Consider the following 72089-nt stretch of genomic DNA (forward strand, 5'->3'; position numbering starts at 1 on the left):
TCATGGTTTACCATGTATTGACAAAAAAAAAGGCAGAAAACAGCAGCGGAAACAGGAGAATTGACTCCACAAAACAAACACAGACACACAACTGGAAATCTGCATACTTAAAACTTCAATTCAAACACAAAAATTCTGATTCAAATCAACAAAAATCCCACTTTTGCAGCAAATACGGGGCACCATAAAACGAGCAAAGGCCGCCGTAACATGCAATTATACACACACACACACACGCCATGTTTCACATTGATGAGTCTCAGGTTGTTTTACTGCTTTTCAGTTGTCTGGTGTGTACAACCTTAGAAAAGTGCTTTATAAAGTTCCACAATAAATATTTTAATAATTGTTATAATGATTGTAATTTTAAAAAGAAATCACTACACACACACAAACACAATTATACCTATATAATAAAGAAAATACACAAAGTATATATTCATATATTAAAATGCAGACATAAAAAACCGACAAGTGTGTTAATTTTATTCAACCAAACACACACACTCCCCTCAAATTTTCACTTTTATCTGATTAGTACATAAAACATACACTCTCTAAGGTGCATGTGACAGAGAGAGTTGACACCGCATACAAACAAATCATCCAACAAACACACAAGAAAACACAAACAGAACTGTACACACCTGTGTGTTTTGTATGAGTACAAAGATAAATGTCAATGACAATAAGAGGAAGATGATGGTTCTTAAAACAAGATCTGCACAGCTTCTAGATGATTTGGTTACTGTGAAGTCATGTGTTTACAAGATATGATAAGAGATTCAAAACACCTATAAGGATCTATGATTTGACCCACACAGACATACAATAAACTACTTAACCCTTTGATGCCACAAGTTTTGTATGTGAAACATACACCAGTTTCTGAGACCTTTTGCAGCACTTTATGGTGAAAACAAAACCCTGTTTATACAATCTGATTCTTGTCTTCTGCTCCTTGGTGGAAACCAGAAGCCTATATAACAATCATTTTTGACATATTACAAGTTAATAAATGGAAAATATAGAATTGTTAAGAATGAAGACTTTTACCTTTTTCTTTTGTTTGTGTTGGGCCCGAAAAGGTTAACTAGCTTGTTCATTCATCTGTATCTTTACCCTGCTGTTATGTGTGAACGTGTGTGTGATTACATGTTTTTGTTGGAGGTTTTGTCTCTTTACGGTCTCCGACTCGATCTGTTTTTTACAGTTTATGTGACAAACTTGGAAATTCTGTCAGCAGACACACAGTTACACACCGAGCTTGTCTATCTTAACAATAGCAGACAGTGTGTACAAGTCCATCTGCACATCCTTGTGTGTGTGCTTTCCTTTTTACACACAAATGTGTTGTTCAGACAAAAACAGGCTTGACACACTGTTTTTCCTCCACTGCAATGTATCTTTGTTTAGAAGGACTGTGTGTGTGTGTGTGTGTGTGTGGCAGTATGTGTGCACGTGTATGCATGTGTGCATGTGGGCGTCCTCTGAGTGAAGAGAAAAAAAAAGTAGAGGAAAATAAAGGGAGAGGTCAGGTTTCTTTCCCATAATGCAACTCTCTCCCATCCCTCAACCCCTCCCTCCTTGTCCATACTGGTTGCCCATGGCAACACACTTATAATGAGGTCAGATGGACATCCAATAATATTCAACAGCGAAAGCAATGGACGGCAGTGAGTGAGGTGCGTTGGGACAGTCAAAGTGTCAGACACAGACTGAAGTAAGCAAGACAAGATGGCTGCCATGTAACAGACAAGTTTGCAACGATCCATCAAGTCTGACAAACAAAAACTGGACGTGATCTCAAAACCGTTTTCACTTCGATCTAAACTTTATCATTAAATAAGTTTAATAAGGAAGTTTTACTTGGTGGCACTGAACAGAAATGTGAAAATCAACCAAAGCAAAAAGTTAAGTTGTTAAGTTGATGTGGAGACGAAAAAAAGTAGAAAAAAAGTGTCTTGTTTTTATTTGCAAAAAGCTGTTAAACTAGATTTTGATTGATGTTGAAGAATTCAAATGTCTTTCCACACATATTAAAGTGGATTGTCTCACAAACCAGACATTTCAAATCAAACTAAAGATAATAACACAGGCAGCTGATTTTAAAATCAGCATACGAAGAAAGAAGAACTAATATCTCACAGACAAGCAAAATACAACCAAAACAAACGCTGATTCACACGAGAGGGAGACTTAAAATCATCAATGCAGATTAAACTTACACTTCACAAATCAGAGCCAAAAGCTAAAAATAAAGATCATGAATCCAACATATCTATGGAGGAATCCTGACGTAGTTTAACAGCTTGATAAGTAGTAATTTGTCTTTAAAGATGGTTTCTTCTTTTTCTTATTATCAATAATAAAGGATATCATTCTGTAAATGAAGTTCTATTAGCAGCTTGTATTTTAGGCATGTTTTGCATCACAGAAAACTTTGATTTTTATGAACTAATCTAGGCCAATTTAGCATTAAACAAAAGGGAATTTCATGCTTTCAAACAACATAAAAGACGTGCGATATAAACACACCAACTCAATCTGTTGGTTTCCTTATATAGGCTATTATGAATTGGCTTTCATTATGGTTTTTTTTATTTTTCTGTCTGTAAAGCGTCTTGAGATGGCATTGCTGTGATTTGACGCTATATGAATAAAGTTAAATTGAATTGAATTGAACCATTTTTTATGGCTAAAATCAGAGTTTTGAGATGGACTGGATGGTATTAGTTATACAAAAAATCTCCTAGCAACAGTGTGATTGGAAAAAAAAATATATGTTCAGCTAAATAGTTGTTATCTGACACTTGAATTCCCAAATGAAGATGACAGAGGGACAGATGTAGAAAAGCTGCCAGTGAAGATGGTGAAATAATAACAGGAACTCTCTGCACTCCATAAGCAGGGACTCTGTGGTTATAAAATGATTGCAACAGGAAGCAGATTCAAGTTTTTATAGCAGCTGGAAGGACTCCAACACAAGGATCTCAAACAAAAGAAATGAGAGATAAAAGATGAAAAGAAACGGGTACAAAAGGAAAAGGAGATTAGGAAGAAGATGTGAGTGAAGGAGCGTTCAGGCTCAGGTGTGGATTGACTTTTTAGATGAATTTTTCCATCTCATTTAGGTTCAGTGCTTGTCGTCACTCAGACAAAGGAATAAGCAGCTTTTGAGCCTCCATGCCATGTCTGTCTGAAGGATCCATTTTAGGCTGCCAATCAAAATGAACCCAGATCATTTGCATACCATCTACTGAGTCCAGTTCAAAACACGCGAAACAGCTCCCTCTAGTGTTCATTGTGGAGCACTGCATTACTCTACAGCCGCCAAGCGTGTGGGGAGACTCATGGAGCCTTAAGACACCACTGGCATGATTAAACTATCTATATTTAGAGTCAGTTTGATCATTAAAAGCAGTCAGTTCATCTGGACGTTATCAGACTTTTAAATTGTATATTCTTTTCAATTACCTTTCTATTTCAGAAATTTGTTTCTCAGCTTTTTCTTTTACATTTCTTGTTCATCGCGTTAATGTCATGTTTAAATTTATTTCAAACCTAGCTTTGTATATTTGAATCAAAATTTGTTCAACTCTTGTTGTTATACAATATATATAAATAAGGGGGGGTTGTAAATTATTATTTTAATCCAATTAATATTCAAATAGTTCATCCCTTGAGGGAAATGTAATTAAGTAATGCTGATTAAAAAAAAACAAACAAACAAACAAAGAGAGGCGCTGCCAAAATTTTCTGTTACATTTTGTCAGACATTACAGAATGGCATTGAACATATTAGAAGCTTCCCTTTGACTGTGGATGGACACTGTCTGTATGGCTCATTTTAGATCAATGAACAGTTTTGATTGGTCTACTGCAGGGGGGGACTCCAGTTCTTGAGGGCTGCAGTCCGGCAAGTGTTCAGAGTTTCCCTGCTGCAACACATCTGACACACATCAATGGCTAATTAGCAGACTAGTGCAGAGTTTAACGTCAAGCTCTGCACTAGTCCGCTAATTAAGCCTGAAGTTTGTGAGGTGTGTTGCAGTAGGGAAACTCTGAACACTTGCAGGACTGCAGCAGTAAAGGACCGGAGTTGTCCACCCCTGGTCTACAGTAACCTACAGGGTCCTTAAAAAAAAACAAAAAAAATCAAAAACAGCACTGGGTTGCAGGTTCTCATTCACTGAGTAAAAAGAACACCCATAAACCTATTAAAACATTAAGTGTTTTTAGTTTTTCCCACAGTGTTTCTGTATTCTGGTTTAGTTTTAATTGAAAAAATTATTACAATGCGTCTTATGTTATCGTCCATCTGAGGCTGGATCGATTTGATTTTAAGTCATTTAGGCCCTTGATGTGAAAAAACAAAACCATTTTCTCTTTCACCCCAGCCGTAGTTACAACAATTTATCTGTAAAATGCTAATTTATCTCAGTAATGATTAAAAGCTCTCTGACAGACCAGTGACAAATTTCTCCCATCAAATTTTGCTTCAAGATATAATTTGTCCCTATTAGTGAATGAAAACAAGATAATGTGACTAATAAATCTGACAACATTTTAATGTGTGTGTCTCTCTTTTATTGTCATTGTTTGGTCAGACATATAGTTCCTCTGTTTGGTGAAGACCCAGTGGCTCAAACTTGAGTAAATATTCTGTCGATGTTGTGTTGAGAAATAACTTCTGAAACGGCAGAGAATTTCTCATCTTTTTTGTGTCTGTCAGTAAGATAACGGGAAATATGTAAATCACAAACATGTACACTTTCTTATCAAAAAGTCTTCTTATTGAATTGGGTTGATATGGGATATGATTGAAACTAGAATGTTATTCATAATTTTGATAAATATTATTCACAAATATAGGTGTGATAGAAAGTAAAAAATCTTGCCCTTGAACAAGTTTAGATTTTTAAGGCCAAGTAAACTCTTTTCTAGACAGTCAGTGATCTTCAGTTTTGAAGAACTGCATGTTACAAGCGTTTGCTCAGTCTTTTCAAAAATTGCATTTGATTAAAAATTTTATGTCATTGTAACAAAAACTTTGAATCAATGAACAATAAAATTTAATAATGAGCCTAATTTAAAAATGATGTAAATGTTGAATAATTTAAATTGCAACACTTATTAGCTCAAATAATTTCTTTATTTAGTGAATGCATAAAATATTTTTTTTTACAGCTGTTTGTCATCTCTGTGATGTTTAAAAGGATCTGAAATGGTCTAAACCAGTGGTGTCCAAAGTCTGTCCTTGAGGGACGCCACCCTGCAGGTTTTCCATGCATCCCTGCTGCAACTCACCTGGCTTCTATTAAATGGATCCAACATCCAATAAAGTTCTGGTGAGTCAGGTGTGTTGGAGCAGGGAGACATGGACTGTGTCCTAATGTCCACACTAGTCCCTTACTCCTTATTTACTACGTAGAGATACAATAGCGCACTATATTGTGCACTTGTTCTGTTGGCGATTTGGACACGAAGCTGCCTATTTTTTCCTCATCACAGATCATGTGACTACCGGCTGTTACCACAGCAACAACCGCGTCTTTCCAAATTCAATCCAAACTCGTGTGAAAGTATTTTATTTTCTTATATTGTATTTTATTCTTCCTTTGTTTCACATCTGTTCAATAAATAAAGATACAAATAAATAGACAAAAGTTTTTTGTTTTTCTTTTTAACCTGCTTTAATGTTCGTGTCACTAGTGTCATTTTGAGCTCCTGTAGATTGACCATTGATGCTCTCAACCTTTCAAGATGCATTGTGGGTGATTTTAAGAGAACTAATTTTTTCTCTGTGGACATTCAGACACCTCTACAAAAATGGCAGGGCAACTATATAGGACACTATGTGAGGAATAGTGTGGACATTTGGACACATAGATGGAAAACCTGCAGGATTGTGGCCTGGAGCTGGAGCTGGAGCAGGAGCAGGAGCAGGAGCAGGAGCAGGAGCAGGAGCTGGAGCTGGAGCTGGAGCTGGAGCTGGAGCTGGAGCTGGAGCAGGAGCAGGAGCAGGAGCTGGAGCAGGAGCAGGAGCAGGAGCTGGAGCAGGAGCAGGAGCAGGAGCAGGAGCTGGAGCAGGAGCAGGAGCAGGAGCTGGAGCTGGAGCTGGAGCTGGAGCTGGAGCTGGAGCAGGAGCAGGAGCAGGAGCAGGAGCTGGAGCAGGAGCTGGAGCAGGAGCTGGAGCAGGAGCTGGAGCAGGAGCAGGAGCTGGAGCAGGAGCAGGAGCTGGAGCAGGAGCAGGAGCAGGAGCTGGAGCAGGAAGACCCTGGTCTAAACAAATTTACCATCATAAAAAAGTTATTTTGGAAAAAAAATCCATAGGATGTACAAGAAGTTTAGAAGGACTGTGTGTGTGTGTGTGTGTGTGTGTGGCAGTATGTGTGCACGTGTATGCATGTGTGCATGTGGGCGTCCTCTGAGTGAAGAGAAAAAAAAAGTAGAGGAAAATAAAGGGAGAGGTCAGGTTTCTTTCCCATAATGCAACTCTCTCCCATCCCTCAACCCCTCCCTCCTTGTCCATACTGGTTGCCCATGGCAACACACTTATAATGAGGTCAGATGGACATCCAATAATATTCAACAGCGAAAGCAATGGACGGCAGTGAGTGAGGTGCGTTGGGACAGTCAAAGTGTCAGACACAGACTGAAGTAAGCAAGACAAGATGGCTGCCATGTAACAGACAAGTTTGCAACGATCCATCAAGTCTGACAAACAAAAACTGGACGTGATCTCAAAACCGTTTTCACGTCGATCTAAACTTTATCATTAAATAAGTTTAATAAGGAAGTTTTACTTGGTGGCACTGAACAGAAATGTGAAAATCAACCAAAGCAAAAAGTTAAGTTGTTAAGTTGATGTGGAGACGAAAAAAAGTAGAAAAAAAGTGTCTTGTTTTTATTTGCAAAAAGCTGTTAAACTAGATTTTGATTGATGTTGAAGAATTCAAATGTCTTTCCACACATATTAAAGTGGATTGTCTCACAAACCAGACATTTCAAATCAAACTAAAGATAATAACACAGGCAGCTGATTTTAAAATCAGCATACGAAGAAAGAAGAACTAATATCTCACAGACAAGCAAAATACAACCAAAACAAACGCTGATTCACACGAGAGGGAGACTTAAAATCATCAATGCAGATTAAACTTACACTTCACAAATCAGAGCCAAAAACTAAAAATAAAGATCATGAATCCAACATATCTATGGAGGAATCCTGACGTAGTTTAACAGCTTGATAAGTAGTAATTTGTCTTTAAAGATGGTTTCTTCTTTTTCTTATTATCAATAATAAAGGATATCATTCTGTAAATGAAGTTCTATTAGCAGCTTGTATTTTAGGCATGTTTTGCATCACAGAAAACTTTGATTTTTATGAACTAATCTAGGCCAATTTAGCATAAAAAAAAGGGAATTTCATGCTTTCAAACAACATAAAAGACGTGCGATATAAACACACCAACTCAATCTGTTGGTTTCCTTATATAGGCTATTATGAATTGGCTTTCATTATGGTTTTTTTTATTTTTCTGTCTGTAAAGCGTCTTGAGATGGCATTGCTGTGATTTGATGCTATATGAATAAAGTTAAATTGAATTGAATTGAACCATTTTTTATGGCTAAAATCAGAGTTTTGAGATGGACTGGATGGTATTAGTTATACAAAAAATCTCCTAGCAACAGTGTGATTGGAAAAAAAAATATATGTTCAGCTAAATAGTTGTTATCTGACAGCTGGAGCAGGAGCAGGAGCAGGAACAGGAGCTGGAGCTGGAGCTGGAGCTGGAGCTGGAGCTGGAGCTGGAGCTGGAGCTGGAGCTGGAGCTGGAGCTGGAGCTGGAGCAGGAGCAGGAGCAGGAAGACCCTGGTCTAAACAAATTTACCATCATAAAAAAGTTATTTTGGAAAAAAAATCCATAGGATGTACAAGAAGTGTAAAACAAGTGTAAAAAATTAAGTGAGATAATTTTGTTTATGGCAAGTTTTACATGAAAAAGTATCGTATGAATTACAGATAAAATCTAAACCCTACAGAGGTTTTTATTTTTCTGAATTTCAGGAGGATAAAATTGGAATATAAAAACAGGAACATTGTTTCAAAGTAGTTTAATCTTGTTTTGCAAAAATATGGATATGATTTCCGGTATCAGCTGTGAATGTGACTCCATCTGATGTTTGTTCAAACTTCCCACAAAGTGTTTGTCATATCAGGGTTAAACATATCTAGTAGTGAAATAAAGCAACCATCTGCTCCACCACAAATATGTCAAAACTCCACCAAAACTCACTTTGTTCACGTAAAAGTTCCTCTCTTCCCCGTCTGTGTCCACCTATTCCTGCTCCACCTCTTGCTCTTCCAGCATGGCAACGGCTGTTGAACTCGGTCTCACGAGGGCCGCAGCCTTACAGCTTTTCAATGTATCCCTGCTTGACAACATCTGATTATTGAATAAGATAGATAGATAATTAAATGGCTCCAACAGTCAATGAAGTTCTTCACATCGACACTGTGAGGGACCAAGCTGGCGAAGGAAGAGGAACACAGGTGGCTTCAAAAGAAAAGGGTTTTATTTGCCCAAACAATATAAATGAATTAGGCCTTTAAAAGAGGTCAACTAAGCAAAACCTAAATCAAAGTCTGAAAATAACTAAACTAACAGATTAGAGAACATAATCAACACAAAAACATACTGACCTGACAAACAACAAACAAAGGAGAACTTAAATACTGGCTGATCAGACCAGTTACAAAACATATGGGGTAACACATTAAACATACTAACAAACTAGACAAAGAAACAGAACCTAACTGTTAGTTTAATTATTCTTAAATAAACTACTAACAAAAGGTAAACCCAAACTACTCAAAAGTGGGAAAGAAAATGAATAAACATTTGAAGAAACTAAACTAAACTTTTAATCTCCCCCTCTGAAGATGAGGTCTTCCCAAAGGCCCGTGGCACTTCCTGTTCACTGGCTTCCCACCTGTGCACACTCCTGCCCCCCAATGCCCAAGCTAATCCCTTCAGCACCAGTAAGAAACAAGATTAACCAAAACGCAAACAATTGAAAATACAGTGGGTCCTTAATGTGCATGCTAACAAAAAGAAACCAAAGCATTTAAACTAAGTTTAAATATAAAGAAAACTAACAATGTGGTGCTTTTACCGCCTTTATATGTGTGGCCATTGGTCTGGCCATCACACACCCCTCCTCTTCAAGACCTCAGCCGGACCAGCGAGAGAGGTAGTCAGCGGTTGAATTGTCTTTCCCAGGGATATGCTGAATCGTGAACCGGAATGGCTGCATGGCAATGTACCATCGAGTAATCCTCCCATTTGTGTCCTTCATCCGGTTCAGCCACTGTAGTGCCTTATGATCAGTCTGCAAGATGAACTCCCTCCCCAGCAGATAATACTTGAATGAGTCAAGTGCCCACTTGATAGCCAAAGCCTCTTTCTCCACTGTAGCATAGCGCTCCTCCCGGGGAAATAGCTTGCGGCTAATGTAAGCAACAGGATGCAGATCACCTGGCAATCCCTGTAGAAGAACAGCTCCCACACCCCTCTCAGAAGCATCCGTCTGCAGAATAAAATCCTTGTCAAAGTCAGGACTGTGCAGAACTGGATCCTTACTAAGGGATTGCCGGATATCATGGAAAGCTGCCACTGCGTTCTCAGTCCACTGAACTTTGTGAGGGTGTTGCCTTCCTGTCCTGTCTGTCAGGGCTGCAGCTCTTGCCGAGAAGTTGGGGATAAACCGGTGGTAGAAGCCAGCCATTCCTAAGAAGGATCTCAGCTGCTTCTTCGTCTGTGGAAGAGGACAGGATTCAATTGCCCTTACTTTGTTCACTTGCGGCTTAATGACCCCACCTCCAATGGTAAAACCGAGGTACTGCGTCTCCGGCCTGGCCAGGACACACTTTGCTGGATTGACTGTGAGGCCAGCAGACTCCAGACGGGCCAGGACCTCCCTCAGATGTTCCATGTGTGCCCTCCAGGAGTCACTGTAGATGACAATGTCATCCAGATATGCACATGTATAATCAGACAATCCATCCAGTACCTGATCTATGAGTCTCTGGAAAGTAGCAGGGGCCCCATGCAAACCAAATGGCAGAACAGTGAATTCAAACAAGCCCCATGGTGTACGAAAGGCTGTCAGCTCACAAGACTTCTCACGTAGAGGTACTTGCCAGTAGCCCTTGGACAGGTCAATGGTGGAGAGATATTTAGCCTTTCCAAGACGCTCAGTGAGCTCATCCATTCGTGGTGTTGGATATGAATCAAATTTAGAAACTGAGTTAAGGTACCTGAAGTCAATACAGAATCTTATTGTCCCATCCTTCTTGGGCACCAGGACCACTGGATTACACCACTCACTTTTTGAAGGTTTGATGATTCCCAGGGACAGCATGAGGTCTACTTCTTTCTTCAGTGGCCCCAGGAGGCGCTCAGGTATCCTGTAACTCATACGTCTCACTGGTGCATCAGCTTTTAACACAATGTCATGCTTGACCAGATTTGTACGGCCAGGATACTGTTGAAATATGTCTGAACGGATCAAGGATTTTACCTCAGACTGCTGTTCTCTGGTGAGATGGCTTAAATCCAGGTCAGCAGCCGACAGTGATGGTAAATATTGATCCACCTCCTCTTCTTCCTCCACACCACGAATGAGGAGCACTTCTGCCCCCCTCTCAGTGCGTGGAATCCACTCTTTGAGCAGGTTCACATGAAGAACTCTACTGGATCGCTGAAGCCCTGGAGTGGCAACCTGGTAAGTAGTAGGGCCTATCTTTCTATGCACTTCAAAGGGACCTTGCCATTTTGCCAGCAGCTTGCTGTCTGTTGTAGGCAACATCACCAGCACCTTTTGGCCTGGATCAAAGTTCCTCTCTCTGGCAGTACGGTCATACCAAGCTTTTTGCGATTTCTGAGCTTCTGTCATGCATGTCTGGGCCAACTCACTCATCTTTTGCAGTTTCTCTCTCATCTGGACCACATAGGATATAATGTCAACAGGTTCCTCCTGTCCTTGATCTCCTTCCCATGTTTCCTTTAACAAAGACAGAGGGCCTCTCACATTGTGACCATAGAGAAGCTCAAAAGGAGAGAACCCAGTGGAAGCTTGAGGTACTTCTCTGTAAGCAAAAAGCAGGTAAGGTAGCCATTGATCCCAGTCAGACCCAGTGTCATCCACAAACTTACGGAGCATTTGTTTCAGAGTTTGGTTGAACCGCTCTGTAAGCCCATCTGTTTGGGGATGGTATGGGGTAGTCCTCATACCCCGGATGCCAAGCAGCTTATAGACCTGTTTCAACAATACAGACATAAAGTTAGTTCCCTGATCAGTGAGGATTTCACGAGGGAAACCAAACCTGGAGAAGAGGTGTATTAGTGAAAAAGCCACAGATTTTGCCTTCACAGATTTTAATGGAAAGACTTCAGGATACTTAGTGGCATAATCTGTGATGACCAGCATGTAACGGTTTCCAGCTTTGCTTTTTTCCACTGGACCAACAATGTCCATGCCAAGACGGTCAAAAGGAGTTCCAATAACAGGTAGAGGTTGGAGTGGAGCTTTTGAGGGCCTTTTCACTGATGTCATCTGACACTGAGGGCAACTTCTACAGAATTGTGCTACATCTGAGTGCAGGCCAGGCCAGTGGAAATGTTGTCTAATGCGAGCAGTGGTCTTCCATTTCCCTAGGTGGCCAGCCCAGGGAACCGAATGGCCCAATGTGAGAACCACATTTCTGACTGCTCGAGGGACCACTAGTTGCTTAGCCAGACCATGCTGATAGTAAAGGATACCATTCTGTAAAAAGTATGCCTCTTTATGATTTCCAGGGTCAGCCTCCGATTCTCTCTCTGTAGCTCTCAACAAAATGGCTGACAGTGATGGGTCATTTTGTTGCATCTCAGTTATGTTGGTAGGGATTTTAAATCCCAAAGGAACTTCTGGCGCAGACTCAACTTGTGCTTTTACATCTGTATGCTTAAATTTCTCATGCCTTTTCTGACTGCGTGTTTTCCTAGATTTCCCGGGACTCATTTCTAGGTCAACATCAAAGAAAGGCAAGGCACTGAGTGTTGGAAGGTGCTCATTCTGCTTAGCCTGAGCCCTAGTTACAACATTACAAGTTTGTGCAGGTTTCAACAGGTCATAAAGTACTGGCAGATCTTCACCTAAAACTACTGGGAATGGCAAGTTTTCTGCAACTCCAACATTCAACAGATATGGTTGCCCTTGCACCTCAATAAAGATGTCAGCAGTAGGGTAAGGTTTTTCATCACCATGGACACAACAAATTGGGATGGTTTCAAGAGCACATATTGTGTGATTAGGTACGTAACGTCTGTGCACCAGAGTCTGAGTACTACCAGTATCTATTAAGGCTTTTATTTTCCTTCCATTGATTTTCACCATGGTCGTTTTCATTGACAGTCCATTTTCTGGCTTCAGGACATCATGCTGTCGGGGGACAAAGCACATTTGGGTCAATTTGAATGAGTTTTGTGGGCACACCGGCTTAGTATGACCTTCCTTCCCACAACGGTAACAAACTGGAGCTCTTTTAGCCGGTTTAACTGCATTTCCTTGCTGATCATCCTGGATTGGAGGTTTACTCACACTTGCTGCTCTCTGGTTGTATTGAATGGACTGGGGCCTGCGGGTGTCCTTTTCTTTTGTGGCGGCATTAGTCCATGGCTGGCCCTTCCGCCTGGCAGTCACAAACACATCAGCAAGAGAAGCAGCATCAGCAGCAGATGTAGGGTTATGTTCTTTAATCCACACCTGAAGCTCAGGGGACAACATTCTTAAGAACTGTTCCATGATTATCATTTCACCAATTCCTTGCACCGTTTTACCTCCGGGCTGTATCCATTTCCCATACAACTCCTTCAGCCTCACATAGAGTTCTTTAGGGCTTTCATCAGGCTGAACATACAGGGACCGGAACCTTTGTCTGTAAGTCTCTGGGTTAATGTCATATTTCTTTAATATGGCATCCTTCACCTCATTGTAATCCAGTGACTCATCAACATCCATATTAACATAGGCACTTCTTGCCTTACCAGTAAGTAGAGGAATGAGGCGGAACACCCAGTCTGTTTTTGGCCATCTACAGGCAGCTGCAATTCTCTCAAATGTAACCAGGAAATGCTCAATATCATCTTCACTGGTTAACTTCTGCAGTTTTGGTTCATGAAAGATTGGTGACTGACCTGAGGGAGTATTGGTTCTGAAGTTGTCTGGTGAAGATGAGGCCTGGGCCTGTTGATTATTCTCACCATTTTCTTCAGGAAGGTTTGTATCAGCTGAAGCAGGCACAGGAGTAGGAGATGTGCGAGCCTGAACCTCCATTTGCAAAAGCTGAAACTGATGTTGTAAAGCTTTAAATCGCTGGTCTTGGCGTGTAAATTCATGTTTCAGTTTTACCTCCCGTGCTTCCTGTTGTCCCATGAATGTCTGTAAGATTCCAGCTAAATCCGTCAGTGTTGGTTCTCTGACTTCGTCACCATCATTGTCTGCTGCCATTTCAGAAGCTTGAGCCTCCATTTCCTCCTCACAAGCTGTTTGGTCATCTGCCATCTTGGTCTCAGGTTTGGTTTTTCTGCCTCCACGGTACATGGCTCAGGAGAAAGCGAAAAAAAAAAAAATCCAAGAGGGGAGAAGAAAAAGGTTTGCAAAAAACAAAAAAAACAAAAAAAACACCTGTGTTCCTGAACTAGCTGATCCCACCGCTACCACCAAATGTGAGGGACCAAGCTGGCGAAGGAAGAGGAACACAGGTGGCTTCAAAAGAAAAGGGTTTTATTTGCCCAAACAATATAAATGAATTAGGCCTTTAAAAGAGGTCAACTAAGCAAAACCTAAATCAAAGTCTGAAAATAACTAAACTAACAGATTAGAGAACATAATCAACACAAAAACATACTGACCTGACAAACAACAAACAAAGGAGAACTTAAATACTGGCTGATCAGACCAGTTACAAAACATATGGGGTAACACATTAAACATACTAACAAACTAGACAAAGAAACAGAACCTAACTGTTAGTTTAATTATTCTTAAATAAACTACTAACAAAAGGTAAACCCAAACTACTCAAAAGTGGGAAAGAAAATGAATAAACATTTGAAGAAACTAAACTAAACTTTTAATCTCCCCCTCTGAAGATGAGGTCTTCCCAAAGGCCCGTGGCACTTCCTGTTCACTGGCTTCCCACCTGTGCACACTCCTGCCCCCCAATGCCCAAGCTAATCCCTTCAGCACCAGTAAGAAACAAGATTAACCAAAACGCAAACAATTGAAAATACAGTGGGTCCTTAATGTGCATGCTAACAAAAAGAAACCAAAGCATTTAAACTAAGTTTAAATATAAAGAAAACTAACAATGTGGTGCTTTTACCGCCTTTATATGTGTGGCCATTGGTCTGGCCATCACAGACACATTCATTTGAGCGAGGTGTGTTGTTGCAGGGAAATGTTGAAAACCTGCAGTGTTTCAACTCGTGGTACCCAGTTCAGTAGTCCTGGTCTAGAGGACGCTGCAGCCCTTTTTTGGTTTATTTTCTGGAGGTTCCACAGCTGCCAGGATGGCCGCATCAAATACGTCCGTCAGTCCTTTCTGAAAATCAAAAAGAGAGACTGGAGAGCTTTTTTTTCAGTCTTTGGGGAAAGAAAATGCTGGTGAAAGATTTCTGTTTATCCTGATACTTAAAAAAAATACACGCTCGGTCAGTGTTCCCATTTCTAAGTCAGACAAACGTAAATATGTTGTTGGAGATGTAAGCGTGACCGCAGACACAGATATCTGACTTGCCTGCTTGTTCACCCGAGAGGTTAATTTTAATTTACACACATTTAATAATCTAAACCAGGGCGGGCAACTTCGGTCTCGAGCCGCGGTACTGCAGGTGTTGGGAGTTTCCCTGCTGCAACACACTTTACTCAAACGGGTAATTGGCAAACTCATGCAGAGTTTGATGTCAAGCTCTGCACAAATCTGCTAATTAAGTCTAATGTGTGTCAGGTGTGTTGCAAGAAGGGGACTTCCAGCACTTGGAGGACTGCAGCTGTCGAGCAGCAGAGTTGGCAACTCCTGATCTAACCATTAATGTCTTCGGAAACCAAAGACTGATTGTAATTTCTTCTGAATTGGACAAACCTAACTTCAGCTTTTCTCTCTTTTTACCTTGGTAAGAGCCGAACACTCCATGTATTTGACAGCTCTGAGCTCACGAGCCAGCTTCTTTCCTCTCTTGTATGTCACGGCCTTCTGGTTGATCTCGGCCAGTTTCTCCATGGTGCTGCTGTTGTCCCTCTGATCCACCTGAGTCCCAACCAACAAGAAGGGTGTCTGTGGGCAGTGGTGTGAAATCTCTGGCACCCACTGTGAAAAGATAAGCTTCGGATCAGGGCTGATAGACTTCAACCGCTACGGCTCTACATCTTGTTCTGTTAGTATGTATCTATATAAGAGAGATGGAGAAATGTGCCGCTCAGTCTCCAGCCTCCGTGGGTTGGCTTGTTGGGTATTACCCTGCTACTGGGAGCACACTTTAGCTCAGCTGGTCCTTGAGGGCTGCTATCCTGCAGGTCTCAGGTGGTTCTCCAACACACCAGAATCAAATCAAATGGATCAAACAGCTTGTCAACTTCTTCACAATGACCTGTTAATTTTCAGTCAGGTATGTTGGAGTAGCAAAACAATGATAGCCCAGACTCAAGGACTGGGACTTTGACACCCCTGATATAGCTGGTTTATTTTCTCTGTTTCTTGTGTGTATCTCCTCAGTCGTGTGGCCAGTAATTGGAATCTTTGTTTGGCAGTTTCCAGAGCCTCGGGTACTGGGATCGGCCCATCTCATGGGCTTTCTCTGGTTGCACCTTTATAGAGTTCTAACTGCTGGCTTACTTCCCTCCATTTAGCCTGATTTTGGCTACTAACCTCCTCTATGGCACCTTCCTATTGTCCTCGCTTCACCAATACAGTGGCCAAGCATTCCAAGGATCCCTGTTTCTGTATTGTACATCAGTTCACTGGTTTCGATGATGGCCATAGGTTGTTTTTTTTACTGCTGCAATCACATCAGCTATGAGACTTTCTGGTGGTACATCACTCATCCTTACTGGTCAGTGATGGAGTTGACAGGTTCTCATCTGAGCCAGGTCAGATACTCTCATCTAGCTCAATTGTCAATCAGGTGGGGGTTGAAACTCCTTGATCTCTGGTCATGATTGCAGTTGCTGTTTGTTATATGTTGGTCCACTGAGCTTAGATGTAGCTGCTAACTTTTGCTTCGTTAAACTATTTGAGATGAAGCAGCTAGCCATGGATGATTTTACTTAAATGTCCAACAGTCATGACAAAATATCAACATGACATTAACTTTTAACGCTTTTGTAAATTTGACCTGAAAGGTTCTGTGACTGCTGGATATGTACATTAATTAATGTATTAAAAAATGATAAAACTACAGAAACCAGCTAAGCAAACCTTTAATTTGACATTATCAAAGGAGGAGGGTGATACAACAGAGAAACAGACGAGGAAGACGTCAGTCTGAGGATAGCTGAGGGGTCGCAGTCTGTCGTAGTCTGCATGACCTGTGCAAATAGACACACATTCAGAGAAAAACTGGATCAACGATTGCTACTGCAACAAGGAAATTATTTACAAACAGGCCCAACTTAACTCTTATGAATACCTGAATGATCCACTGCAGAAATGAAATAAGTGTAGGCTTATCTGTACCTGCAGTGTCAAACAGTCCTAGAGTGTATGGCTCCCCCCCAATCATCACCGTCACGGCATAGTTGTCAAACACCTGAGGATGACAGGTTGAGTAGATAAAACATGGGATGGAAAATAAGCATGAAGGAAGTAAAGAAAAAATTAAGTGAAAAGAAGAAGAAGTCTGAGGACCACAGGTTTTCTCCAAAGCAAAACAGGAAGTAAACCTGAGAAAAGTTGTTAACAATAATAGAAATTTCATGACTCATTGGGTGCAATCTTTACAGACTTTTTTTTTTTTCGGAGTGTAGCAATGGAAGCAAGTGGTGACCTTGGTGAATTGTCAACATGTGGTTAGCTTAGCGTTAGCGCTGGTTGTTTAAGATCAGCCATTCAGCTTTTTCAGTCGCAGGCCCAATACTTGTGGTGAAACATTGGCAACTGGGAAAAACAAGAGAACTAACTGACTAACTAAACAAATAATGTTTGAAATAAAGTCTGTAGGTGTGGTTTGAAGCATTTTATTGCAGCTTTGTTTCCCAGGCAAGAGTAGTAAACACATACACAGCTGCCAAAATTAATGGTTTAAAAGTGTTATACAAGAAGTTGGATGGGAAATGGTGGCAAAAGCTCTTTTCCCTCCTTTATTTAGCTAAATAATGCCTCTAGCACTGTTAACCATTAAAAGTGGTTTTAAATATCCTTGTAGCTGAATGACTGACGAAAAGGATAATTTAATAATAATAATCTAATTCATGTCTAATTCATGCTGAAGGACTGAGATGTGAGGCACACCTTGCACAGGTTGCCAGCTCATCACAGCAAGCTGCATTTTGTTGAGCTGCTGTCCAGGTGGACAGACTTGTCATGTCTCAACTCACTCATCTGTCCTGTTTCATCCCCTCCAAGCCTTCACGCTGCTGCCGTGTGGAACAACAAGCAGCATGGTCCCAACATGCCTGAGAAAGCTTCCTTCCTTTGGTTTTAATGGAAATATTGTATGTATTTTGTCTGTACATTTCCCAAATAACCCAATTCTATATGAAGTCGCAGGTTACGCTACAAATTAGTTTAGTCTGATCTTAACCCCTTGAAACCTAATATATCATACTTTATATATACAGTCTGAGCCATATTGCATCATTTTATGGTAAAAACTGGACTCAAACCTGTGTTAATGTGATACTTGTCTTCTGCCCCCTGGTGGTAATATTTTGCACACAGCTAAAACTGAACAGATGTTCAAATTATTTTTTTGTCTTTCCTTTTTTCATACATTTCTTTACATTTGTTAAAGATCCATAAAAAACATTTCAAATATAAAAAAAACGAAAAAGAACAAAAAGCTGCCCATTATTTCTTGGGTCATGCAGGCAGGGTTAATCTGCAGATTTACTGTATTTAACTTTGAAATACTTGTGGATGGAGAGCTTTCTTACATCTTGGCATTTATATAGTCATGGGAAAAAGTTAAGTCTTTTCCACAACTAAACCTTTAAAGACGCACAACAACTTTTGCAGATTTTCTCAGTGACACGCTCCCTAACGACGGCTAACTCAGCATCCATCCTGCTGCCTGTACTGTCATCTCTCCAGCCAGTAAAAGACAGTCTTATCTAGACTTCTTTTATGTCTTGCTCTCCCTTTTTTCCCTCTTTCTTTTTCTGATAATGTCTCCTTGTATTTCTTTACTGAATCAGCCGTGACGGACGTTAGTAACAGCTGATGTGTTTACCGTATGTCCACTTGCTTGTGTGTGAGGCGCAGTGTGTGAAGAGAAACTCATCTGCAAAGTCATTTGTCGTCCTGAAAAAGTTGTATAGTGCTTTCACCCAGCTTTATGATGCAGAAATCCACATAATACATAGATGTCACTATCATCAAAGTTGGAAAATTTGGAAATTTAGCAGTGTCTTTAAAGGTGGAGTATGTAAGATTTTCAATATTTTCAAAATAAATTAACTAAAAAAATAACTACAATCATAATTAGATAATTTTTTTCAAACATGTAGGTTCCTGTCTGTCCATATTTGATGTTATTAAATTACAAGTTTAATTAATGACAAAGACCCTTCTTAAATGTTTGCCTACCAGTAAAAGAAAAAAAGTGCTTTTTGTCATTTCTTATTATTTAAACTTGTAATTTAATAACGCATCAAATATGGACAGACTGGAACATACATGTTCAAAAAACTATCTAATTATGATTGTAGTTATTTTATTAGTTAATTTATTTAGAAAACATTGAAAATCCTACATACTCCACCTTTAAGTATCCGAAACTTCTTTGAAATAACAAAGAAACAAAAATGATCAGATATTTACCAGCAGCAGATGAAATATTACACTATTGTATGTATTTAACAGTGTATTGATTGATATCAGATGATAGTCATTTAAAGTAATTATTGTGTGTATAACTGTGAGAAACTGGTCTAAATACCTTCTTTGGAGTATTATTTTAATTAAACAGCTCAACAACTCATATTTTAATTGATGTTGGTTATTATTTATTTATTTTTTACATAACTAGTATTGCGTTAGTTTAAAGAGCATTGATAAACCCGTACAAAGGAGTGTAATAAAGGAGAGAAGATGGACAGTCAGGCAAGAGGAAGAAGATGAAAGATGAAATCAAACCATGCTGAGAGGGATTTACTCATCAGTTTGCATTCAGTGAAGCTGTCAATCAGTTAGTTACGTGGCATATTTCCAGCAGGACCACCATGCCTGACAACAGCCACTCAGCTGTTTTCTCACCAAAATGTCAGCATTTGGTTCGGTTAAGATGAAGTTAAAGTTTGCGCCACATTTTTTCCAATCAGGCTGCAGCAACGATGCGATCCCTTGCTCATCAGGCAGCTAAGTTGTTTTCAATCACAGGAAATGGGACATTTAGTGCAAGAAGCACAACTTTAATCTTAAACAATTGCCTACAGAAGTTATCATGAAGCAACCCACAAAAGATTGCAATCTCACTGAACAGAAAGCACCACAATGTTTAGGGCTTTACTGGATTCAAATTTTCAATGCAAAGTTCCTGTTGTATAAAAGCATGTTTGTACGGAGTATATGAGAGACACTGTCAAGAAGTTTTACTTCCTGCAAGACAGGAAAGAGCTTTAGACCGTGTGTTAAGGAGAGTTAATGGAAAATCCTGCCTGTTTGCTCATTAAATGTTTCCTTTGTGTCAAATGAGATGATCTCCCTGCAGTGTGTGAAGAGCAGGCTGAATCCTGGTGCGATGTGGAAGGTTACTCACCGTGGGGACGTATTCAGAAGAAGGCTTGGAGGTGTAGGAGATGAGAAGGGAAGTCTTTTCTGATGTACTGTCACCCACCAGCACACACTTTATAGTATTCATCTAAAGTTGAGGAATATAAGACATTAAGGTTGAATCAGCAACAATTAGAAGGTGAGGCAAAATGTGTGGGAAAGGTTTTATGTCTCTTGTTTTTATTATATTTAAATCTTTTTGAAAGACTCCAACACAAGTAAAAAATTTTCAGTAAACAACAAAAAGGGAGAACATTTAAATATCCAGAATTTTATGCTGGTGACACACAGTCAAAAAACTTTCAAAGTAAAAATACTGTAGAAAATTCTAGTTTGTAAAAATAACTGGTGACAGGCAAGGGTGCCATCATCTGGTATCTTAAAAAAAAAGATATATTTATCATAAAAAAATTTCAAAGAACCAAGACTAAAGATAATATTGGCCTATTGATATTATTGAAATGCAATTTTGGCAGGAGTAGCTTGTGACGCAGCTCGTTGGGTTGTAACATCCCACACGTCACTTTTATGGTAACACTTACAATAATGGTTCAGTTCAATTATTAAATTGATGTGTAACTCATAATGAACTAATTCCTTAATCAATGAAGACTTTATTATGAATTTCTGTTGCTCATCATGAACTAATGATGATCTCAATAATGATTCATGTGATTATTTGACCCCTACTTGATCATCAAATTATGAACACTAGTTAAATGGTTAATTCATCAGAATGTTGACAAATTTATCTTGTTTAGATACAAATATATATTTTATTTACTTGTTACATTTAGCATTTTTTTTCAATGCAAGACACACTCAAAGAGGTTTACTTGGGTGAACATGGACATGTAAAAACACGTGAAGTGACTAGAAGGGTTTTAAATCACTGCATTAACGATACTGGTATATATGGAAATGGTTAATATCAAATACATAGCTGCTTTAGAAAAAACAAAACAACAAATAAATAAATAAACCTACAATAAACCTTTATTAATAGTCACTGAAAGAACTTTTACATATCCATGTTTATACCAAGTGAACTTCTTTGACTGTGTCTTAAAATAAAATATTAAAATAAAAATGAAAGAAAAATATCAGTAGCAGGGAATTAAAAAATACATTTCTATCCAAACTGACAAATATGTCAACATATTGATGAATTAACAGTAAACTAATGTTCATCAGTTGATCAATTAGAGGTCAATTGATCACATGAATCATGATTAGTTCATGGTGAGCAACAGGAACTCATGATAAAGTCTTCATTAATTAAATAATGCATTAGTTCATCATGAGTTACACATTACTTGAGTATATAATTTGTACCATTATTGTAAAGTGTTACCATTTTCATTATAGCACCTGCTTTTATTTATTTTAATATACATAACATAGTTAAAACAGGAACAAGACCAACCACGGTGCTGTACACAGTAAAAAGAACATAAACAAAATAAAATGGGGGTGTGAAAACAAAGCATTAAAAAGCAGCTAATGTTAAATCTCCCAGTAACGGAACACAAGCAGCAGGACTGGTGACTTCTCTGTAGGCCATTACTGAAATGTGCAGGACAGGACACTTAAAGACTCCTGCACTGCCACTGCAAGGCCAGTGAACGTACCGAGGGGTGCAACAGTGCTCAGCTTGACTAAAAGGAATCTTGTCCTTCTTCTTGTTTACCTGCACATTTCAGCAACTTGTGAACCAGCCATTGCTGTAAAGCTGTATGTAGCTGACAAGAAAGCTGTGAAGTAGTCTTCACTGCATCCTGTAGAGAGAAAACCATATGCTGAGCAGCTTGCATACCGAGGCTCATAAAGACGGACAATAGCTAAGGGGTATAGACTGCGACCTCATCACTGGCTCTTTGTTTGGACCATTTAGCTGTGGCAGCAGTCAGCTGAACTCTGCCGAGTCAGGGATGAGGTAGCAGGCCACGGTCTGCTGGGATGATACTGAAGAATTCATCCCACAGTGGTGATTCATTTGCACACGAAAACAATCCTGAATGCCAACCTTAATATGCTACACATCCCCAAAACCAAGTCTCGCTTTGGACAATTGTCCTCTTTGATAGTACCAAACGTTGTTGTTTGGTCTTGTATGGGTGGGGGTGTTACGTGCATCACTTGCACTTGTGAAAAACCTGTCGTCCCTGTTATCTCCCCAGGTGTTTCCAAGTAGCTAAAGTGAAGATCTGCCTACCCTGGGTTTTATTGGCTGCACTAGGACTAGAACTCACCCTTTAAAAGAGCAGAACCTAGAGGCTGTCATGCTCTTCTGTTTTCCTTTGTTTGTTCATGGCATGGTGGAACGGGTATGTGGGGAGGCATGCGGACCTGGTAAGTTGGGGCGCCCTTTACATTTCAACATGTAGGGCTCGAGGCTGTTGCCTCCCCTTGTATATGATTTGGTCGAGCTCTGGTTATTAGATTAGTTAGGTAAGAGTTTTTTTGGTTTGGTTTTGGTTTACAGGTAGTCTGAGTTAGGCCTTGTTTTGTTTTATTGTTTTCCTTGATTCTGGCAAAGCCTAATGTCCCACAGGTTCCATAATCCTGCCACATCCAAGTCCTGTAAATAAATGTTACAATCCTCTATACTTGTCTCCGTCTGTGGTTGTCAGATTGCACGTAGGACGTAACAGCTGTATCAAATGAGTGGAGCTTGCCACAAAACATACTGAAAGTGGACATTTATATTTCAGTCTGTTTTAAAAACTCCCATAAGGTGACATTCGTTTATGTTTTATCATATAAAACCACTTTTTGTGTTCCTCATCTGCCCCACAACCGTTTTCTAGTACTTACAAAGCCAACATTTTAAATTTTGTGCCAGGTTAAATAAATAAGACTCATTGAATCATTGAAGACTGATAATGATTTTTGTTTTCTCTTTAAATGTACTATTGCTTGCTCGTTATCTTCAGTTTAAAGCTCACTGTTCTCCTTCTATGTTAATACTAAAGAAAGCAAATCTAGTTGACAGATGCATTGTGAAGCGAAGGAGACAAATCTTCCTGTTTTTGATTGGAGGAACTAAGAGATGCCTACAAAGTGAAAACTGCAGCAATCTGAAGGGAAAAGATTTTTTCGGAATTTTCAGCTTCTCTCAATCGGTTGTTGCTCTATTTCATAATTATCATAAGCACAGCTGACTCTTTTCTAGACAATAGAAATGGAAATTTCAATGGATTTTTATATCAGTTTTATATAATTCATTCCAGAGAACTTACCTGACATTTTTCCTCCAGATATTCAAATATAAGTGTTTAATGCTTTTCTCCGGGTTAAAGGTGAAGTATGCAAGATTTTCAATCTTTTCAAACTAAATTAACTAAAAAAATAACTACAATCATAATCATAAACATGTAGGTTCGAGCCTTACCATATTTTATGGGTTATTAAAGGACAAGTTTAATTAATGACAAATGACAAAAAGAACTTTTTTTTTTTTTTCACTGGTAGGCAAACATTTAAGAAGGGTCTTAAGAAGGGTCTTTTTAAAAAAAAAAAAAAAAAACTATCTAATTATGATTATAGTTATTTTTTTCATGACCATAGGTGAGGGTAGGAACGTAGATCGACTGGTAAATCGAGACCTTCGCCTTCTGGCTCAGCTCCTTCTTCACCACGACAGACCGGCGCAGAGCCCGCATTACTGCAGACACCGCACCGATCCGTCTTTCGATCTCGCGCTCCATCCTTCCCTCACTCGTGAACAAGACCCCGAGATATTTAAACTCCTCCACCTGAGGTAGGACCTCACTCCCAACCCGGAGAGGGCAATCCACCCTATTCCGGCTTAGGACCATGGTCTCAGATTTGGAGGTGCTGATTCTCATCCCAGCCGCTTCACACTCGGCCGCGAATCGCTCAAGCGAGAGCTGGAGATCACGACCAGATGAAGCCAACAGGACCATGTCATCCGCAAAAAGCAGGGACCCAATCCTGAGGCCACCAAGTCGGATCCCCTCAACACCTCGGCTGCGCCTAGAAATTCTGTCCATATAAGTTATGAACAGAATCGGTGATAAAGGGCAGCCTTGGCGGAGTCCAACCCTCACTGGAAACGAATCCGACTTACTACTGGCAATGCGGACCAAGCTCTGACACCTGTCGTACAGGGACCGGACAGCCCGTACAAGGGGGTCCGGTACCCCATACTCCCGGAGTACCCCCCACAGGAGCCCCCGGGGGACACGGTCGAATGCCTTCTCCAGGTCCACAAAACACATGTAGACTGGTTGGGCAAACTCCCATGCCCCCTCCAGGACCCCAAAGAGGGTATAGAGCTGGTCCACTGTTCTGCGACCAGGACGAAAACCACACTGCTCCTCCTCAATCCGGGATTCGACTATCCAGCGGACCCTCCTCTCCAGGACCCCTGAATAGACCTTACCAGGGAGGCTGAGGAGTGTGATTCCCCTGTAATTGGAACACACCCTCCGGTCCCCCTTCTTAAAAAGGGGGACCACCACCCCAGTCTGCCAATCCAGCGGTACTGCCCCCGATGTCCACGCAATGCTGCAGAGGCGTGTCAGCCAGGACAGCCCCACAGCATCCGGAGCCTTAAGGAACTCCGGGCGGATCTCATCCACCCCCGGGGCCTTGCCGCCAAGGAGCTTTTTGACTACCTCAGCGACTTCAGCCCCAGAGATAGTCCACCCCTGAGTCCACCAGCTCTGCTTCCTCATCGGAAGACGTGTTGGTAGGATTGAGGAGGTCTTCGAAGTATTCCTTCCACCAACCCACTATGTCCCGAGTTGAGGTCAGCAGCTCCCCACCTCCAGTGTACACAGTATTGATGGAGCAGACGTTCCCAGCAGACCCTCACAACACGTTTGGGCCTGCCAGATCTGACCGGCTTCCTCCCCCACCATCTGAGCCAACTCACCACCAGGTGGTGATCAGTTGACAGCTCCGCCCCCCTCTTCACCCGAGTGTCCAAGGCATGTGGCTGCAGGTCAGACGATACGACTACAAAATCGATCATCGAACTGCGGCCCAGGGAATCCTGATGCCAGGTGTACATATGGACACTCTTATGTTGGAACATGGTGTTCGTTATGGACAATCCATGACGAGCACAGAAGTCCAATAACAAAACACCATTTGGATTCAGAGGGGTGGAGGGCCATGCCTCCCAATCACTCCCCTCCAGGTCTCACTGTCATTGCCCACGTGAGCATTGAAGTCCCCCAGCAGAACAATGGAGTCCCCAGAAGGAGCACCCTCCAGCACTCCCTCCAAGGACTCCAGAAACGGTGGGTACTCTGAACTGCTGTTCGGCGCATAAGCACAGACAACAGTCAGGACCCGTCCCCCCACCCGGAGGTGGAGGGAAACTACCCTTTCATCCACCGGGGTAAACCCCAACGTGCAGGCACCAAGCTGGGGGCTGATGAGAATGCCCACACCTGCTCGGCGCCTCCCACCATGAGCAACTCCAGAGTGGAAGAAAGTCCAGCCCCTTTCGAGGGTACTGGTTCCAGAGCCCAAGCCATGCGTCGAGGTGAGTCCAACTATATCTAGACGGAACCGCTCAACCTCGCGCACAAGCTCAGGCTCCTTCCCCACCAGAGAGGTGGCGTTCCACGTCCCTAGAGCCAGCTTCTGCAGCCGGGGATCGGACCGCCAGGGTCCCCGCCCCTTGCTGCTGCCCAGCTCACATTGCACCCGACCCCTACGGCTCCTCCCGCAGATGGTGAGCCCACGGGAGGTAGGGCCCATGTAACCCTTTCGGGCTGAGCCCGACCGGGCCCCATGGGCGAAGGCCCGGCCACCAGACGCTCGCTCTCGTACCCCACCTCCAGGCCTGGCTCCAGAGGGGGGTCCCGGTAACCCGTGTCCGGGCAAGGGAACATTCATGCCCAGGTTGGTCGTCATCATAGAGGTCGATGAGCCGTGCTTGGTCTGGTCCCTCCCCTAGACACCTGTTTGCCATGGGTGACCCTACCAGGGGCATAAAGCCCCCGACAACATAGCTGCTAGGATCTTCGGGACGCACAAATCCCTCCACCACGATAAAGTGACGGCTATGGTCATGAGCTGTGGGTCGTGACCGAAAGAACGAGATCTCGTATACAGGCGGCTGAAATGGGTTTCCTCCGCAGGGTGGCCGGGCTCACCCTTAGAGATAGGGTGAGGAGCTCGGTCATCCGGGAGGGGCTCAGACTAGAGCCGCTGCTCCACCGCATCGACAGGAACCAGTTGAGGTGGCTCGGGCATCTGGTCAGGATGCCTCCTGGACGCCTCCCTGGTGAGGTGTTCCAGGCACGTCCCTCTGGGAGGAGACCCCGGGGAAGACCCAGGACACACTGGAGGGATTATATCTCTCGGCTGGCCTGGGAACGCCTCGGGATCCCCCCCACAGAGTTGGCAAATGTGGCTGGGGAGAGGGAAGTCTGGGCTTCCCTGCTTAGGCTGCTGTCCCCGCGACCCGACCCCGGATAAGCAGCAGAAGATGGATGGTTATTTTTTTCAGTTAATTTATTTTGAAAATATTGAAAATCTTACATACTCCACCTTTAAAGCTGCCGGTCAGAGGGAAATATAAGCGTATGATTTAATCACATGCAGACCCTAAAACTTGAATTTTAAAACACATTTTAGACCAAACATGGAGAAAGGCACCAGATAAAGCATTTTACCTACAATAAGCATGAGGAAATGCCAAACAACATATCTACAAGAAAATGCTGTTTACTGACACAAACAAGCAACTAATGCAAGATGATGGGAAACTTCTAGCATTTAATTTAACTGAAAATCCAGAATAACTCTGAACTAACTTGAGGCCTTCAATGGGATTTTAATCAAGTGAATCTTACTAGTGAAAAAAAATCCTGACTTTCTGAATTAATATTAACTATTTTCACATAATTAATTTGAACAGGTGTTTATGCTTCTCAGCCACGTCTGCACAGTAAACACAGCCACATACCTGATAAATGATTGGTTTAGACATGTTAGTTACTATTTAAAGATATAATTCTTTAGTTAAAACCACTTATTACCAGTTTGAAAGCAACTTACCTTTAAATAGTGAAGAAGTTAGAAAGCATACGGACAACAGGAAGTCAACATGAAGTTACAATAAGTCCCATTATCAGCTGTTTAGGTCAAAGTTGGAACTGTTGAGTTAACTATTAATATACCTGCTGTACCTGAGATCCAGGCAGGTGTCTAAATTAGGAAATTAGGTGACTACATAGATGCCTGATCAAAACATTGCTACATAATGACGAATGGGATGAATACAGGATGTATAGTCAAATATAACTGTTGAGTGTAAACTACACCGTGGTGTCATTCAAGGTTTACTTAAGGGACACAAGGGCACCTGAATGCAACATCCACACTGATGCTCGTCAGAAATAGAAAACTTTACCATACATGTTACAATTTTGATTTTATCCACGGTCAGGGCCGAGTTTGTGCTATACATTCATAACTGTTTGATTTCGTGCTTGTGTTGTTCTCACTCATATGTAAGCCGCTTTGGATAAAAGCGTCTGCTAAATGACTGTAGAATAGAATAGAATAAAGATTAAGGTTAAAAAAAAAGATAAGGAATAAATAAGGAGATAATTAAAATGAATGAATAAAACGATTTGCATTTAAATTTCTGAGCTTTGCATCATTCTCTGATGCAAAACTGCTCAATATCTTTCTTTTTCCCATGAAAAGGAAAGAATGATGGGAAAAGGAAGAAACTACGACCATAGCAGATAACACAAAGACAGATTGAGTAGATGAGGAGCTAATGGCACACGGTTAAAGTTCAAGTTAGTTCAAATTAACAAAAAAATGCAGTCAGGTTGAAACAATATTCAAGTACTATTTTTATTAATTCCAAACACCCACCACTTCCAACATTTAACTTTCAATACAGAGCAGGATTTTTCCCATCTGCAATTATTGCTTCAAATATATTTTTCTAAATTTGCCATTCAAAGCTTATTGTAAAGATCTTTTAGTTTGCCGACACTCAACTGTCAAGTCATAGTAAAAATATCTAAAATGAAAAGAAATAAAAACTCTGCAAAGTCTCCAAAATCTGCAAGAATAATGTTCCCCAAGAAACAACAAAGAGAAAAAAAAAATATAAGTAATACTTGTAATCATTTATACATTATCAGAATAAGCCATCATTGACAACAGAATCAAATATTGGAAGAAAAAATTTAATCTCAGTTCATTTATTTGAGACATCGAGTCCAGTTCAGGCTTGAAACAGATTCCCAGGTTTTTATATTAATATCTATAGATCACCGATTATCCCAGTTTACACAAGAAACTCGTTTTCAAATGGACAGTTTGGCAATTACGCACAATGAAAAGTAAATATATGAGGCTCTGATAACAGTAATAACTATTTCAGTCTTTATTTTGCTGAACAAGGCTGGACTTGAATGGATAAAACCTTAATGACTGAGAATAAAGGACAGGGATGGTTTCTACTGTGTTAAAAAGAGTAACAGGAACATAAAAAGAGTCTGAAGTATTTTTAAGGTAATTTGTAGTATTGCTGAAAATATAGACTGATGTCCACATTCTGAGGTTTGTTGATGGACTCATCAATGCCGCTTTTGGCCAAAGAAACAACTCAAAAAAGCCCTTAAACCAAGTGGTATTTTTCTTTAAGGCTTTCAGAAGGTGCCAAAAACACCCGGAAGCTCCGGTCTGGAGGCGAAAGAAGAACAAATGGGTTAAACATGAAGAGGTTTGAACTGCTTGCTCCCATCATAACAAGGTCAAAATCTGTGGACACCATGGCTTAATCAAAAACATGTCCACAGTTTGACCAAAGCCTTTGTCCCACAAATTTTCACCATGAGGATATAAAGCACAAGGCAGTGGTCTTCCTGACTAGTAAATATCATGTAAGGCATATTTTCTGAGGTCTGAGTGTGGAGGGATGCAAAAACAATGAAGGCAATTCTGTTCTCTTTTTTTCCCCGTATTAGGCCATGACCGTACGAGACTAGATGAAGTGAAACGCTATCACATCACATCTGGCTCTTCTCATAATCCAGCTGTGATCCGTGGAAAGCAACACTCAACAATCTCCATGTATTTTAAGACAAAACAGCTTCGCAGAGTGGCATCCTCTGTGCCGCTTTGAAGCTTTTCTTCACGCCTGCGTTATTATTAACAAGGCAAATTAATTGGAGTGGATCAACAATAAAATCCCAGCTTAAATGACTCATCTTTGTCAAGTTCTATCAGACAGCAGTGACAACATGTCAAAGCTCATTGGAGTTGTTTGCTTCAGGATGTGATGCATAAGGAAAGAGGAAAGGAAATGTTACGTCAATGAATCAGATTTGTGTACGTGCAAACGCATGCGTCTCTGTCTGGACCCCCACCCGTCGTTTAGACTCCCCCAACATCGGATGAAAGCGGTCCAGTGACCAACTTAGTGAAGATACATTGAGCCTAATTTAAATAGTGCATGCTCATATGAGGACAAACATGTATGCTGTGTTGTAAAGTGAAAAAGGAGAAGCAGGTAAAGCTCTAATTCTGCTCTGAATGACCTGAGGTTTGATTATTCCTGGTATTCATATGAATAAAAGCAAATTAAAGACACCACTAATTGCTGATTATTTAATGGTCCACTAAGCTACAGGGAATGTTTTTTGCTCCACAGCTGATTTTTTCTGTTGTTTTCACCAGACAACTGACAAATATTCACATCATACTCACTTCTTTATGTCAAAACTATTTCCTGACTGCACAATGGGGTTTAAACAGAGCTGGAAGTTCATAAACACATATTTAAACATATATTTCATGCTAAATAGCCATTTTCTTTATAACGTGGTTAAGATGCCTGTTAGCTTCAGTTTCTAGTTTAATCAAGAACTCAACCGGATTTAATCGTGACTCATTTCGCTATTTCTGTAATTTTGAAGAAGTTTGCCAGATGTGCGCAGCTGCAAATGTGTAAAATAAAAAAAAATTTAAAAAAAAAAACAAGAGAAAGGTGCGTTAAAGGCTGATAATGCAGTGCCCTTTCCTTTATATTTGATCACTTTCAAATACATCAGTGCCTGAAGATTTGCTGCTTTGCTTCTCCAAATATGGAGCAGGTTTCCGTTTGAGCTACAAACCTGACTCTAACCATAGTTTGCATCTTCAAGGCATCTGAGGTTCAAACTTCTCTATTGCTCAGCCCGCTTCCTCCCATTCTCAAAACCCACGTCCTGGTTAGTGAGGAGTGCTGTTCAAATGTGTTAGTCTATATTAGGGTGGAAAATATCCATTAGGAAAATAAAGCAACTGCCCGCTCCACCACACCCAAGTCAGGTCACAACGGCTGAAGGCACTGTTGAAACGTGTCTATGTGGCCCACCCTCCCCCCTTGGTGCTCCCTCCCTCTGCTCATGTTGAGGTGCATCTCCTCCCCCGTCCACCTCCTTCTGCTCCTCCAGCATCTATAGGAGGACGCAGCGCTTTTTGGGCTTATTTTCTGGAGGTTCCAGAGCTGCCAGGATGGCCTCATCAAATACGTTCTTCAGTCCTCTCTGCAAATCAGAAAAAGAGTGTGAATATTTTCTTTTTGTCTTGATAATGACCAATCATGTCAACATTACTTGTTTTAATATGTCAGAGAAATGCAAACATGTTTTATAAGATGTAGAATGTCTCATAAGATATGCTGAGTATAAGCAAAGTCTCTCTCTACCTGCTAAGAGGTAGATTTAAATTAGGGCTGGGTGATGTGGCTAAAAAAGAAAATCCCACTCCCCCCCCATAGGAAATGTAAATTTTGATTTGAATAAATCTTTCTCCCCTTTTAAAAACATATTAAACTTTTCAAAAACAACAATAAACTTTCCACTTTTTGGCAAGTAAATGTGTCAGAGATATGCTTTATAATAAAGTGAAAAGTTGGACACATTTTCCCGTTTAATCTAAAAGGAAAGTGTCTCCAGACTAGGGGTGGGAAAATCAAATCGAACAATTGAATATCGGGATTTTTTGCTTCACAATTTTAAAATGTATTTTAAAATTTCTCCATGTTCACAGAGCTGAGGTCAGCGGGCATGTTGGGACCGTTCTGCTTGCTATTGCACATTGCAGCAGCCTGAAGGTTTGGAGTGATGAAACAGTAAGGATGAATGAGCTCAGAGACAAGTCTGTTTATCTTATATTTTTTTAAATTGTTGTCATTCTTATTGTTTTTATTGATCATTTCACTTGTCTTATTGGGCATTACAGCAGCAGAATGATGGTCTGGCTACTGTGTTGTTTTTTTTCTAATTTAAATTTTTAAAAAAATGTCGAACAAAAACAGTTTTATACATGTTTTTTGTTTTTAATCTCCAAAAATCAACAATATTGAAGAATTGTGAGAATCAGAGTTTAAATCGAATCGGCACCCAAAACATCGGAATCGAATCGGGACAAAAGCATATCGTCACATCCCTAGTCCAGATGTTTTACTGGTTGGATGTGTGTGTGTGTGTGTGTGTGTGTGTGTGTGTGTGTGTGTACTGCACTGAAAATGATTCCCCTGGTGTTGGTTACTACTTAGTAGGGATTTCTGATAAAAAGCATGATTTCTCACTGTGGTTAATGCACAGCTAAGTTCCACCAGTGAATGGTGGCTGAGTTGACTTTGTATTGTTAGACAGGAAGACACAGCTCTGGTTCTGGCTCTGATTCGGTTCTGGAGTCTCACACTCTTACTGCTGTCCAACAAACCAGCCTGCATTCTCACCACTTAAACCAAAGCTGGAGTGGGAGGACTTTACTCCATGGAAGTAAACAGAAACTGCTCTGTTTTAAACTCCTGCTTCCCCCCCAAAAAACAGATTTATTTAAAAGGACCAAACACTGAAGTCAAGAGTCAACTCAGTTGACCACAGTCGGCATGCCTGTTTGAAATGTTGAATAAAACTTCCTCTCCCATCACTGACCTCAACTTTAAAGCAACATGTCACTTGTTCTGAATCTGTTGCAAAAAGATGACACGGAGGACTTTTGGGAACGAGCTCTTCATTGCTGCTAAGTTTTGTGTGTACACAAGCATGTGTGTGCCTCTGTGAGATACAGGAAGGGGCAGGGCTGAACCCTCTGGTAACTCATTGGCTGCCAGACATTGTTAGAGCAGAGAGCCCCATACTGGTAGCATTTTGAGCATTCTGGCTCATCTAAAAGGACCACAGACTGTATGACTGTATAAAAAGATGGATGTAGCCTCCGTGACGTCACCCGTAGGTTTCTGAAGAGCTGAATTGAAACTCAGTGGGTGGTTCCTACCATCGCCATCTTGGCAGTGTCATGCGTGTCATCTCGCCCAGAAAATACATATATGGGCAAAGAGGTGGAGCTGAGAGGGGAGCTGTAAGCGTCATGGTGGATGATTGACATCTAGCAAACTCAGAGCTTTCTGCAGCTAAGTGCTAACCGAGGTAACCCGAAGATAACAGGAGCTAACCAGCTAATGGAGGTAAGCGGGCTAAAGCTAAGTCACGTTGTTAACTGGCTAAAAACTGCAGTTGTTCTACGTTCTTCTTACTTGAAGCGGGAGATGGGTACCTGTCAATCAAAAAGACATGTCTCTAAATATGCCAAACTTCAAGATTAAATTACTTTTAAACGGACGAGTTAGAAAAAAATTCCCTCCCCCCACAGTTGTCATGAAGGTAAACCTGACCTATTAAACCTAAAATGGATTTTTGTAAACATGTTTATTTCTGCTGTGAAGTTGGTCTTTTTAACATGGGAGTCTATGGAGATTTGCTCTGTTTTGCAGCCCCTAGTGGATGAAGGAGGAACTGCGGTTTTATACACTTACGCATGGGTTTCACTTTTAACCGCCGGAGGCTCCATCCATCTTCCATATACGGTCTATGATAAGGACCCACAGAATATTGATTTCTGGGACTGCAGATGTGGTTGGCCGACTTGGCTTGGTGTATATTGAGGACATTTTCGGGACATTTTGACACACGCAGCCAAATCGGCTTTTCGTATAAGGAAGTCATAAAATCACAACGTATTTTGACGTCTTTCAGCATGTTTGACAGTAAATATTTGGATTTGAAAAGACGTCAAAAGATGTTTTTAGCACACAATGGGTTATTAATTTAAGCCAAATGAGAGTGTTGGCAGTGCATGGAAGGGAAAAAAATCTAGATTTCCATTAAAACTAAATGTCAGAAACGCTGTATTTGAAATAATGAATTAAATAGATTTAACAGCTCCAGACTTCTCCCTCCCTGCTTACCTGCGTAAGAGCTGAACACTCCACGTATTTGACAGCTTTGAGCTCACGGGCCAGTTTCTCTCCGCTCTCACAGGTCAGGGCTCGCTGTTTGTTCTTGGCCAGTTTCTCCAGAGTGTTGCTGTCATCCCTGAGATCCACCTGAGTCCCGACCAGCAGGAAGGGCGTCCGCGGGCAGTGGTGTGAAATCTCTGGCACCCACTGTGAAAAGATGGGCTTCGGGTCAGGATTGATATACTTCAAATGCAAGTCCCACTGCTCTACATGTCGTTCTGTGTTTGTTCTGAAGGTCACAAATTACATGTTGGCATAATATAAGATTTATTTTCACAGTGTGCAAAAGCTGAATTTATAAAGTTATTCTTTGAAGTAGCTGTCTTCAACATAATGGAGTTTTTATTTACACTTTATCTAAGGAAGAAAAAAAACCACTTTGACCGGAACAATTTGGTTTCTTGTTAGCAAAAAAAATTGAAAAGTGACATACAAACTTTTTGATTTGCCGCCTTTTATGAAAATAACTTAATTCCTCACACTGTCATCTTTATTCAAAGCATTTTCATCCCCTCTTTTTTTTTAATTTTTTTTTTTTTTTTTACTTTTCTTGTTTGCTTGTTTTTAATGCTTTCTGCACCTTGCTGTAATGCTGAAATGTTTTTATGTAAAAGCACTTTGTATTGTCCTGTACATGAAATGTGCTATATAACCAAAAACTTGCCATGCCTTACCAGAACTAAAGATAAAACTTTAAGAGAAACTAGTCAGATTTTCATTCAAATATAGATAAATTTTTCCTTACTTTTAAGAAAATCTGTAAAATGAATTAACATTCCTCAGGACTACAACTAAGGAAATTAAAATAAGAGAATTTATTTGCAAAAAAACACAAATGAAACAAACTGAGAAGTAAGTAATATGATGGGAAACCTTTAAAAAAAAAAAAAAAAAAAAAATCTCTATTTGCAAATTTGAGATTGTCTCTAAAAAAGGCCACATGGAGAACTGCTAATGAAATGCAAACCTTCTCTCTGACGTTCTCAAAGGAGGAGGGTGATACAACAGAGAAACAGACGAGGAAGACGTCAGTCTGAGGATAGCTGAGGGGTCGCAGTCTGTCGTAGTCTTCCTGACCTGCACAAAGAGACACAAACATTCAGAGAAAGACTGGAACAACAGTTGCGACTGCCAACAGAAATCATCTATGAGTACGTCCATCTTAACTCTTATGAATGCCTGAATGATTCAATGCAGAAATGAAATAAGTGTAGCCTTATCTGTACCTGCAGTGTCAAACAGTCCTAGAGTGTATGGCTCCCCACCGATCATTACCGTCACGGCATAGTTGTCAAACACCTGAGGATGACAGGTTGAGTAGATAAAACATAGGTTGGAAAATAAGAATAAAGGCAGAAAATAACAAAGGAAGTGAAAATAAGAAGAATAGGACCAGACATTCTTCATAACAAAACAGGAAGTAAAGCTGGCCTTAAGAAGCCAAAGTACATGATGTTTCTCTTCTATTCTGCAGCTTTTACCCAAAGCGACTCACATATGAGAGTGAGAACAACACAAGCAGAAAATCAAACAGCAGAGGACATCATAGGAAGGTGCTAGTGGACTGCTGGTGTCCAGTTTGATGCCAGTCTTGACATGTAATGCTACAGGCTGTTAACTTTTTCTTGCCGCCCCACAACATTCCCCAAGTCAAAACATAAGGAATAAATACCATAATATTTGTTGCAAAGAACTGGGCTAAGTTCTCCAACTCCTCTGACAAATATAGCTAAACTAAGAGTGGAAGTGCTCCTTGAAGAGCTGAGTCTTCAGCTTGCTCTTAAAAGTAGACAGGGACTCTGCAGATTGGAGAGAGTTTGGGAGGTTGTTCCACCATCGTGTCACAACAGAGGAAAAGAGTCTGGCTGGTGATTTAGTCCCATGTCTTGGTGGTAACACGAGGCGTCTTTCACTAGTGGAGCGTAGCTGTCCAGAGGGAGTGTAGGTCTGGATGATGGAGCGAAGGTAGAAAGGAGCACTTTGAGTTATTGTTTTGTAAGCCAGAAGCAAAGCTTTGAATTTGATGCGTGCTGCGACCGGAAGTCAATGCAGTGTGATCAGCAGCAGAGTGACATGAACCCGTTTGGGTTGGTTGAAGACCAGACGCGCTGCGGCGTTCTGGATCATCTGAGGTTTAACCGAGCATGCAGGCAGACCTGCCAGTAGGGAATTGCAGTAATCGATGCATGAACTGACCAGAGCCTGAACCAATGTCTACTTGACTTGTGGGGGCTTACAATGGCATTAGACATTTTTACATAAAAACTAAACATAAAAAAAAGTTCAAACTATCAATCAAACAAAGACGGATTTTCACTTTTTGTCTGACCCTGCATACACGAGGTCTACAATATCCTCAGCAGGTTGATATAATAAGGGCAAGGCTTGGAAACCACAGTGAACGTATTATTTTAAACCTTTTAGGTATTATTGTACTGTTTATTGATTATTGTTTTTGTTACCTTGCCTAGTGTGCAATCTCCCCATTTTTTCCCCCCAGCTTTTGAAAACAGCAGATGGAAATTAGCCTTGGGCTATTATCCGGTTTACATTTAAATCTTGCATTGTCCTGTCCAACTAAAATAATTAAAAATTTAAGACCTCCATAACATTAATGCTATTTTCTCTTCAAAATGGTTGATCCATACACCATCTGCTGTATTTTTTTTTAATGTTGTTTTAATGTTTTGTGCTTTGTTGTTAAGTGCTCATTTTTATCTTGAAAGGCATTATATAAATCAACTTTTACTTACTTACTTAATATGCCCCCCCCCCCGACACTTCCCCCAGACGTTACCTGCATACTACAGTTTGTGAACATTAACAGGACTAATTTTTTGAGGACGTGCACAAACAAATACTTGAAACAAACAAAATAAGGGAGGCAGTCATGATGAACAGGTGTATGCGTAAATTAAAGCAAGTATATTTTTCATCCAAGTTTAGTTTCATGTAAAACATTTACTTCCAGGAAGAGGCTGCTGGCACAACCATTTAAACTACTTCCAACTGTTCTATTTATTATATCAAAAGTGACTTTTTCTTTTATTATTTCGCAGAACCAAGAGCTTACTCACTTGTCACTCAAACACACCTTCATGAAAGTTCTGGGTCTGACAGATTAAAATAAAAATAACAACAACAAACAGGCAGTGTAATTAGCTCAAGTTCTGACAAAAGCACTGTATATTACACTGATGCAAAGCAAAAGGGGCTTGAGATTTAAACATAGATAATTTAATACTATAAAAATGACACAGCTGTGTTCATTGTTCTGACACAGACAGCACAGATGCAGGTAGGTGATGATAATGTATTTGGATGGAGCTCAGACCACAGCATTTGCTGGAAACAATTGGATCACAAGAGTCCCAGTGAAAAAGAGCTGAACTGAAAAGCTCCATGCCAGTACTTTTGTTAGAGTTACAATAAACCTAGCTGTGTGCTCTGTTCAGTGCTTCTACTATGTCAAACAGCCGCCTGACTTAAACTAACAAAGACACTCCAGTTTAGTTTAATGAGGGGATGTTAGATTCTGTAAAAGGTGATTGTTACAGAGGAAACATTTCCTGGATGAGTCTTCCACTCCTAATTTCAGGATGGTGGTTGTCAGCTGACCAACAGAAAACAACCCAACAAGATGCTGCAAAAACACAATAAAGCCAACACAAAATGGAGAGCTTGCACTCATTTACTGTGACCAATGTGTTTCCCAAGCTGCAGGACGTTGTCACTGGAAGCGGTGGAACTTACACGGATATCAGTAACAGTGTGGAAAAGTTTAAAACTCTAATTAAATAAACTAACATTGTTTAAAATGTAGGAAACTTTAGGCCCAAAATGGGGTTTTTGTCCAGAAATTCAGCTTAGGGACTGCATGAGAATGTGTCAGTGGTTTCAGATACAGCTTCAGCGGTAAAAGGCTGATCTAACAATAGAATACTGCAAGCAGGAAGAGGGTGTTGCGTTTGTGATTAAAAACAATGGAACAATAAACCATTAAAGAAAATGCCATAATTGTTGTTCACTAATGAAAATGTTAATGGGACTTAAAGATAAAGGCATATTTATATGATAATAACAGTTAAAGTTAAGATAAAATTATGTTGCAATGGGAATAGTAATTTTGATACAAAGTTGTCAATTTAAAGGCAACATGTCTGCTTTCCTCACTGAATTAGAAGTAATTCTTCATATTTAAAGATGCATTATGTAACTTTCTGACCTTAAAACTCTGCATCCCGGACTAATTCGATAACACGGTGACATTCATCGTGTATTTCTGGAGCCGAGGCGGAGAAACTGCACCATACAACTTTTACATTTGGGATGTGGTGTGACATTGAAGCAGAGTTTCGCCATTTTCCCGCCACGCACCCCCGATTGACGGCTAATTTGGCATCTATCTTGTATCCTACCTGACCTGTTAGTCTCTCCAGTCAACAAAACACAATCTTACGATGACTCTTGTTGTGTCTTTTTTTCTCTTTTAATCTTCTTGTGTTTCTTTGCTGAATCAGCGGCGTTGCGTGTTCGAAACAGCCAGTTCCTTAAAGGGGTGCTATTATGGTATTTCAAGTTTTCTGAGCTTTCTACAGTGTTACAGTGTTGAATCCTCATCAGACATCTGAACGGCACTATTTTTTATCATCTAAACGCATGTTTGAGTTTGAGTTTGAGTTCCAGCACGCTCTCCGTTCGGTTTCCATGGCGACGAAAAACGTGTCGTTTTAGAGAGTTTTTTCTACTTGGAAATCCTTGTGACGTCCCGGGGGGATAAGGTTCGGTGATTGGTTACCTTCCACTGGTTAACTAGGGCATGCATGTACAAATACATCAGGCGGATGGAAAACGTCATATAAAGTTATTCCCAACGATGGCTGGTGAGTTTACCAAAGAGAGACATCCTGCTGCATTCGTTGCTGTGGGTTGCTGTTTTCCATTTCGTTTTCAGGCTCTGATTCAGGTTCCAACATGTAGGGCTGTATGCTATGTGTTGACATGGTATTTTTTTTTAAATTTTTTTATTGAGTTTATAGTAGCCTAATCCTTCTGTTTATGAGATGTTACAATGACGGCGAAAGCAGGTGCGGTGCGCGCTCCCGATGTAGTGCAGTGGTGGGAGGCGTTATTAATACAGAAAATATCTAAGCTGTGACCACACCCCCACCAGAAGTGGCAGAGAGAAACTTTTAGGAATGAAGGGAATAGAAGAAGAGCAGGACAAACTTCCATGACGACGCTCCATGTATCCAACTGCACAGATTATCTTTAACAGTAACGATCTTGTCAGCACTGTGCTTGGCATATTTTTGCTTGGCTAATTTGTCACTCATTTTCAGTCCAGTCATTGTAACAGGAAAGCTTTTTGTTTCTATTAAGCTACTGAACACTGACCTATGAATCATTCCAGCAGAAAAAAAGGTACATCACTTAATTTTTGTTTGACAAAAACCAAATAGAAGAAAAAAAATTATCCCAATTTTAGTTGCTGACAAAGTGTGTTCAAATTGCTAATATTTGCAGAAGAATTGTAGGGTAATAAAAAGATGAATGAATGTTCTTCCACAAAATTAATCGTGAAAGCAGCTGTACATAATAATTAAACGGTGAAACCATAAAAATAGAAACTTTTGCATAATACAGAGCAGAATATGGTAGAGGTTTTCAGAGTACTTTGAAAAGTCATACGTAACAGTTCAGAAATAGTGGAGAGGAGGGAGATGACAAAGACAGACAGTCGGGCAAGAAGAAGAGGAAAGAGTTGAGTCAGCAATTCTCAAACTGTGCCGAGAGGGAAGGGGCACCAGCAGAGAACTGCGGAGAATTCACTCATCAATTTTCAGCCTCCAGTCAGTTATGTCAGGCATTTCCAGCAGGATGACCCCACCTGTCAACAACCAGTCAGCTGTTTTCTGGCTGTCACAAACCAAAAATGTCAGAGTTTGCATGATCAGTTGAGCTAGGATGAGAAGTTTGGACCTCAGTTTCTATCAGGCTGCAGAATTATACCCAAATTTAATTTAAAAAAAAAAAAAAAAAAAAAAAAAAGGATAAAAAGACCAACATTTAGAGAAACAACCTTTGTTTCTCTTGTTTAAATTTCAAAACGTTGCCACAGCTGAGTCGGTCCTATAAGATACAGCCATATTCTCAGATCTTGAGCCCTCCATCTCTTCATATTCAGCTCCAAAGGAGCCAGACTTTGTGTTCTCTTGTCAAGGCTTGATAAGAGTCTGCCAAAGGTTTTCTTTGGACATTGGCTACTTTGTCCCTTATTTTCAGTCCAGTCATTGTCCCTAATCATTTTAACAGGAATGCCTTTTGTTTCTTTAAGCTACTCAACATTGACTTATGAATCATTCAAGCAGAAAAAAAAGGCACCTTACTTAATGAAAGAACCAGTGTTGTGTCTACACATAACACACAACTTCGCAAAAGTTTTAGGCACGTTGTTATTAGCAGTCTTTGGCAAAGACACACAATGTATGATAACACAGTATGGCAGCGATAACACTGCTTTTAAGACTAACATGATTCCCAAAGAGATACTAGCAGACAAACTGGTATAGCTTGCCATAATGTGAAATGTGATACTAAACAAGTATCACTTCCTGTGTGACAGGAAAGAGCTTTGCACTGGGTGTCAAAGAGCATAAATAGAAAGTCCTGCCACTGTGTGTTTGCCAAATGCTCTTTTCGTGTCAGGGATGATCACTTCACTGCAGTCTGAGAGGACTGTGGCTACGGTACTGTTATCAAAGCTTACTCACCGTGGGAACGTATTCCGAAGGAAACTTGTTGGTTGTATAGGAGATGAGAAGGCAGGTCTTCCCCACTGCACCATCACCCACCACCACACACTTAATAGTCTGCATCTGAGGAAGAGGAATGCAGGAAATTGAGGAGGCACAAAGAGGTAGGAGCAGGAATGAAAAGGGATCTTAAGGTGAGACAGGAGGCTGGGGGAGTCTTTGCCTGAGGAAGTTCCTGCTTATCAACACAATCGCTGGAGTTGCTTTCAAATCTGCTATGTCTTTTATTTGTTTGGTTCGTCTTTTTAGTTATTTTATTGGGTATTTATTTATTTGTAATTATTTTACCTGTTATTATTTTAATGACATTATTATTTCACTTTATTTTTATTTTGTGATATTCGAGCAGCACTTTGGCGGCATTCTGGTTATAAAGATGTGCTTTATAAATAAAGTGGATTGGATTGGATTTGTGCTCTGCTTTTCATCATTTTTGTAGCATCTGAAAATGTTTGCATCATGTGTAAATTACCCCTCTCGTGCTTCTCAATTAAACTTTGTCAAGACAATCATACAAGGTCGGACCTATTAACATTCAATACATTGACTTGACATATAATTAGCTGCTCGTAGGAATCTACCAGCTGACAAGCAACTGAAGCGTTATGAGAACATATATACACGAGACATAACAGATCATATACAGCATGTCTTTAATTAAAAAACAATAGTTACTGTGATGTAACTGAATACATTTTGGAAATATGTCATTTAGTTAAAACAAACAAAAAGTTCCATAAAGTTAAATATTTAGAGGCTATATTTTCTTGAGGTTCAGTCATTGCTGCCGTATTTCAGAAAACTACTGTGTGCTTTGCATGCTATTATGAATGAATATGATGGCAGGACAAGGTTTTGTGTTTAAACTGACTATTAAAATGCATTTATCAATTGATTAATTGATTTACATGTTTAAATTATACCACGAGGAACAAAGTGGTGGATGTCTGAATATTGTCACCTCCACAGACAGAGTCAGAGAAGTGGTGAAGATTATATGTAAGGTCCCCCTGTTGTCCCCCTAGTCATCACCGGACTACTTAGCTACATGCAATTTACACCAACGTAATTTTCTAACTTCAGTAAATAATTCTCAGATTAATTTCTGTTGAAAATTTTACACCAAAGCAAGTATAGGTGATGACCTTTTATACCTGAAGCTCTGAAAAGGAGTCTATGATTTTACTACCCACACGATGGACTAAATATGGGGTGTTCAGCTTCAAGTTAAGGGTGTTGACAGAGAGAAGCATTGGAAACCTGCAGGACAGCGACCTTTGAGCACCTTTGGAATAAATAATGACAATAACTTTGTAAAAAAAAAAAAAAAAAAAGGAGAAAAGAAAAAATCACATTGCTCCTCTACTCGTCCTGTGCGCCTCAGTTACAAGAAAACAACCTTGAGCTGTAAAACCAGTATGTATCAGGTGGCAGCAAGCGTGAGACATGTCAACAGAAAGAGTGGCAGTGCTGTAAAACAGTGTTTACGGCACACTGCAGAGTGAACCTGTGACCACTTAGACGCTAAGCAGCTCTCATAGTCTGCTGCCTCATTAAGAGGGACAACAGCAAAGGACTATGGGCTCCCACTTCATCACTGGCTCTTTGTTTGGACCATTTGGCTGTGGCAGCATTCAGCTGAACTCTGATGAGTCAGGGACAAGGTAACTGGTCATGGTTTGGAGAGACGATGCCATTCATTGATTCAGAAGAATTCATTCCTCGGTGGTTATTTACACACACACACACACACACACACACACACACACACACACACACACACACACACACACACACAAAAACAATTCTGGAAGATTGGTAGCAAGAGTGTTTTTCAATGCACTGCTGTTTCTTGTACACACACTGTTATCTGCAATATCAAGTTGGTCCTGTTTTGCAATCAGCTGCTTTAAGCAATATATCAAATGATGCCTGACAATCTTTTTTTTTTTTTTTTTCCTTAAAACATTTTTCTTTTTTCAAACTAATCTTATACTCTAAAACCTAAATGTTTTTTTTAACTGTATGATAGATAACTGATATTACATTTTAATTACAAGCTACGAAAGTCACAAAGATTTGTTTGGTAAATGATTAAAAAGAAGATATTGCAGTTTTCTTTTTCAAGATTTTAAAAACCAACGTCAAAAAGTTTGTTGCTTGAGGTGTAAACAATCTTAATGTATCAATTTGATGAGGATTTGTCACTTGTCACACATTAACTAATTCCTTACTGAATTAACAGCCTGAACTGAATGATTAAAAACTAAACTTACATGCAGTACCTTTTATGCATTAAATAATATAACATTCAAAATATTCATTTTGAAGAATAAGAACAAGACATGTTGATGTAACACACGATAAAAGCACAGCAATCATAAATCTTTCCATTTACATCTGTATAATCAGCTGGAATAAATACTATATTTCTATCACTAATGTGTATTGTTAGTTTGAGAAGCAGCTAAATGTTCCTCTGACTTGATCCCCCTTTTCCTTTAGCAGTTTAATGGCAACAAAGAATATGGGCTTTACTTCTAATATTACAGCTTAAGTGGCAAAAGTAAATCTAAATAAAAACAAAGATTTAACATCTCACTTGTTTCTTCTGCACTACGGTTCTAAGTATTCTAAAACTAATATTAATATTAGGTTTTGATCTTACATGCTTTCATACATTTATATAAAATGGATTATATATGTGTGAACTAGTTTAAATTGCAAGTAATCATAATGGACTGAAAGATTTTCTCATGCACATTGAAATAATCTTAGTATCTATGGTTTTGGGTTGTTTATAATAGAAAAAAAGGCATATGTTGAAACTGGACTGAAGAAATGCCAATTTTCTGTATTTTAGACAAAAACAAATATAAAAGATTTTGATAAATGATGATAATCATTATTGACAAAAATGCCACAGCATTTGGAAAACTCCAATGCAATAATCCAAATGAAAGAAAAACAATAATAGTTATGAAATGCTTAAACAAAACAATGTCTGTGTTCACTATGACAAAAAAAAAGCAAAATAAGCAGTTTATATGTAATATTAAAACACATTTAAAAGGAATAGTCTACTCAGTTGCACCATAGTTATGTTCCTGCCTACAGTTAGATAAATAAATTATACAACACCACTTTTAATTTAATTACACTGACTCATAGAAAAGAAAAGCTAACAGTCAACCTCAGTCTGATTAAATTAAAATGTAAAATGATTTAAAGCTCTATTAAAAATAAATCCAGTTTCTGATTTTCAGTCACTTCCGCATAGAAAGCATACATTAACATGGCTTATCGGTTTCATCGCATGACAGTCAGTAAGCTGGAAGAAGCCAAAGGGCATCAAGACACAATCCTAACAACCTTTTACACCATTCTTTCCTTTCATTATAAATATATAAAATACAAATATTTGTTAACGTTGTAAAAAGCTGATGTAGCTAACTCAAGCTAGCCCGAAAAGCTAACGTAAAGTTACATCCGCCAGACCCCCACCCACAGCAACAACAACAACAAAAAAACGTTCAAAACATCAATATTTTAGGGGTGACAACTTAATAACACGATAAAAGCTGCGTATATTAGTGTCACAAATACCTAATTCCATATTCAATTCGGCTTAGCAAAATATCAAACCGGTAACTTTCGGCTGAGATTTCAGAGCCCTACTAGCCTAAAGTTAGCTAAAGGAAATCATTTGTTTGGACAGCTGCCGGTTAATAAGATTAGCTGTAAGCAGGCTAACAATCACAGAAATCACCTTAGAAAAAGTTGTTCAACGTTATATTGCTGTTTTTCGTTGTATATTTATTAATTTATGGTGAATAAATCACAGTAAATGAGTCTGACAGCTCTCACCTCGATCACCCACCGCCGCTTGAGTGCTGGAAATGTTGTGTTCACTTGCTTCTGGTAAACCGTCTTTCCGCCTTTACGGAAATCGGAAATATGAATAGTGTTGCGTTTAAGATCCCTCGGATTTGTTTTACTGTGCGTTTTTGGCATGGTGTTGGTGTTTTACATCCGTATGTTTTATAAATAGATAGATAGATAGATAGATAGATAGATAGATAGATAGATAGATAGATAGATAGATAGATAGATAGATAGATAGATAGATAGATAGATAGATAGATAGATAGATAGATAGATAGATAGATAGATAGTTTCAGTTTAAAGTGTAGATTAAACTTTCACCATATGTAAAAACTTTTAAATCCAGGTTAATCAAGGTAAAAAAAAAACAAACAAAAAAACCTAAACAAAAAAACGTTTCTATCCTCACATGTCTGTGCATGAAATCTGCGCAAAAACTTTGAACTGATTCCACTTTTCAGAATTTGAGTTTAATTTATGATTTTATTGTGATTTTACCATTTGTGCTGTCTTTTCTTTACATCTGCAACACGTTTGATTTTTTTAAAATTTTTATTTATTTATTTATTTATTTTTTTGTGAATTGTTTTGGACATGAAGTGTGCTATACAAATCAACTTGCCATGCCTTTCCTTAAATGAAGAAAACAAATGTTGTGGTGAATAAACATCAACTATTTTTAATTTATTTATTTATTTCTCGAAGTTGTGGCAACCCAAAGTGAAAAATGATTAAAGTAAACAGTTTTAATGCTTTTAAAATAAACATTTGTCGTACATTAATTGATTCACTCAGTCAAACAAATGTGTACATGTATAATCAGAAGACACAAACAACACCAGCAAAAAGAAAAGTTACTTGGTTTTAATCTAGTTGCATTACATAATTAAATAGATGCATTAATTATTCCATTTTAAAAAAAAAAAATTAAAGACAAATTATTTTCATTATGTTACATGGGCATATTTTACCATATGAAAAGGAATTGCAAAGAGAAATTATGCCACTGCCTCCCTTGGCAACATCCTTCCCATGCCTCTCTCAACCTAAAGTGCAGCCAGACTGCACTTCAGGCCATTTAGGCCTTATGATGGATCACTTCCTGTCACCAAGGGGCGGGGCTAATTTATCATCTAATTATTGACATGCACAAATGTGAAGGATATTACTGGCATCATCTGTAGCGAATTTGGTGCAGGTTGGTTGTTTTTTGTGGGAGTTATGTCAGTTTTCCTTTTCATTGCATCACATCTGCTTTGCTGCCCCGCCTCTCCTAAACGATATCCCCTATTAAAAGAAATAGCACAACTTTTAATCACACATGCCTCTTGAGCATCCTGACTCATGTGGGTTAAAGTTGGACAACATTCTTAGGAGAAGAGTTCCTCAAAATGCATGGCAAAGAAAATGACAGAAATGACCCCAAAAATGGCACCTTTTTCAAAATGGCCGACTTCCTGTTTGATTTAGCCCATATGTCCAAGAGACTTTTTTGAAGGTGCTGGAAGAGTCTACAAGTGTGCTGATTTTTATCCATGTCAGTCAATGTAGTGGGCGAGGCTGATTGATTGAAATATTTTAGGGGGCGCTATGGAGCCATTTACAATCTTTTCCACTATATTGTAATTTTATTCTATTAAGGACATAACTGTCATGACTCATGGCAAGTATGGTGAAGATCAAAGGTTTCATGGCTTTGTTACAGGTACTTCCTGGTTCACGATATCAGACACTTGTTGTTGCCAAGGGGTGGGGCTAATTCATAGTCATATTATTGCATTGTAGATTTTGTTCATCATGGGACTGGCATCAAATGTGTCGATTCCTGTGCTGATATGTTGTTTTATGTGGGAGTTTTAGCAATAAGTCTTTGTTAATGAGACATCAAACTTTGAGGGCTCGCCCCTCCTAAACTAAATCTTCTATTAGAAGAAATAACACAACTTTAAATCACACATGCCTCCTGAGCATCCTGTGCAAGTTGGGTGTCAGTTGGACAATATCCCTAGGAGGAGTTGTTTAAAATGCATGGCAAAGAAATGACCCCAAAAATGGCACCTTTTTCAAAATGGCCGACTTCCTGTTGAATTTAGCCCATATGTCCAAGAGACTTTTTTGAAGGTACTGGAACGTTCTCCAACTGTGCTGAATTTTATCCATGTCGGTCAATGTAGTGGGCGGGGCTGATTGATTGAAATTTTGTAGGGGGCGCTATGGAGACATGCTCCATTTATTTCATTATGTTTCAATGGGGCTTAGTTCAGGGCCTTACTGTCATCAGTCATGGCAAGTTTGGTGGCGGTCCAAGGTTCCATGGCTTGGTCACAGGTACTTCCTGTTTCATGGCGTTGGACCGCCATTCGCCATGTCCTGTTTAGCGTAGCAACTTGAGGTTTTTATTGTGGCATCATGAAAGGGTTTGACATGTTTTGAAGGAGTCTCAAGTGTTTGGGACAATTTGCTTAGAAGCATGACCCTCAAACGTGGAAAAAAACACTTCCTGTTGTAAGTGGGCGGGGCTTAGGTCTACACCAGCAATGGTCACATTAATCTGTTCAGGACTGATCCCTTATTAATCCCTATAAATTTTAGGGTGATCAGATCAAAATTGAGAATTTTATAGTGATTTATGATGTCACGTCGCCGCATGGAACTTCGCCATGGCGTCACGGGCACGCCGTGCAGCGTAGAGCAACGTCCTTTACCAGATCTCTTCACCAACATGTTTTGTGATGCCTGAGTGAATTTGGGCCATGTGGTGTCCACCAAGCCAGAGCACACAGGGTGTGTGAGCAAAAAACAACACTTTTGGCCTCCATGGGGCGTGGCTATTTCATAATCAAAATATTGACATATAGAACTCTGTAGGAGGGGACTGCCATCATATCTAGCAAATTTGGTGCAGAAATGTTGCTTTATGTGGGAGTTATATCCGTTTAATTTTTCATGGCGAGACATCAAACTTTGAAGCCCCGCCCCTCGTAAACTAAGTCTCCTATTAGAAGAAATAACACAACATTTAATCACACATGCCTCCTGAACATCCTGAGCAATTTGTGGCTCAGTGGGATAAAAGCCCTAGGACGAGTTCGTTAAAATGCGAGGTGCTAAAACGCCAAAATATTGACTTTGACCTAAAATGTCCTGTCGACATTTCACCATGACATTAAGAGGATTTTTTTTTCGCCCTAGCATGTAGATCATGTGTATGAATTTTCATAAAGATTAACGACATGCAGTGGCGGGGCACCTAAAATAGGTGGCGCTCTCGTTCAGTTTCGCCCAAACATTCTGGAGCACCTCAAAATATCAAATTTTTCACATTCCATTGGGGGGGTACGCAAAATTTGGTGAGTTTTTGAGCATGTTCAGGCCTCCAAAAAAGCAATTCATTTATTAGGAGAATAATAATAATAATAATAATAATAATAATAATAATAATAATAACAAACGCTGCAATTACAATAGGCCTTCGCACCGCCAAGGTGCTCGGGCCTAAAAATAGATAAATAAATAAAGAGAACTTTCATTTGTAAAAAAGAAAAAGAAAAAAAAAAAACAAAAACAAAAAAAAACTTATGTTTAGTCCATAAAATCTATACATGATATTGCCACACAATAATACTTCAAACAGCAATGTTAATATAAATGCGGTCGAATGTATTTTCATTTTTCCAAACAGTCCTTGAAAGCAGCATCAGAAATGTTTTGAACAACATCCGTGGGTCCATTTTATAAGTGGTTTCGATGCATGCAATGATCCGTTTGTAAAATTTTAGCATTAAAGAGTAACATTATTATTAACTGTATATATGTTAAACTAACCCTTCCACCACAATCATTACATGTAGTTGAAAAACACGATGGAGGGAAGGGTGTGTGAGTTCCTCAGTAACCACCAGAGGGAGATGAAATGCAAACTGTTTGCGTTTGTAGAGCAGCATCGCTCAGTGAAATGACATTTTGAATTCCTTAACACATCCAGACTGTGCTATTCTCTCACCTTAATTTTAGTAAGCTCTTTCCACTCTTCTTTAGATATTTTTAAAGTTTATGTTTATCTTTGGATTAATCTTATGTGCTCGTGATATTTATCCCTTTAATTCTCCTTTTGAGTTATAACAGCCTCAAGACATGGAAAAATATTATGTCCAAATCAACTATATACTATCAAGTCAGCCTGTCAAGCTGACTGAAATTGAAAGAAATGGCTCAGATCTAAAAATGTGTGGATCAAGGTTTGGACTCAGATTTATTTTTTTTCAAACATAAAAATATAAACTTATTGACGGGAATTAAAATGTAGCTAATTATCTGATCATTTTGTGACCTCGTCTTGTAATAATTAAGTAAATAGAATGAGAATAAAATCTGAAACACACATGGCTCAGTATTCACACTAACAGACTCCCTCTGTACTGTATCTAATAGTGTTTGAATGTGTTTGCTTTGGCTGGCCTGGCTGCAGGTTATGCTGTAGGTGGAAGGGCAGTTTGCTGAGGGAAAAGCTTGTTGACCTTCAGTGTAACGCAGCAGAAAATGAGATAATTACAATGCAAGGCACTTCTCTGTTACCCTCTCCCTCTGGATGGTCTTCCCTGTTTCTATCTTCACAAGCATTTCATTGCACTCTGATCCTCTTGCTGTTCTTTTATCTTCGTTTTCTCTTTGTTGCTTCCTGCTTCCGATCATCCCTTGTCCTGTCTTCATTTCTTTTCCACTCCGCTCATATGTGTGTTTGTGTGTGTGCACACAACAGTCACTCAGCTGTGGCAAACCAGGGGGATGGATGTCAAGGACATTGTGCTGCTTGTCTTCCAAAGATAATCCCATTAAACTCAGGAATTTAATTATAGATTATCTCACACACTCACACGCATGCATGCCAACACATAAGCACATTCTGAATTATGCACCTGCCTTTGCATGCACAATGTACACAAACCCAAGCAAACAAGAAAAAAAAGCAACACACGTGCACAGAAATGTATAAAATAACAAGAAAGATGCTTCATTTGACACAGATGCACTAAAACACCCATACACACAAAAACAAAATACAAACCAACAAACAAAAAAAAAAACAAAACAAAAAAAACAGTGGCATCACCCCTTTTGCCCTGTCAATGTGTATCAGTGTCACCCTCCGGTCTGCATTAACAACTTCACCAGTCTGATTTAGAGCAGCAAGGACACAGTTCAGCATGATTCTGCTATGAACAGAGGAGGTACACTGCAATTAGTCACCACTGAAAAAAAAGAAAGAAAGACAAAAAAAAACCCAAAAACAAACCACAACGAAAAAAACAAAAACAAATGTGGATTCAAATATCATGTTTGGATGCACAGACATTTCTAGCACATAAAGAGCAGTGTGCTGGAGGCCAAAGTTTTTATGCAGTATTTTAAAGCATTTTTTACACAAATGAACCAATATAGATTCATCTAACCAGTTTACATACATTGTTTAGGTTGTGTTGGAACCTGACTTTGTCCTAGCAGCTAATGTTGGGCTTGAGGCAGGATACAGTCGCCAGTATGTCACTAGACCAACACAAGACATAAATCCTTGCTTCCAAAAGTCATTTTGGATAAACTATCAACCTAACATGCATGCTTTTGGAATATGAGAGGAGGAGATATTAAAGACACACTACAGAACTTTTGCTTTTTTCACGTGCCTCCTATCAACAGCAAATTCAGCATCCATCTTGCATCCTACCTGACCTGTTGGCTCTCTCCAGTCAGCAAAAGAAGATCTTATGATGACTCTTGTTTTGTCCCTTTCTCTCTTTTAGTATTCTTGCCTTTCTTTGCTGTATCAGCAATGTTGCGTGTTCAAGACTGCCGGTTCATTATTGTACCATAAGAACAACAACAAATAGTTTGCAAGAACTCCAGCTGTGATCTAAACCACGTCTTTGCGGACCAGTGTCCTGCAGGTTTTCCAAGTGTCCCTGCTGCAACACAACTGATTCAAATCAATGTGTGCTCAGCAGACATGTGCAGAGCTTGTCTGAGTCTGAGTGTGGTGTGTTCCAGCAGGAAACCTCCAGGACACCGGTCCTTGAGGACCAGGATTGGGCATCCTTAATCTGAGCCAATATGACACCCCAGACTGTTAATCAACACACAGATATTATTTCTAACTTGCAGCGACAGCAGAAATCTGCAAATGTAGAAATGTAGATTTCCAAAGGAAAAAAAACAAAACAACAACAGCATATTCACTGTTGTAAACTAATGAGTTTTGTTTCATCCTAAGTTAAAAAATTCATGGTGATTGCAGGTTCTTGATGGATTAAAGAAACAAAAATAAGAAAAAACAAAACAAATTCATGTAGAAAAAAGCAAAAAAACAACTGCAGTGCTGCACGGGACGACATCTTCTGGTTTAAACACACTGCTGGGTGAGAGGCACAGAAAATGGAATTCTGCTCATGCGCTGGGTAAAAGTCTGCCAGCCATACTTTCATCATTTTTTGTTTTTCCTCCAGTACTATGGTGACTCAGTAAAAACTAAAATGTTTGCATTTCTCTGCTTATAATCTTCTTCCTCATTTGCTGGAGACTACAGCGATCAACATAATCCTGTTTTTGGAGAAATGATCCATTCATCTGACCTATTTTAGGATAAAAAGTCACGAAACATGAAAAATGCTGAGTTATTTGTGTTTGATGTACTCATGTTTTGTGATTATGCACTGAGACAAAACTTAATTTGGCATTTGTTTTAGGTTGTCAGGCTAGCTTAGTTTGTGCATTGTTCCTGTAGTAATTTATTTTTCCATCTTTCTCCAGGCACTGCAGCTGCCATGGGCATGTCAGCGCACCTGCATTTCATCATTATCTTCAGCTTAGTCAGTATTTAAGGACCACACTCAGTCAGTCCCAGATAACTGTCCTGACTGCCTGCCTTATCCCTTGGTTTGATTTTGTTTTCCCCAGCCCTGCTTCCTCATCGGAAGATGTGTTGATTGAGGAGGTCTTCAAAGTATTCCCTCTACTGACTCACAATGTCCTGATTTGAGGTCAGCAGCTCCCCATCTCTGCGTTGACAGAGTACTGCTTCCACTTCCTGAGTCGCTGGTTGGTGGACCATTATCGCCTAAAAGCCTCCCAGAAGTTGTTCGTCCTGGTTTCGCTGAATTCCTCCCAATCACTCCCCTCCAGGTCTCACTGTCATTGCCCATGTGAGCATTGAAGCCCCTCAGCACAACAAGGGAGTCCCCAGAAGGAGCACCCTCCAGCACTCCCTCCAAGGACTCCAGAAAGGGTGGGTACTCTGAACTGCTGTTCAGTGCATAAGCTCAGACCGTAGTTACCCAAGGCAGGGGAAGCTACCCTTTCGCCCACCGGGGTAAACCCCAATGTTCAGGCACCAAGCCCACACCATGCCCACACCCACTCGGCGCCTCTCACTGTGAGCAACTCCAGAGTGGAAGAAGGTTCAGCACTTCTCAGTGGAACTGGTTCCAGAGCCCAAGCCATGGGTCAAGGTGAGTCCAACTATATCTAGCTGAAACCACTCAAACTCGTGCACAAGCTCAGGCTCCTTCCCCCTACAACTCCTCCCGCAGATGGTAAGCCCACGGGAGGTTGAGCACATGTAACCCTTTTCGGGTTGAGCCCCACCGGGCTCCACGAGCAAAGCCCTGGCCATGAGACGCTCGCTTCGTGCCCCATCCCTGGGCCTGGCTCCAGAGGGGACTCGCGTCAGGGCGAGGGAACACGTCTGCCAATGGTCATCATCTTCATTGGGACCGCTGAGCCACTACTTAGTCTGATACCTCCCCTAGACACCTGTTTGCCATGGATGACCCTACCAGGGGCATAAAGCCCCCGACAACATAGCAGCTAGGATCTTCAAGACACACAAACCCCTCCATCACGATAAGGTGGCGACTCAGGGAGGTCGTTTTTCATTAGTCCTATATGAATGATGTTTAATTTCCTGTGACATCATTTCATGTATACAGGCGGCTGAAATGGGTTTCCTCCGCAGGGTGGCCGGGTTCACCCTTAGAGATAGGGTGAGGAGCTCGGTCATCCGGGAGGGGCTCAGACTAGAGCCGCTGCTCCTCCGCATCGAGAGGAACCAGTTAAGGTGGCTCGGGCATCTGGTCAGGATGCCTCCTGGACGCCTCCCTGGTGAGGTGTTCCAGGCACGTCCCTCTGGGAGGAGACCCCGGGGAAGACCCAGGACACGCTGGAGGGATTACATCTCTCGGCTGGCCTGGGAACGCCTCGGGATCCCCCCCGCAGAGTTGGCAAATGTGGCTGGGGAGAGGGAAGTCTGGGCTTCCCTGCTTAGGCTGCTGCCCCCGCAACCCGACCCCGGATAAGCAGCAGAAGATGGATGGATGGATGGATGGATCATTTCATGTTGCTTGGTGGACCCAAATTGAATCAAATACAAATCAGAGTGACTGAATTTGGGACATCGGCAAATACTGAATCACTATCCAATAAAATCAATATATAATACCATTTTGTGACCAAACTGGTTATTTACACCTTCATCTGTTGTCATATTTTCTGCCATGATCTCAGTATTTACCAAATACGAACTTTTTCTGTTGTAATGTTTATTGTTTGTGCTACACCCTACAAATTTTGCAGATCTTTCCACTCCATGCCATCTAATTTGCCTCTTCGTGGAATCCTTTGGTGACAAGCACAGTCCAGAAGAAAACCTGTGAACAACCACTTTCATGAAAAAACTGTTTGGCTACCCATGAACGAGGTAAAAAAGCAAAAGAAGTTGATCTTAATTCTGATGTGAACAGCAGTCAGACCACTCTCAGTTGATGAAAAAGAAGCTTATCATTTAAGTAGAAGCTAAAAGCCACTTGGAAGGAAACCACTAGAAAAGGTTCTTTGTTGTTTGTTTTTTTTTTTGCCATTCAGATTTATATATGTTAAATTGTAGATATTGACACATGTCCATTTTTTTTTCAAACAGACATTACACAGACCCAGACTCTGTGACATGCGGCCGCATTGTGTACTTTGTCAGTACAATTTACAGCCAAAGTAAACAGCTGTCTGATGGAAAAGTGATGCAGTATTAAACTCCACAGTATAGCATAGGAAGTGTTGAACATTTCAAAAGGGAAATGAAAAAGATTGCATTTTGATTTTTCAAAATGAGAGTGCTCTGACTGCTATCTATATATATAAGCTTCACACTTGCCAATAAAACAAAATAAAATAAAATAAAATAAAATAAAATAAAATAAAATAAAATAAAATAAAATAAAATAAAACAAAATAAAATAAAATAAAATAAAATAAAATAATTAGTTTCACTCTTAGAGGCTTTTGAATGCTGCCTTATTTTCCCTGCTCCTGTGACTTAAGTTTACTCTCATCAAAACTCTTACCTATCAAACTCCAATGCCTACACCTCAACTTAAACAAAGTGTTTATGATTTAATTAAAATGCATAACTGGAATATTCCTTCTGCCCACAAAATGTTTCCCATTTCCCAAAATATAACCATGTTTACAAATCTACATCTTCACAACATGGGGAACACAAGTGCACAAAGCAGCATCATGTCTGAGTGTGTTGGAGAAGGATGGATTATGTAACTGTATATGTATCGGCTGAACCCCACTGCAGCATCAGAACGGCGGGGACACATCGATTGAAAGAACTGGTCCTCCCTTCATCTTTTCTTTTCCTCCACTGTTGGGTGTCGAGTCTCTGCACCCCCTTCCTCATCCCTCCATCCAAACTCTCAGAACATCTTCTGCTTTTTAATTAACCCTCCTCTTCCTCTCTCCATCTCCCCTCTGAGTCATTTCCCCTCCCCCCTCTGTCACACAACCCCCCCCCCCCCCCCCCCCTCCTGTTTTCCTCTGCCTCTCATCGCTCTGTCTCTCCAGTATTTTCTCGGTCGCCGTGCAAGGCAGAACACGCACACACACACAGGCAGCAGGTAAAGGCAGGAAATCCTCTCTTCCTCTTTTCTTCTGCTCTTGAGGCTTTTGTCTTTCTCCATCGTTGTTCTTTCTTTTTATATCTGTTTGGTTTGCACTGTTTCATCACGCTTAGAGGACGTTTTATGCAGATGGATGCAGGTTATGTGTGTGTGTGGCTGAAAGATGCTCTAGGTGTTACTCTGTTTTCTTCATGCATGTTAAGAAAATGGCTGTCAAGTCCAGTTAGAGAGTGAAAGGAGACAGTAGAGCATATATGTTTGTGTGTCTTCACTGTACGTGCCCAAGGTGCGTGTCAGTTTAAGGTGATACTCTGTGTAGATGAATGTGGTCAGGCTTAATGGCTGACAAAAATGTGTGTGTGAGAGAGAGAGAGAGGAGGAAGGAAATGATCTGTGTGTGTGTGTTTATGTGTGCATGAAAGAATGTTGCAGTCAGATATGTGTTATCTTTTTTACATGGATACACAGAAATGTGTGTGTGCGTGTGTGTGAGATGCAGTTTAGGTGTTAATGTGTTTAGTTGTGGTGGATCAGTTTGTTTATGTGTGTAGTGACAGAAGAAATGCACATCATAAGCGAGGAGACAGATTTTATTGATATATTATTCATCTACTGTATGTGTGTGTGTGTGTGTGTGTTGGTGATATCATTAGAAAGGAAGATGTGTGTGTATGTGTGTGTGTGAGAAAATGATTTGCTGCATAGATTTCCTCTGACTTCTGTAAAATGGCTGTCAAGTGTGCTCATGTGAGTCTTTACTGCAGTAACATTGTGTTTCTGTGTGTGTTTGTATGTGTGTGATGGGATCATGCTGTGCATTATGGCCCAGTCCTTGGCACATTGAGCTTGTCTGTAGATGGAGGAGGCTTAAGGGTAAATATGAGTCTCTGTATGGTAACATTTCTACCAATAAACACCTTTTCAGCAGTAGATATAATGTTGGCACCCTCCGGATGTCTGGAGGATTCTCTCAGACTCTGGAGGGAGATCTATGTTTCAGTCGTGCCTAAAGTTTTGCCCAATTTTATTCGTCCCCAACTTGCTGAACAAGTTTGTTGGTGAAATCCAACTGAGCAACTTCAGTTTCTTAAAATACATGAAGAAAGTCACAGTCATGTTTTCAGCAGTTCTCACTACATGAAATACACTGAATAGTAAAAATCTTTTATTTTACAGTCTTTAATTTTTTATGTATGTATATATTATTTCTCATAAAGAGGTTATTATAACACATTTTTTAAATGAGCAATATCTCAGTCAAATGTATGTAAAATAAATGTTTTCTGTTTTTTCGTTGTACTTTGGCAACATTTCAGCTGATGGATAATTACAGTTTTTGAACATTTATTTATTGGATTTGAGTTCTTTTGACACCACCATGTTGGTATGCTTAGCGTTTGACCGAAGAGTCCATACTGTCAGTATTTTATCAGAGAAAAAAATGTAGCGATGTCACAAACCATTGTTGTAAATTATAAGATAGCAACATATCCTTAGCTTATTGTTTACTGTGAGGAAACACAACGCCCATGTGACAACGACTCATTCTCATTGCTGCTTTGTCAAGAATCCCTCAGGTCACTTTTCAACCCTGGGGTCTCTTTCATTTTTATTTTCTGATACATCTGCTCTACAGCTGCATATTTCCATTTGGTGTGCTGTCGCTGTAACAGCTGCTTAATAGTTTACAGCAACAGGAGCGTGTCTGCACTGCTGACATGTAGAACAACCAGCAGATTGGGATAGGAGATGTAAGTGAAGATTTGGGATAGACAGTCAACTCCCAAAGAAAGGACTCATGTTGGAATCTAACCTTTAAATAGCATCTTTCACTTACTTTGTTTTCTCTGGGGTCTTTATTTTGACTTCCTTTCCTCTATTACTGTGTGACTTCGTAATGCCCTTCTTGGTTAAGGTTGAGCTTTAAATGATCTTAAGATTAGGAAATATCATGGTGTTGAAGGATTAAATTATCGTCCTTTTACTGTGTAAAGCTTTGTTATATTGTTTATGTTGCCATGGCAACACATTTTACAAACGCCACCTTATTAGCTTCAGCAACCTGTACAATTTAAGAATCTTGCTTTTACAGCAAACCAGCAAATGTTGGTTTGTTGCCACTAATGTGTGAGAAGAAGTTGGATGGGGATCATGAGACAAGGCCCAGAGAAAAATATGTTTCCTGTCAGAGAATGCACCGAAGGGTCACGGTCAAGGTCAAAGTTATCAGTAGAGCACCTTTAAAAACAACTAATACTGACCAAAGTGCTTTAAGGTCCAGTAAAATCTATAGCCAAACTAAAATGTATTTAATGATATATAAGCATTTATTTGAATATGTTTACTTGGGAGTGCTGGGAATATGGGAGGATCCAGTTTTCCACAGATTTGGGGCAACCATTCAATTAGCTCTATCACCTCTGTGGAACATATAAGGGAATCATCAAGACCTAAACACATTCATTATTTCTAACTATGTAGTTTTGAAATGAAGAGGGGGGTGTAGGAATTTGAACAAGTCGGCTACTTCTGTTATATCCTCATTCTTCACAGGAAGCATTTTAGGCCCAAAAAATGCAAAAGAGATGACAGTGAACGGCATCATGTACACTGTTTGAACTTTAGTATGGTGACAAATCAAGGGTTTAATTTTTTCCTTATGATAAAAACAGAATGCCACGGGATTAGTCATATTTACAATGAGGTATCACAAGGATCATGCTTCGGTGGAATGTGCAACACAGCTAAACATGAGCTTAGAGTGCAACAAAATCTCCTGCAATATTCCTCTGTTGGTTTTCGCTCGTGGTGGATTGGATGACTGCGTTCTTCTCCAGTCATGAGGAAAAAAAACAACACATATTGTCTATTTTTACACTTTATTCCCCGTTCACTCTGTAGTACAACCAAAACAGCATAGCTTCTTGCTACCTGCTTGCATTTTGCATCCCATTTCTCAACCTGGAGTTATTGAAGATCAGCTACTGTTGTTGTGTTGTTGACTCTAAAACATAAAGCATGACTAAGCTAATCCCACGTTCAGTTGGATCGAAATTTGGACTCACAGCAGGTCATTCTATCCGTCCTCTCTGATCCCAAATTCTGAGGTTACCCTGTGATAATCCTGGCTCTTTTAGGGGAGCATTGTCATCCTGAAGGAGGAAGTTAGGTCCCACATTCTGGAGATGTGGGATTGCCTCTAACTCTAGAATCTCATTCCGGTGTGTATGTCTGCCAGTTGAGTCCCAATCCGGTGCCAGACATATATCTGTGACTGGCAGTGCTTAAATCTCAAAATGACAGTGGAAACCAACAGGAGAATATTTTGCAAGGGATTTTGGGGACCCAACCCATACATTTTTCAGTGTAGCTTGTTCATCAGAAGCATGATCTTTACAAATTAAAACTTGTTGTAAAGTTGACTATTAATGTTTTCCAATGATGTACAATACAGCACCAATCGGTGTTATGGACCAAACACAAAATTTAATATATTGAAATTCTGGTACACAAAGTTGTGCGTGTAGCGACATAAAATGAGAAAGACAATGTAAGATCAATGTAAAGCCGTTCAAAGTGATGGATTGTGCACGTATGTCAGAGATCGTGTTACGACCACCGATAGAGTTTGTCCAGGGGTACAAAGGGGTGGCAACATTAAAGGGGTGCTATTATGGTATTTGGAGTTTTCTGAGCTTTCTACAGTGTTACAGTGTTGAATCCTCATCAGACATGTGAACGGCACCATTTTTTATCATCTAAACGCATGTTTGAGTTTGAGTTCCTGCACGCTCTCCGTTTGGTTTCCATGGCGACGAAAAACGCGTCGTTTTAGAGTTTTTTCTACTTGGAAATCCTTGTGATGTCCCGGGGGATAAGGTTCGGTGATTGGTTACTTTCTACTGGTTAACAAGGGCATGTACAAATACATAAGGCGGGTGGAAAACGTTGGATAAAGGCGGGGCTTAATGCGGAAGAGTCTCAATCCACTGGTTTTGCCCACAGGCTGATCTGACAGCCTACGGAGAGGGTCAGTCTGAAGTAAATAAAGCGATTGTGACAATAACTCGATCAATCCCAGCCCTTCTGGTCTCAGAAATAAAAATAAATTAGCCTGAAATGCACATAATAGTTCCACTTTAACAAAAGAAAACCAGGAAGATGCGCAAAGGACCCACAAGTACTTAAAAAGCATCAAAGGTCAGAAATCAAAAGCCAAAACAAATCCAACAACAAAAGTATAAACCGAAGCTGGCACCAACCCAGCTGTAATCACAAAAGTGTCAAATCACAAACACCAAACAGTCAATCTCAGTGGAAAACTGTGGCATCAAGGCTCAACCAAACACAGCTGTCAGGAACGAAGGTCGGTGACAGCCTTTATTCGGGTGCTCAGTAGAAGGTCCGGCCAATCAGCAGTAGGTGGGCGTGTGGCGACCAATCAGCATCCAGCACACCAGTCCGAGGGCAGTTCCAGGAAGAAAGCCAGGTGTATTCAATCCCCCAGGTGATGATGGTTGGCTAGATGACTGGCCATGGGCCGTAACAGATGGAGGTTTATAATTACTGACTATGTGTAAGATTTTACTTTATTTTTTTGGTTTTTCTGTAGGAAATATTTAAAAGCCCTTGTGTGCTGCGCCCATGAAAGCATGAAGCGTAAACCTGTAATCAATTATCTTGGCCGCTGCTTGAGAGCGTTACTGTGTGAGTGTGCTGGTGTGTCTGTGCTGATGTCTGTTGTGACAGGCACGAGAAAACATATCTGCACATTTTCCAGTTTCTTGGGAAAGTAGTTGTACAACATGTTTGAGTGTTTTGGCAGCATGAAAACAATTTCTGTGTGTCTGCATGCAGTCATGGTGTGATCCTTTATATCAAGTGTGTGAGTGTGTGTTTGATATCCCAGGCACTCAGTTTGATGTGTAGGAGGATGAAAGTGTGTGTATACATGTAGTACTTGTGATGATTGCGAGCTGAGGCCACATGTGTGTTAATGTGCACAGATTATTGGCATTCCATACGTGTGGAAATGCTCCACATAATATATGCGTGTGTTCACCATACGTGCCATGATTAGCCTTCTGTTCTTCATCTTGTTCCTCTTCCTTCCCCCCCTCTTCACTCCTCCATTTTTCCTCTCTTCTCCAGCCAAACACGGTTATTTAATTATTTATCTGTCTCTTTCCTCCTCTCTTTATCGCTCTGTCGCTACCTCGCTCTGCCTCGTTTCCTCTCACTCTCCCTTTCGTCCTTCATCGCTCTCTCGCTCTCTCCTTCCTCCTGGCCATTCTCTATGTCTCTCTCCTTTTCTCTGTGCATATATTTAAAGCCACATTTCATCACTCATTCCTCTGTATTGGCTTTTCTCCCACTCCTTCCATTCATCTTTAGTTTCATTCTCATTTCTCATTTCTTCCTCTGGCCTGTTCCAACATGCCTCTTCTTTATACAAATTAAGTCTTTATAAAAGTATATGTAAGCGCCATGTATTAAGCTTTAATAAGGTTGAAAATAAGCAATATAAAAAGCTCAAAACACATCAAATATTGTAAAAAAACCAAAAAAAAACTCACTGTATGCTATGGAAGTTTAATAACATAGTAGCTAAGAACCATTAATTTTGTTTGACTAAATGACCTTTTCTGGTGGTTCAACCTTTTTTTCCATGTATATTTTCAGAACATGGCTCATCCTGACATATCATGCAGCTAACAGCTTGCTTGCTAATCTTGGTTAAATGCTGCAATGAGCCTTTTTGAACTAATATGGCATTTCATATAAATAGCTCACCGCTTCAGGCACTTTTCTTGGACCACTTCTTGGCATTTTAACCTTTTTGTGTGTCATTTTACTCTGTTAAATGAAATGGAAAAAAGCTGGAGAAAAAGTTTAAGACGGGGCGTCATTCCTGAAGAGGACATGACAGAATTACACTGACATTCTTACAATGCTGTTCCACAGAATATCTCAAAACTATTGTAAGACCTAACTGATTAATTAACACCCTAGAATACATTTCTTTTGATTTCTGACTTGGCAAATCAGAGGAGCCTCACCAGCCCTGACCCTGAGATCCAACATGGATAAAATGTGACAGTACCTGCAGTGCTGGTAGCACTTCAGTCAGTTTGTGTCTTACTATATCAGCAGCACACATAGAGAGATAATATGTAACGATTATCAATAAAAACACAATGTTTGCATCCACAAATACATTTACAAAATGCATTCTTGCTAGCTTCATTTGCTAGTAACAGCTTTCCCAGTCAGTCAGAGCTACAATGAGCAAGCCATGATTAACATGCAAAATAGGCCGATAACAACAACAAAAAAGTGAAAAGAAAATATATATATATACATTTATGTAGATGCACACATACATATACACAGGTGCTGTATATGAATATGTACATACATAAAAAATATCATACATACATACATACATACACACAAATCAAACATTTTATGGTGTCCCTTTTCTTTTTAATTATCCAGCTTACCAGATTGTCCCTAAAAGGGTAAATAAATAAAGGAATGGATAAATGAATAAATAAACGAATAAATAAATAAAATAATAATAATGATGATAATAACAATAACAACAATAATAATAATAATAATAATAATAATAATAATAATAATAATGAGAAACCTGTCTTGTTATATAGGGTAAAATCCCTACAGTTTTAATGTCCAACTACTCCAATGTGAAAAATTTTAGTTTGCTCATTTTTTAACAGTTATATGTTATTAAAATTAGCCAATGACTTAGCAACTCTATATTCTCAAAAGAAAATAAACTAGATTGAGTATGTTTTCATTAAATCAAAATTGGTTTAATACAACAAATCATGTTTAACTGTAAAATGAAATAATATCTTTCTTTGCTTATGGCCGTTCAGCTTTTCCTCTAATACTAAACCCTTCCTTTCTCTTCATGTTATTGTAATCAAAGCTCTACTCATCTCTTCCATTTCTTTTAGCTTCCCTCCCTCTGTCTCATGCTCCTTTATCCATTTCATTTTAACTTTAAATATATAAATGCATTTCTCATTGTCTCTTTCCTTGTGTGCTCTCATCACCACTTGTCCTTCCTTCCATCTCCGTCATTGACTCCATCCGCGTCTCGCCCACTTGTGTTTTTGTCTATCCAGCGCTGATACATTTTCTGCTGAGCACTGCAGTCTCTGAGAGGTGTGGTGTGATGCGTTCATCGTTGTCCTCCCTCTCTCCCTCTGCCTGCTGCTGCTATAGAGCTTACGTAACATGCAGCGATGTGCACAAATGGTACAGATGGATGTGGAGATGAAGAGAGGAAGAGATGAGAGAAAAGAGAAGTCATCATGAAATAATCTCATATAGGTGGTGACAGACCAAAAAGAGAGAACATGTGTTTATGGACATGAGGTGGATGCATGGATAGCAGTAGGAAACAGATGATGTAGTAAATATATGGTTTCACTCACACTTTTAGAGAATCATGTCTTTTTTTTTTTTTTTTTAAATAACCCTATGAAACCAAATGTATCTTATTTAATTCATACAATTTCTGAGAACTTTTACGTCACTTTATGGTAAAAACATTGCTCAAAATCCAGCAAAATCTGAGTCTTCAATAGACTGCAGGAAGCAAATGTTTAAACCATCATATTTTTTTACATATCACATAGTTAATATTTTGTTGCATTTTGTTAAACAGCCAAAAAAGACAACTTATTAAAAAAAATTGACTTTATTTTTTCTTTTACAGTTTTTTTATGAATTGGACTTTAAAGGGGTTAAAAATGTATGTTTACAATAGGACACTAAGAGGTAATAAGTTGATTTTTCTTAAACTAAATTGACCAAAACCATGACTGGCACATCACACTGCTCTTAAATCACTGGTGCAAGTCTGCATGTTTGAAAGATCCCAATATTCACAAAAAATATTGAGTCATCTGACACTACAGCACTTTTAAAGTAGGTTTGTTTAATGCAAGTTTGGTTCATTCGAAAATATTGCAGACATTCTGTGAAGGCATCTTTCGTGCCAGTACTCCACCCTAGAGTGAAACAGTTTGGTAAACTCTGCAGTACTGCAGGGTGGGGCTTGAAAATAGCACAAGAAAGCAAGAACAAATATCCATAAAATAACTACATGCCAGTAGAGAAAACCACCCACACAGACTCCTGAGTGTGCAGACCACTTATACTAAGCACCTTTTACACCTTTCACATATTCCGCTGACACTTCATCCTCTTCTAAATTGCAAGCTGAAGAGCTGAGTAAGAATACATGTTTTGAGGTTGTAAACTCTGTAATCAAGCAGCAACGAGCAGAACGAAGTCAAATCTGCTGTGATAATTGGTGGAAGTGTTTCTGTTGTTCAAAAGAATCACCTACTCAATGACAGGGGAGTGGAGCGTTATGCAGAGGAGTCAAAGGACAAGAGAAATGATACATGCCTCCCCGCCAGTTTAAAAGCAAACGGAAGACATTTGTTTCTGCATGTTAATGCATAAGAAAAGTGCAGTTTAATATATAAAGGATGGTTTTGTGCTGTCACATTTCTGAGACCAGTAATGCAGACATATCCCTTTTATTATTTGTGATAAAAAATAAAAGGGATATGTAATTTAATGTGTGAAAATTGGACTGAATGTACTATACATCCAACACAAGACAGGTGTGGCAAAAGCAAAATGTTAGAAAGGTCTTTGTCAGAATACACAAAACATTCATGTACTTTCTCAAATGAAAAAGGCATTTTAAAAGATTAAAAGCTAGATTTAAACACTGAAGAATCTTTTGCATTGAGTCTGGTACCCAGGTGCACTTACATAGCTCTTTACTTATTTACAATGTTTTCGCCTTTTCCATTGCAAATCCCATGGTATGATTGGGGTGCGATGAAAAATATATGGCTGCTGTAACTGTGGCGTTTTCGTGGCATGCAAAGCAGAGCATGGATGACCTCATTTGCAGCAAACTGAGATGGAATTGTGGGTGCATTTAATAAATGATGAACTATAGTGTCCCAGTTGACTTAAACAGAAAAAGGAAGGAAAAAAACACACTTAGCTTACATATGTTTTGAAATTTTAAGGCTATTAAATTAGTCACTGACTGGAAACTAGCATATAAGCTAGATGAAAGTATATTTTGTCAGAACAAAACAGACTTGGAATAATAGGCTGCTTTGTGCACCTTTTGCTAACATGAATACAAATCATATCGACCTTCTGAGATGCAGTTTCATAAAACTTCTAACTGCAGTTGAAAGGCTGACAGTGAGTGCTGCTTTTACAAAAGCAGAAAAAAGGTGTGGACGCATCTCTTTCTCTGAATCTCAATCTTTCTGTCAGTGCATTTGAAAAGGACAGCAGTGCAAGGTTTCTGCAAGCTATCAGGGAGCCAAATTTAGCTCGCAGATCAATAAAGTATTCATACAGTAAAGAGAGACGAGGACAGCATAAAAGGCCTTTTCTGACATATCGCTGCAGTTACAAGGCTGCGTGTTCCGAATATCAATGTGGAGAAGGAGTGGAGACACCCACAGTGGAGAGGAGCATTAATGAAATTAAAATGGGAAAAAGGATGGAGTCTTTAATACTTTGAAAGTTTGTGTATGTCACGGCGGTATAGAAATTCAAAAGGCATCATCAAAGAGAATTCTTCTTTTTTAATCTTGTGATGTAAGGCGCTTCAGTCTGTCACAGCGAGAAACTGCTTCTTTCATGTCCTACATTAGAAGTGAATGTGAGAATTAAATGTAAAGTGAAATGAGGTGATTTTGGACAAAACACAGATAAAGAAAAGGACATATGGGAGGTTTAGTTTCCTTTTATCAAGTTTTCTGCTTTTTTAAACTTAACACAATTCTTTTGCTTTGGAGCTACAATAAAAAAAAATAGAACTTGAACATTTTGAGCCACAAAATTGCAAAAAAAAAAAAAGATCCCATAATCTTTTCCTAATTAAGCTCCTTGCTTTTGCCTGAAAATGTCATGAGGTCAGATAAATTTGTCTCAAGAATAAGAATCTGAATATAGTTAATCTGAGCTATGATGTAGGTCAGTGAAACTACAGATGCTTAATAAGTATAATGTAATCTTATATCGAGGTACTGAGGGTAGTTCAAGTGTATAAAATAATCATGTATCACATTAGTACAAGTTAGTATTACCAATGAATAAAACTTATGAATAACAAATGCTACATTCTAGCTCCACGTCATCACTATGCTTACTTACTTGCTACATAATTTGTTAGTAGGTTGGCATAAGTAAAAAAAAATATTAACAACCACACTAAAATTGCTATTGCCATTGTTAGGAAAAAAAAGATCATCCATTGCAAAAAGAAGCTGTAATATGACAGTGATGAATAAAGGTGTCTTAAGCTTGTGAAATGTTACCACTGGTAGATGAGTTTTGACTTAAACACGGAGGCTGTTGCTTTGACCCACTTAGGTGAATGCTCCTGGCGCTGAACTGTTTTTGAAAGATGTGACTGGCACCCAGAGATGCATCTTTCCTACATTAGTGCTGCAAGAGTTTCCAAGATCCATCTCCTGGGATGTGAGCGGCAGCAGCAATAAATATCTTCAGTGGAAACTTCAAGTCATTGTGAAGCTGCTGGAGTCAGACTATATGCAGGCAAAATTCTACATGAAAAGCTTTCTTCTGCTTTTCCTCTATTTAATCAGGTCTTTGCCGGTGTCAACTGGTAACATTTTTAGTTTTATTCTGCTGTATATTTGGGCTACATTTGGTAGTAGTGGCTATGTACGAAATCAGCAGTTTTGTGCAATAGAGTCACAGTAAACTACATTTCATCTGTTTATTGTTATATAGACGCATGCTGGCCATTATAAAAGGCAACAGACCAGTCTCTTAAGGTATTCTAATAGAGAATTACATTGCAGTAGCTTAATAACACACGCTGTGAGTAAAATAAGTAACTTTCTGGCTCTATTATTAGCAGAGATAATGCGGACTATCAACAATATAACAAGAACTGTTTATGGTAGATTCCAGTCAGTGTTAAACTAATACATAATTCACATCTCCCTCCTGCTGAAGTTTTTCTTTTCTTTTCCTGCTCTAGAAACAGGAAAAGACTGCACTGTGTGTGTGTGTGTACATGTGTGTGCTATAATGTGAAGGTGCCTTGATTTTCACAGTGAATCTGTTATGCCGTTTGTTGTCTCTCCCCTCACAGGTTGCTGTGTCTTTTTTTTTTTTTTTTTTTTTTTTTTTTTTTTTTTTTTTTTTTTTTTTTTTTTTTTTTTTTTTTTTTTGTCTTGTCCAGCATTTAAGCAAGCAGACTGATGTTCTGGATGCTGTGTTCTGCTGAGCAAATTTATTTTGCCAAGGGGAACTTTTGTAGATGTAATGATCCCCTTGTATTTCTTGATTCTTATTTTATTTTTCAATTTGTTTTGGATAATAGCTTGTATTACAGAGTTTATGCTACTGGACCCGACCGGAAAGGACAGGAAAGGGGCAGAAAGAGAACAGAAAAGAGAACATAAAAAAAAACAAAAAAAAAAAAAAACAAAAGAAAGAGATCAATGCATACATGTATATGCACATACATACCCACCTACATATATATGTATATACACTCGCACATACATTATATATATACATATATACATACATACATACATATACACATACATACACATGCATACACACACATGTACACATACATGCATACATAAAGATAGATATACATACATACATATACACATACATACACACACATATATATATATATATATATATACATATATACACATATACATACTCACATACATACACATACACTCACACATATGCATACATATATACACATACACATACACATAAGTACACACACATACCCACCCACACACATAAATATATACACCCACACAAGCCAACTCTAGATTCGTGGAGAACAAAACCGTTGACAATCATGAAGACCAGAAACTAGCAAGTTAAGTCAAAAAGACAGAAAGAGAGGTACCTGCTGTTAGTGAATAAACTTGCTGGATGACTCAGTGACTATGACACATGCAGAACATTCATGCAGAACATTCAGAGTGGAACGTGTTTAGAGAAGAGTGATCATGCCAATGTGACCCCGCCCGCCTACAGCTAGAGGAAGGCCAGGAGAACCCAGAGACCCGGGTAACCGACAGTCACCCCCAGGTACAGATCCCAACCCCCCCACTCCAGAGCCAGCCATGCATCTGCCCAGGAGGTGGCGAAGGAGGTGCCCAACCAGAGTCCCCCGCAGTCAGGGGGAACAGGCCCCAGCAGGCCCAGGCCGGCAAGGGCCGATCCCGCCGGGCACCGGCCACCTAGGGCAGACAGAGCGCAGGCCCCAGGGCCCCAAGAGCCCGTGAGCAGCCCCCCGCCCCCGCAGGCAGAGGGCACAGCCCACACCGACGGAGGACCAGGATCCCCAGACCGCCACCCAGCGGCAGCCAGGTCGCACCCCAGCGCACCAGCTGCGCCCCCGGGTACAGGACACCACCCCCCCACCACCAAACCACACACACATATACATGCATACCCCGCCCCCCCACCCCAACACGCACTCCCCTCACACATATACATGCATACCCCCCCCCCCCCCCCAAACACGCACTCCCCTCTCAACCCCCATCCACACAACCCTCTGCAATCCATGCACATCATCCATAACATATACAACCCCACCCCACCTCTACTCACTCACCCATACCAAGTCACACGAACCCAAATCGCCCCCGCCCCCACACACGCTCACCCCCCCCCACACACACACACACGCTCACACCCCGCCACCCCATCCCTCTACTTCTACCCAACCACACATGCCCCACCAAACACCCCTCCACCACCCATAGCCCCCCTCCAAACTTCACCCTCACTCACACATCCCATTCCGCATATACACCCCCCCCTACACACACACACACACACACACACACACACATACCCTCACTCCTCCAACACAGGCACACCCCAATACAACCCACGCGCCAACATACCCCTCCACACACACATCTACTCATCCTCACACATCCCTATCCCCTACCCACCTATATCCCCAACCCTAATCCCCCCCCCAGCCATCCCACCATCCATCTGTAACCCCATATACCCACTCCCACACATCCTCACCTCACCCCTCCATCATGTCCCATGTGAGATACCTCAGAGGGGGCAGAGGACAGGATGGCCCCGATCAGGGCCCCCATAATTACCGCCCACCACTCCCAGCGTCCCCCCCACCACCCCACAGATGCAGCCGACCCAGCACCCCCCCAGGGCCGGCGACAACCCTCCTACAGCCAGGCCAGCCCAGACTTAGGCCTAATGGACGGCACTCTTCCCCCACCCGTACCCCCCCCCAGTAAAGCCCCGAGAGCAGGGGCATGAGAAGACCCTATCGTCCCTGCCTCCCCCCCGCTTATGACTGATTGTGAAGTATGTATTAGTTGCAATTAAAACTGAGGGAATTGCCACGCGGTGCTGGGAGAGGGACCACCTAAGCAGCCCCGCCCACCATACACCGCATGCTCTTCCCCCTAATCATGTGAGTCGTCAGTGTTTTGGTGTTTGGTGTCTAAGTGTAATTAAAACTGGGAGGTGAGCCGAGGCTGGGTGCAGCGATCAAAACCACCTTGATGGCCTTTCTCACCACCCAGCGCCACGTGCACACCTCCCAATACCCTGCCTGTGTGTGATGGGGAGCGGGGAGGAAGAGGGGTTGAGGGATTTAAGTCTGGAGGAAAGTGAGCTTTCCTCCAGAAGGTGAGCCGCCCGCAGCACTGGGCATGCCCCCTACTCCCAGGGCCCCCCAAGGACCAGGACAAGCCGGGGACAGCCATCCCCGTAACCAGAGCCTTCGGCGACTCTAACCAGAGAGTCATCACTGACCCAAGAGGGGACCAACTCACCACATGCAGAAGGGGGGCACGAGGACAAAGAGGAGGCGGGGCGGCAGAAGGGGAATCCCAGACCGATTGTCCACCGCCCCCTCACTCACAGAGGACACCCCCACCTGGGGACATGAAGTCCCCACCTTGTCCACACATCGGCACCTCACACTGTCTCAGCACAAACCTACAGCCACACACACACACACACACTTCCGGACACATTCAGGTCCACCCAGCCACCCGTTCAGCCCACCCTTAAAACCATCCTCCTGACCCCCACGTCACATCCAAATCTCCCCCACTCCCATCCATCATATCTACACTTATCCACCAACCTACCACACACATGCACCACCCACTCCCCCATACATACACCCCTGCCCCCCCCCACACACACACAGACAGCACGCCCCCCCTCCCCCCTCCTCCCCCCCCATACACACACCCGTATACATGCACCACCGCCACTCCCCACATACACGCATCACCCCACTCCCCTACACACACGGCACTACCCCCCCCCACAGACACCACGACACCCCCCCCACACACGCATCATCACACTTCCCCACCCACACACATCCACATACCTATGTACCGCCACCAGTCCTCAACGCACACCCCCTACACACATCCCTCCATACACACTCACATCCCATCCACACTATCAAACACCCCCCACTCAACAAGTCCCAGGGTCGCAACCAGGCACCAGAGCACGTACCTGCCCGCCGCCGCAGGTACAGGTCAGCCCAGCCCCCCCCCGGCACAAGCCGACCCCCCACCCCCAAGAGACAGGGGACAACCCCGGGCACCGGAGCCCGGGACCCCGCCCAGCCCACCCCACGGCGGCACAGGCGCCCGTTACGGAGTCACGCCCGCCAACCCATCCCCCGCCAGCGACCTCGCCCCGCCGCTGCGCGGCAACTCCAGCCGCTGGCCCATCCAGGTCCACAGTAGGGCTAGAAACCTAGCCACTCCAGCAATGGAGCAGTCAAAATCCCCCCCCCAGGAGCCCACCACAGACCCACAGCCCCCAGAGAACCCCAACCGGCCACCAACCCCGAGCGCAATAAGGTCACATTCTCCCCCCATACTAAGTGATGGAGCTGATCACAGGGGACCAGAGGGAATAAAGTTCAGCTGACTGATCTCTTGAGGAGGCAGACATCATCTCCATACTGATGTGATCTAATAGGAGATTTCTGAACTGCTGGATACACAGACTTTGTTTGCTTTTCCAGTTTAGAAGGATAGTTTTCTTTGCGATACATAAACTGGTGAGGATTAAGTTTGCAGAATTAAATTCTATGTTAATTTCACCCAAGTAACCCAGTAGGCCCAGTTTGGGGTTTGTAGGGATGTTATATTTGAAGCAATTTGACAGATCTTTACATACCTGAAACCAGAATTCCTGGACAGGTGGGCAAGACCACAAAGCATGGTAGTAGCTGTCAATTGTGTTGCCAGTGCAGTGTGGACAGATGTTTGATTGTGACAGACCCATCCTGAACATCCTGTGTCCTGTATAATGAGTTCTATGCAGAATTTTAAATTGTATTAGTTGCATGTTTGAATTCTTAGTCATTGTAAATGTATTTGAACAGATTTGTGACCATTCATTTTGGTCAAAGTTACTGGATAAGTCTGCTTCCCATTTAGAAGTTGGGAGACATATGGAATCGTCTAGCTTTGATAGTAATCTATATATTTTGGATAACAGTTTCGGGGCATTGAGATTTAAGAATTCTGCAGCCCTGATAGGTAGCTGCAAGTTTAATTGATCAGGGGTGTATTTCTTACCTATAATAGATTTAAGTTGGTGGTATTCTAAGAATTTTGTGCTGCTGATTTCATATCGTGAAGTAATTGTATCAAAAGGGAGAAAGTTCCCATTTTCTATTAAATGTTCTAACTGTTTTATTCCTTTATTCTTCCACTGAGGGAAGTTTATCATTTTCCGGTTTTGCTGGATGTCGGGATTGTTCCAAATAGGTGTAAGTTTGCATGGAATAAGCAAGGATTTGGTTAGTTTAAGAAATTCCCACCAGGCCATTAGTGAGGAGCTGATATTAATGCTTTTAAAGCATTTTTGGCGTTTGACAGCTGTGCTGATAAATGGCAGGTCTGAAATTGCCATATCCTCACACATAGCTTCTTCTATATTAAGCCATGGTTCATCTAGATAGCTAGGTTTAAGCCATTTAGAGATGTATTGTAGTCTATTGCTTATAAAGTAATTTTGGAAATTAGGCAAGTCTAAGCCACCGCTATCTTTAGTCTTCTGGAGTGTTTTTAGACTAATCCGTGGTGGTTTGTCTTTCCAGAGAAATCTAGTAACATTAGAGTCCAGTGATTTAAACCAGGTGGAGGGAGGTTTAATGGGGATCATTGAAAACAGATAATTGATTTTAGGTAGAATCATCATTTTTATAGTTGCAACTCTTCCCATTAGTGATATGGGTAAAGATTTCCACCGTGTGAGATCGTCCTCAATTGTTTTTAGTAGAGGGACATAATTTAGCTTTATAAGGTCTGACAGTCTGGGTGAGATGTTTATTCCCAAGTATCTAATATCTCCTGACTGTAAAGCAGTGTCAGGAGTATTATGGAAGGAACAGTTGATGGGTAGAACGGTGGTTTTAGACCAATTAATGGAATATTCAGAAATTGATGAGAATTTATTGATGAGTGCGATTGTCTGACAGATGGATGATTGTGAATTTTGAAGGAAAAGTAATACATCATCAGCATAAAGACTGGTCTTATGCTCCATATTTCTACAGTTAATGCCTTTAATGTCTTTGTTTTGTCTAATGCTAGCTGCTAAGGGTTCAATAAAGATTGCAAAAAGTGAGGGGGAGAGTGGACAGCCTTGTCTGGTGCCTCTCTGCAATCTGAAGCTGTGAGAAGTTTGATCATTTGTCCTGACGCATGCATTTGGATTGCTATACAGTATCTTTATCCAGTGAATAAACGATGAGCCAAACCCGAATTTTCTTAATGTTGCAAATAAGAATTTCCAGTTCACCCTGTCAAATGCTTTTTCAGCATCTAGAGAGATTATTGTAGTTTCCAGGTTATGTATGGTGGCATAATCAATTAGATTTATTAGTCTGCGCGTATTAGTGGTGGAATGTCGTCCCTTGATAAATCCTGTTTGATCAGGATGTATGATAAGTGGAGTTATTTTTTCTAGTCTTGTAGCAAGCACTTTACTGATTATTTTAAGATCTACGTTCATTAGTGATATTGGACGATAACTAGATGGGAGTTTGGGGTCTTTTCCTGGTTTTAGTATTACTGTAATACTAGCCAAATTCATGTTTTGAGATATTTGGCCTTTTTCCTTAATTTCTAAAACCATTTTATAAAAAGTGGGTGCTAGTATAGACCAAAATTCTTTATAATATTCAACTGGAAAACCGTCTGGTCCTGGAGCTTTATTGCTGGGCATGTGTTTTAAAGCTTCATGTAGTTCCCCTACTGAAATGGGTGCGTCCAAAACCATTTCCTGATCCTGTTGTAACTTTGGAAGATTGAGGTAGCTGAGAAATTCCTCAATGCTGTTGTCTGATGGATCTGTTTCTGAGGAATATAATGTTTTATAGAAATCCCTAAATGTGTCATTTATTCCATCAAGATCATGGAGGATATTTCCTCTTGAATCTTTAACAGAGGAGATGGTTGTTTTCTCCTTGTTTGCTTTTAATTGATTTGCGAGAAATCTTCCAGATTTGTTGCTATGTTCAAAATTCTCTAAGCGAAGTCTTTGTAGCAAAAACTGGGTTTTTTGGTTAATTATTTCATTCAGCTCTAGTTTAGCCTTTCTTATGTGATTCAGCACTTGCTTAGACACAGGTTGCTGTGTCTAAATGTGTGTGTTCAGTGTAAAAATAGATATTTTCTCAGGTGGTGATGGTCTGAATTTTTTTCTCTCTTATTTTCTACTCCATCTAACTTTACATTATATAATTACTGAACATGATTTAATTAAAGTGATGCTTAAATATTGTAACTGTTGATCATTGTCACTTGTAGTTACGTTCAGTGAATGACTTGTCTTCTACTATTACAGTTTAAAACATTGATTTCAAGGTCAGTCATAGGCTCTTCTTCTCTGTGCCTCTTAGGATGTCGATCGTCAGCATCGTTGCCAGGGAGATCTTGGACTCCCGGGGAAAC

At 40.4% G+C, this 72089-nt stretch overlaps 2 protein-coding genes across 2 annotated transcripts in view; one reads left to right on the forward strand and one right to left on the reverse strand.

The window, feature by feature from the left end:
- Positions 1 to 14569: 14569 nt before the first annotated feature.
- LOC306770430 (cell division control protein 42 homolog) lies at positions 14570 to 44068 on the reverse strand (the record flags this gene model as incomplete). Its single annotated transcript, XM_079259290.1, has 11 exons — positions 44030 to 44068; positions 40121 to 40225; positions 34574 to 34646; positions 34315 to 34424; positions 33297 to 33494; positions 30508 to 30585; positions 20031 to 20132; positions 16790 to 16862; positions 16532 to 16641; positions 15227 to 15424; positions 14570 to 14659 (listed from the first exon to the last, which is right to left on the reverse strand). The coding sequence occupies exons 2-11, from the start codon at positions 40223 to 40225 to the stop codon at positions 14570 to 14572; spliced, it is 1137 nt and encodes a 378-aa protein (XP_079115416.1). The 5' UTR covers positions 44030 to 44068.
- A 27970-nt stretch (positions 44069 to 72038) lies between these two features.
- The window catches only part of LOC306769689 (gamma-enolase), a gene marked incomplete at both ends in the record, with an annotated part of 19866 nt that continues 19815 nt past the window's right edge, over positions 72039 to 72089 (forward strand). Inside the window, one exon of the mRNA XM_079258379.1 lies at positions 72039 to 72089. This exon is cut by the window's right edge and continues 34 nt beyond it. Coding sequence (XP_079114505.1) covers positions 72039 to 72089 — 51 coding nt within the window.

The sequence above is a fragment of the Telmatherina bonti genome (assembly GCF_933228915.1).
Source record: "Telmatherina bonti genome assembly, chromosome: 19".
In the NCBI taxonomy this organism is placed as follows: domain Eukaryota; kingdom Metazoa; phylum Chordata; class Actinopteri; order Atheriniformes; family Telmatherinidae; genus Telmatherina; species Telmatherina bonti.